Here is a 72,089-nt window from a genome sequence, read left to right as displayed (position 1 = left end):
TTAAAAAATGGAAAATTCCTCACTAATAATGATCATATTATAATAACCCCAATTCCAAAAAATCGTAAAGAATCACCAGCATCAGTAAACAACTATAGACTCATAGCATTCATTCCATTTATTGTAAAAATCATGGAAGGATTGGTACATACCCAATTGATGGAATATCTTGACCAGTTCTCTCTTCTGCATGAAATTCAATCTGGTTTTAGGCCTTTGTTTAGCACTGAGACAGTAATGGTGGCTATCTTGGATAATTTGCGTTTCTTGTTTAGTAAAGGCCTTAATGTCCTGATCATGCAATTTGACATGAGTTCTGCCTTCGACTTGGTGGACCATGGGAAACTGTTACAATGCTTAGATGCAATTGGAATCAAAGGAGAGGTGTTAAACTGGTTTCGAGGTTTCCTTATATCCCGCACCTATCAAGTATGTTTTAATCACGATCTCTTTGATACATGGAGCAATCCATCTGGCATGCCGCAGGGGTCGCCACTATCCCCATTGCTTTTCAATGTGTACATGTCTTCATTAGGTGCGCAATTGTCCCAACTGGGGATAAAATTATTTAGCTACGCATATGACTTTACGATCATTATCCCGTTCACTACCTCTCTCTCAGAAGCTACCCCTAAAGCAACAGAAGTACTAAATTTGATAGAGCAATGGATGATTGAATTCAGACTAAAGCTTAATCCAGAAAAAGCAAAATTTTTTGTAGCTTCGCCATACTCGCTTGACACTAAAACATCAATGTGCATCAATAATCTTAGCTATCCTATTCAATCTACTATGAAGGTATTGGGAATAACATTGGCCAGAGCCTGACCATGAAAGACCAGGTGGATTCCTTAGCTAAAAAGAGTTTTCTCACCCTCTGGAAGTTTCGGTCTATTAGAGCACTGTTCTTCAACCGCCAGTCCGCAGACCGGTGCCGGTCCGCAGAAAATTTCTGCCGGTCCGCGCAGGGTCAGCGAGATCAATGCGGTTAAATTTCCTGCCCCGGTGGTGTTGGCAGAAATCAAGACAAACTGCTGACATCGGGGCATTCCCTCTGTGAGTCTCGCCTATGCGGAAACAGGAAGTTGAAACAAAATAGGCGGGACTCAGAGAGGGAAGGTCCCGACATCGGCAGCCTGTCTTGATCGCTGCCCCTGCCGAGTCACCAAAGAGGGCCACGGGGAAGGTGCAGGTGGAAGGGAGAGAGCTGCAGATACAAGGGAGATGGTCAGCGTACGCGGGGCCAGCATGTGGATTGGGGCCATTGGCGGCGTCTGGGCTGAGAGTGCAGCGGGTTGAGCCCATGCAGCTGCAGGGTCATGCCGTGTTCTCTGGCTGCCACCGGGTTATTGACAGCGTCCACAGGCGAGTGAGTGGTGCGGCGCTGGCCCTGAGCTTTCCTGTATGTGGGCCGCTCACTCTTGGAGACTCGAGGGCAAGGTGGTGGGTAGGAGCCTCAGACTCGTCTTGGGCGGCAGGGCCTGCAGTGCAATGCTATTTGTGCCGGCTTGGGGGGGGGGGGCGTGAATGTGCAGGGCGCGCAGGTGCAAGATCATGGGGAGCCTTCGACAGTGGCTGTCACCCCTCCCAGCAGCTCTCGTACTTGCCAGGGCAGTGATTCACTTCGGCAACTTCCCCTTTCCTCAGAGGCGGCAACGGACCCAAGGCTGCCTAAGGAAATCACTGTTGCAGGCAAGTACTGAGAGCTGCTGGAAGGAGAGGAAGCTACTATTGGAGACTGGAAAGCTGCTGGATAAAGGGAAAGCTGCTACTGGGCCTGGAGGGAGGTAAAAGGAGAGATGCTACTGGGAGGGGAGGAGGGAAAGGGGTGGGAAGAGAGTTAATGTTGGATGGGGGGAGGAGGGAAGGGAGAAGGTAAAAAGGAAGGAAACAGCTGGCAGGGTGATTACAGGAGGGGAAGGGGGTCAGGGTGGAATGGAGAGATCAGATGAGGGAAAGGGAAGAGACAGAGGAATGAGACAGTAGAGAGAGATTGATGCTGGTAAGGGGGTCAGCAAAGAAATAAGAGAGGGATAAAGATGCTAGATCTGGTGTAGGAGAGATAAAAATGAAGAAAGCAGTGAAGCTGGAATGAATGATGTAAAAAGGGGAGAGGGCCATAGAAAGAAGTCAGATACATATGGAAGGGGGAGAGGGCAGACAATGGATGGAATGGGCAGATGCTGGATTGAAGAGATAGGGCAGACGCTGGAAGGAAAGAGTGAAAAGAAGATGAAAGTAGAAACCAGAGACAACAAAAGGTAGGAAAAAAATTTTTTTTTTCTATTTTGTCAGAATATATCAGATTTGAAATATATATCCTGCTAGAGACATAACTGGGGACTGCAAAGCCCAGGCAGTGATTCTTTAGCTTCCAGCTGGCTTAGGGCTCTCTGACCAGGGGGGACTCCCCTAACACTATTCCTGTCATGTGTGACTTCAGTATTCTGTTAGCATATGACTGTGTAGCATTCTGTAATAACTTGGCTTGTTCAGTTTTCTTGATAGTAGAAGGGATATATGTGAAGGGAAGGGGAGTCAGGAGTTTTGTTGGTTCTTGCTCTTTATATTTGTATTTATAAAATGACAATTGTACAGAATATTGTTTCTTTTTATACTTTAATAAAATACGTTCAATATAAAATCATAACTGAGGCTTGTGCGGATGGGATCAGATGTTTTGCGGGAATTGAGCTCGTCGAGATGGGGCAGAAATGGTTTTTTAACATATCAGTCTTAGTAGTTTGCCGGTCCACAAAATAATTCTTTTATTTCTGCTGGTCCACGAGTGTAAAAAGGTTGAAGAACACTGCATTAGAGCATACTTTGATGTTTCATCATTCAGAATTCTGGTATAATCCCTTATACTGAGCCAACTTGATTACTGTAACATCGCCTATTTGGCAATTCACCAGAAAAATATGCGGTGATTGCAACTGGTACAAAATACGGCAGTCAGGCTACTTTGTGGGTTGAAGAAGTTCGATCATGTAATACCTTCCTAACCGACTTCTACACTGGCTGCCGATGGAGGTGCGTGTGAAGTTCAAGTTTGGATGTTTTTGCTTTAAGGTACTATACGGTTTGGCCCCTAAATATATAACTGACCTTTTTTCTTTCACAACAAAAACATAAGAGAAGCTCACATCTGAATTTTGTTTCCCCACCGGTTAGAGGATGTAAATTTAAAAGTTATCATCAACATCTTTTCTCACATCAAGCAGCATAATGGGGTAAAGATCTGGAACAACTGTTTATGCATACTACTTATGGGGAATTTAGGAAACACTAAAAATATATCTGTTCTTGAAGTATTTAGGTAACTGACCTATACAATCTTAGTCCACAACTACTGATCCCCAGAACTGTTAATCACTAACCCTTAACTTTGTTAAATCTACTCAATCTGTAACATCTTTTAATAATTGTAAACTGCATAGAACTTCATGGTCCTGCAGTATATAAACTGTTATTATTATTATTATTATTATTATTATCTCCCCTCTCCCACCTTTCCTCCAAAGTATACAGATTGAGATCTTTAAGTCTGTCCCCATATGCCTTATGATGAAGACCACATACTATTTTAGTAGCCTTCCTCTGGATCAACTCCAACCTTTTTATATTTTTTTGAAGGTGTGGTCTCCAGAATTGTACACAATATTCTAAATGAGGTCTCACCAAAGTCTTATACAGGGGCTTGAATACCTACTTTTTCCTACGAGCATACCTCTCCCTATGCAACCTAGCATCCTTCTAGCTTTTGCCGTTACCTTTTCAACCTGCTTGGCCATCTTAAGATCATCACATACAATCACACCCAAGTCCCGTTCTTCCATCGTGCACAAAAGCTCTTCACTCCTTAATCTGTACCATTCACTCGGGTTTTTGCAGCCCAAATGCATGACCTTGCATTTCTTAGCATTAAATTTTAGCTGCCAAATTTCGGACCATTCTTCAAGCTTCTCCAGGTCTTACTTCATGTTATTCACATCATCTGGCATGTCTACTCTATTGCATATTTTCGTATCATCTGCAAAGAGGCAAATCTTACCTGACAACCCTTCTGCAATATTGTTTATAAAAAGAACAGGCCCAAGAATAGAACCTTGAGGCACATCACTGGTAACATCCCTTTGCTCAGAGCCATCTCTTTAGCGCTCACCAGCACCCTCAAAGACAATAGTCCTTACTCAGAGTTTTGCATTTTGAATTCCTTTGGTTTTTGAATTTATAAATACATAATTTATTAATTTTATTTTTGTGTTTTATGTTACTGATATTGCTATTGTGCATTTTGGCCCGGATTCTGTATAGGATGCCGCCTATATTGAAGATGCCTCCGGGAGCCTAGGGAGGCCCGCAAGCCCGCCTAAGCTCGCCTGACATCAGAGGAGGGGCGGTACCGCTGCGGAGGAAACAGCTCCGAAGCAGTTTGGAAAGACGCTATAACCGTGATCTTGTTTGCAGGCTGGTCTTCAAAGGTAAATGGTGCAGGGAGGCCAGGGGGGGAATCCGGACGTCAGGGAAGAGAAACCAGACACCAGGGGGGAGGAAGCCGGACAGCAGCACTTCCCGACTGACCCTCCCCCCTCCCCCTCTAAAGCAGGTGCGGCAGTGGCTGGCCAGCAAGAGCAGCGCTGCCGCTCCTGCTTTAGAGGGCGAGGGGGGAGGGTCAGCTGAATCGAGAAGCCGATATTTTTGGGTTTTGAATGGATTCGAATCGATTCACCTGAAGTGAATCGGTGAATCGATTTGAATCGTGAATCGGGCAGCACTAGTTGGGACTGTGAGACTCATGTTGTATTGCTCCTATTTTTTTAAAATATAATACGCAGGTAGGGCTAGTCTCAGGACGCTGGTCTTTAACCAGAGGGCCGCTGTGTGAGCGGACTGCTGGGCACGATGGACCACTGGTCTGACCCAGCAGCAGCAATTCTTATATTCTTATGTTAATATGATAGTCTTTTAGACTATTGCAACATTCTCTACCTCCCCTGCCCAGCAACAATGATAAAACAACTACAAACAATCCAAAACACAGCACTGAGACTTATCTATTCATTGAGGAAACATGACCACATCTCAGAGGCATACCTCAACTCACACTGGCTTCCAATTCCGGCAAGAATACTATTCAAATTCTACTGTCTGCTATTTAAAACCATAAACGGCGACAGCTCAACCTACCTGAACAGCCATCTCATCCAAACTACATCAACTAGACATAGGAAAACCCACATTCTTTTCACATACCCTCCAATCAAAGAAGTCAAACGGAAAAACTATATGATGGCCTTCTAGCCACACAAGCAGCAAAACTCGACAACTAAATCTCCAATCTACTATTTATGACACCAAACTACAAAACATTCAGAAAAGAAATAAAGGCTCTACTCTTCAAGAAATTCCTGCAAATGACTTAATACAGCTAGCTCCTTCCCACTTCCCAATCCCACTCACTAATACTTTCCCGATTCCTCAAAGCAACCTTATCTACTCTGTATCTCCTTTAGACATTACCAGATATCTTCTTCATGTAATACCTTTAGTGTAATTCTTTTGTAATCCGCCTTGAACCACAAGGCAATGGTGGAATAGAAATCTTTAATGTAATGTAATGTAATAGTAACAACGGATGGTTTGTTGCAACTGTTGGAGTGGTTTTCTATGCTACTTTTTTTCCACCTTAAAGAGAAATAGCATTTTTTGTTTTGTTTTGCCACACTGATATTTATTTATTTTTTTTAATATTCTTTATTCATTTTCAAAATTACATTAAGTGTAAAATATATTCATTCACAGTAACAATAAATATATCACTTATAAACAATCATTGGTACATTATATAAATTTTTATCCCTTCCCCTTTCCCATCTCTCCCATCATATCTTCCATTATTATATAATATATGTAATAATAAAAATACCCACCTCCCTATATCCTGAACTGATAATTAAAAGGGAAATAATTTTACTTAATCCTTACAATATTAGAGAGATTGTGATTTGAATGAGCACTTTTCCTGAAGAAAGTTTATATCTCTGCTTTTTGACAGTGTGTTTAATATACTGTGGAGATTTTTTGGCCTGTGATTGATTTGTGCATGCTTGACTATTTCGGCTTTGCTTGAATTAAGCATTGCACTTATATACTGAGCTCTTTTTCTCCACTTTTTGTTTATGCATAAGGTAGAGGTTTGAACTTCAGAAGAGAGTATAGGTTTAAGTTTGATGATCGATTGTGTTCTTACTCTTGCCCTTGGGTAAAGTTTTCTGTGGAAGGTAGCAGTCCCCACCTCTAATTTGATCCTCCCAAATTAAGCAATCACCTGTGCTTTACCAGTGACTGTTTAAAAAACAAATACAGCCTATATTTTCCACTGTAATTTCTTTGTTTTAGGATTGGATTGCATTGGATTTAATAAAATTTGATATACCGCTACATACATCAGTGTCAAGTGGTGTACAATATTAAAAATTCCTGTTATATAAACAATATACTGTATTAACAATTTACAGTATACTAATTCCATCACAATTTCCTCATAAATTATGTTTCATAATGTTGCAACAATATTGTGGTTTTCACACGCATTCTTATTAAGATAAAAAGTTTAGTAAAACACTGAGGGGGTAATAATCCCCCCCAAAAAATGTCTAAAAAGTGTCCTAAATGGCTACTTTCAAAAAGCCTGATCAAAAAGCCTGTTCGTCCAAGTACCCATAACCAAAACTGGTTTTTAGACGTATCTAAAACCAGCTTAGGCCTTTCCCCTGCCTCTAAACGCACAGAGAGAAAAGAGGCGTGTTTAGAGGAGGGGAAAGGGCGGGCAGTGTGCGGGAGGTGGGCCGACCTACACCTAGGCGTACAACAGGTATAACCAAAACATTTACAGGTTGCCTAGTTAGCACTTAGACCTTTTTGACTTAGACGTAGTCAAACCAGGTCTAAGTGCCGAAAAAGGGGCCGCTGAGCTGATGGCCGCTGGCAACCTACCCACCGCAACCATCGCGGCAGGAGAGATGCCTCATCTCCCCTACCGCGATGCCATCACTCCTCTACCCGAACTGTTGTCGGGAGGGGGGGGGGGGGGTCGCGGTTCGACATGGCAGAAGGGCTTGGGCACCCTCCTGCCTGGATGGTTGTGTGGCTGCTCCTTCACCTAAAAGCCCTTCTGTTGGACGTTTGGGGCTTAGGCGTTTTTTTGTTTCTTTATGGCTAAAAAGTGTAGACGTCGTGTAGGTGTACTTGTGGAGATTGGGTGTTTAGGCAGAGGAAGGCCATAATCAAAACAAGGACGTTTGTTTTGGTTATGGACACTTTCCCTGCTTCTGCGTTGAGTGTTTAAGGACTTAGGCCAAAAGGGGACTTAGACGCTTTTTTTGATTATGCCCATCTGAATATATAGTTGTGAATGTTTTGAGAAGTGTTATGTATTAATATTAATATATTTTATGTATGTATGTTGTAAACCGCTTAGATTTATAGATTTGCAGTATATACGAAACTTATAAAAATTAAAATTAAATTAAAGATTCAGAAGGGGAGAAGATAGTCAAACACAGCACATGGGCCTACCACATATACATTAATACAGAGAAGGACATTCAGTACAAGGAACAATGTTTGACATGCAGCATAAGTAAAACAAAAAAATGACTCCAAGGGCCAGGGCACTACATAAGCACACTGTCTTCCAGTGCCTCATGTGTTTCTACATGTGATAAATTCTTTTGGTTCTTGGAAGTGCAAGCATTCTTGAGGTTAAACAGGTTAAAAGGATACGTCAAAAAGCTGTGACGTATTGTCCAAAAAGTCCATAACAAAAAAAGGAAGAACAAAAGAGTGATACATTTCTAGAAGTACAATCTAGAAAAGTCAAAGGATGAAGATATTTCCTTCCAAATGCTACTTGTCTTTGATTTAACTGTGATAATTGCTGTTAGATATCTTCATGTAGGTCAGCTTGCTTCTGCTATGAATGAACAACTAGGTGAATCGATTTAAAAAGAAAAGAAAGAAACTGTATTCATTAGGTTATTTTGCTCCAGCTTGGTTCCGATTTCCTTTTTCACACCAGACCTTTTTGGAAAACTGATATATTGATATGAATTCTAGCAGTTAAGGGATATGATACAGGGGAGTGCTGAAAAGTTCTCAGCCCAACCAATGAAATGACATGGATATAGTTCAATTGATGATCTGAAACAATATCAAAACATAGAATTTTGTTTCTGTAAATTGGCACTTAACAAAATAAGATAACACTCTTTTCAGCTTCATTGGCAATGTCATGCTCAGAATTTAGGAAGTTGATTGGTTGGGCTGAGAACTTTCAGCATCCCTTCAAAATATGCAAAAATAAAGAAATAAATAAGGGCCACTTTTATCAAGCCGCTCTAGAGGTTTTTAGTGCATGCCGGCGTGGTAAATGCTGCAACGCTCATGGAATTCCCATGAGAGCTGGAGCACTTACCTCACCGGCCCATGCTAAAAACCTCTAGTGTAGCTTCATAAAAGGGGGGTAAATGAGCAGCATGTTATATATCAGAGACAGGGGATAATTCTATAAGTGCTTCTGTATTTAGTTGCCTATTTTATAATAAAAAAAAAGTAGATGCTTATTTTCCTGTATAGAATACTAAAGTAAGCAGATTACTATGTGTGCATATATTTAGGCAAGCGCATGGACACCAGCCATGGAGTCAGCAAGGTGTAAATGAATTTGTGCTTTGTTTTTCTTTTACTGTGTGGCACAGTGGTTAAAGCTGCAGCCGGAGGTTGTGGGTTCAAACTCACGCTGCTCCTTGTGACCCTAGGCAAGTCACTTAGGGCTCCTTTTATGAAGGCGTGTTAGGGCCTTAACACGTGGAATAGCCCGTGCTAAAATGCCGCCCGCGCTAGCCGCTACCGCCTCCACTTGAGCAGGCGGTAGTTTTTCAGCTAGCGCGAGCTATAGCATGCGCTAATCCGATGTGTGCATTAAAAACGCTAGCACACCTTTGTAAAAGGAGCCCTTAATCCCCCCAATGTCCCAAGTACATTAGGTAGCTTGTAAGTCCACTGGGATAGACAGGGAAAAATGCTTGGGCACCTGAATAAATTCATGTAAACCATTCTGAGCTCCCCTGGGAGAACAGTATAGAAAATTAAATAAATAAATATGTTCATATTGTATGCTGCTTAGTTGTAGGTGGTCCTTAGTGGAATGCAAGACATAGTACAGGAGTTAACTGTGTTGGGTCCACTAGAAAACAGTGACCATAACGTGATCAAATTTGAGCTGATATTGAGAGTAACATCGCAAAAGAAATCTACTGTAGGGGCGTTTAATTTTCAAAAGGGTGACTATGATAAAATGAGGAAAATGGTTAAAAAGAAGCTAAAAGGATCAGTTGCAAAGGTTAGGACTGCAAACCAGGCATGGTTATTTAAAAATACCTTCGTGGAAGCCCAGACCAGTTGTATTCCATGTATCAGCAAAGGTGGAAAGAAGAGGAAACGAGAGCCGGCGTGGTTAAAAGGTGAAGTGAAAGAGGCGATTGGAGCCCCAAAAAAACATCCTTTAAAGAATGGAAAAAGGATCCGAATGAAGAAAATAAGAAGAAACACAAGCACTGGCAAGTTAGATGCAAAGCATTGATAAAGACAGCTAAGAAAGAATATGAAGAGAAACTTGCAAAAGAGGCAAAAATCATAGCAGAAAACCTGTGAAGGAATCTGTAGGACCGTTGGATGATCAAGGAGCAAAAGGGGCGCTCAGGGAGGATAAGGCCATTGCGGAAAGACTGAATGAATTCTTTGCTTCGGTCTTTATGGAACAAGATGTAAGAGATCTACCTGAACCAGAAATGGTTTTCAAGGGTGATTATGCAGAAGAACTGAAAGAAATCTCGGTGAATCTGGAAGATGTACTAAGCCAAATTGACAAGTTAAAAAGTGATAAATTGCCAGGACCGGATGGTATACATCCCAGGGTACTAAAAGAACTCAAACATGAAATTGCTGACCTGCTGTTAGTGATCTGTAACCTGTTGCTAAAATCATCTGTAGTACCTGAAGATTGGAGGGTGGCCAATGTTACACTGATTTTTAAAAAGGGCTCCAGAGGAGATCTGGGAAATTACAGACCGGTAAACCTCACTTCAGTGGTGGGCAAAATAGTAGAAACAATTATAAAAAATAAAATTGTGGAACAAGTAGACAAACATGATTTAATGAGATGGAGTCAGCATTGGTTCAGCCAAGGGAGATCTTACCTCACCAAATTGCTTGACTTCTTTGAAAGTGTGAATAAACATGTGGATAAAGGTGAGCCGTTTGATATAGTGTATCTAGATTTTCAGAAAGCTTTTGATAAAGTTCCTCAAGAGAGGCTCCTGAGAAAATTAAAGTGTCATAAGATAGGTGGCAAAGTTCAGCTGTGGATCAGGAATTAGTTATTGGATAGAAAACAGAGGGTAGGGTTAAATGGTCATTTTTCTCAATGAAAAAGAGTAACAGTGGAGTACCACAGGGGTCGGTACTGAGACTGGTGCTATTTAACTTATTTATAAATGATCTGGAAATTAGAAAGATGAGTGAGGTGATAAAATTTGCAGATGACACTAATCTGTTCAAAGGGAGTGTGGGACAGTGGTTAAAGCTACAGCCTCAGCACCCTGTGGATGTGAGTTCAAACCCATACTGTTCCTTGTGACCCTGGGCAAGTCACTTAATCCCCCGATTGACCCAGGCACATTAGATAGATTGTGAGGCAACCGGGACAGACAGGGAAAATTCTTGAGTACCTGAATAAATTCATGTAAACTGTTCTGAGCTCCCTTGGGAGAATGGTATAGAAAATTGAATAAATAAATAAAAGTTGTTAAAACACTTGTGGGGATTGTGAAAAATTGCAGGCAGACCTGAGGAAATTGGAAGACTGGGTGTCCAAATGGCAGATTAAATTTAATGTGGAGAAATGCAAAGTGATGCACATTGGGAAGAATACTAGGGTCTACCTTGGGAATTAGCGCCCAAGAAAATAATCTGGGTATCATCGTAGATAATACAATGAAACTTTCCACCCAATGTGTGGTGGCGGCCTAAAAAGCAAACAGGATGCTAGGAATTATTAAAAAAGGGATGGTTAACAAGACTAAGAATGTCATAATGCCCCTGTATCGCTCCATGGTGCGACCTCATCTGGAGTATTGCATTCAATCCTGATCTCCTTATCTCAAGAAAGAAATAGTGGCACTAGAAAAGGTTCAAAGAAGAGCGACCAAGATGGTAAAGGGGATGGAACTCCACTCGTATGAGGAAAGACTAAAATGGTTAAGTCTCTTCAGCTTGGAAAAGAGACAGCTGAGGGGAGATATGTTTAAAGTCTACAAAATCCTGAGTGAAGTAGAACGGGTACAAGTGGATCGATTTTTCACTCCGTCATAGAATTCCTATGAGCCTTGGAGCTGATACCACCCCAGCTGGTGATAAAAAAGCCTAATGCGGCTTCATAAAAGTGGGGTTAGGTGTCTATTTTTAGGCACTTGGATCCTTATGGTGCATATTGTACTGGAGGACCTTTACGGACTAGCACAAAACCGATTTCTTTTTAGATCCGCAATTCATCAAGTCACTAGGACTCAAGCACAAATCGATGGCACCTAACAACAACTGCTTATGTAAACCATTACAGAATAGCTCTTAACACCTTGCAGGTTCTTTTGTGGGTATACATACGTATACTTACATATGCAAGTAAAACCCGGATGTCTCAATTTGTCCTCCTTTACTGGAGCCACAATTGTAACTCTATTTCACTATAAATACCATAACCCAAAAATAGACCACAGCAAGAAAAAAAATAACAGTTTAACAGTGAAATCACTAGTTATATAATCAGTGATGCTGAATGTCTCTACAGAGCTATTTTTAATGATAGCAATGACTGATATTGCCATTCATGAACTAATGCGGCTTCATATGTGTGTGTGTGTGTTGAGGAGGGTGGGTAAATTTGCAATTTATAAACACCTAGGACCTGAAGACATGCATACAACTTTGCACCTTGGGCTTATCGTGTAGCGGCAGGTAAATGATCTGGGTTCCTTTCAGTGTCTGAAAGATCTTGTACATTGAGCATGGGTGGATTTTTTAAAAAAATTTATTTATTGAATTCATACCTACTTATTATTACACTTCTGGGTAGTTTATAATTAAACATATGCAGAACTGACAAATAGCTGAAATAAAAACAGACACACAAAAAAAATCAGATTATAGAAATAATAAAAAGCAAAGCCACAAATCTACCTTCAATAAAAGCAGTGCACAGATGATTAGCACTGGTCTTGAAGATAGCTACTTTAGTTTAAAAGACAAATAAGCATAACCATTTGTATATGCTTATCTACTCAGAGAAAGAAGAAGAATTTCAGGGGGACAGACTCAATGGATCAATTGTTCTTTAACTGCCATCCTTTACGATGTTACTATGTTTTCTCTGCTTCATATAAAGTAAATCAATTATAAAGCTCCTCAGTCATTAACAACTCACACACAGATGTTACTATACATTCCATCTGTTTGAAATAATAAAATGCATTTTTTCCCCCCTAGCTGCAACAGAAGCGATCCATTTGTATTTTTATAAATACCAAACAGAAGTGAGTTTTTCTAGTGAAAATTCTGTTGTCTCTCAGTCTGCTCTGGAGAACCAAAGTGACAATTTGGTATAAAATTGGAATGGACGAAGAATGAGAAATTCCCCACAAAATTCAGTTGTGTAGGAAAATAAAACTGCTCAATGCCTTAAGCAGGTGGCTTTAATGGTCGTGAGCTGTGATCATGCCAGGAGAGATTTGCTTATGGGTTTGCTTTCCTATGCAGATGAGATCTGGTGGTAATTATGTCCCTGACATTTGGTTATGATCAGTAACCAAAAGAAATAGCTATCCTAAGTGTTCCCAACACTTACATTATGCTCCTTGACACTTTAATAACTTTTGAGGTACAGAAAACATTCTTGATGGCATGATATAGGTAATCAAACAAAATCCAATATAAAATGTATCAAAAACTAATGCCACAGGTATATTTAAATTGTTACCAAGCCAGGCAGTGGAAGGAACCTACAGAGTATCTAGCAGTCACAAACATGTGGAGAAAAAAGCCTCAAACTTACGTAGCAGAATAAATACAGAAACGTCTAGCTGGCATTAAAAAAAAAACCCAAAAAACTCCACAGAGAACTTGCTCCATATCTCAAAAAGGTCCAAACCACTGTCTGTGCACAGGAAAGTTAGAAAAACACATATCTTTAGTTGGAGAATCAAATACTCAGTACATAGTTTCCAGTTGTTAACAAAATCTTCAGTTCTTTAAATCTTCAAACACTCCAAAAGTTCCAGAAGTTTCACTGCTCCAGCAGAAGAATTCATAATCCCAACAAGGATCCTTGTTTCGCCTGATCACCTGGCTGCATCAGGGGGAATCCTTCAAATCTGTGCATTGTTGGCCCTCAACGTGGCATGCCTTAAAAATAACACAGGGGGAACTGTACAGCCTCAACTACCACGACCCCATCTCCCCAGCCCTCCGCGAAGAGCACTGGCTTCCGATTAAACAATGCTGTGCATTCAAGGCCCTGGTAATAGAATATAAAAGAATTTACGCCACCACTCCAGCCTACATAGAATCCAAGCTAATCCTGTACACTCCCACCTGCCTCCTCTGCTCGGAAATGGAGAAATGCCTATGCATCCCCCCTGTTAGTAACCGCCCGCAAACACCCCTACAGCCACTTCATCCCCCCAACTCTCCTCTGCAAATCAGATTACAGAACTCATTGATGACCTTCCGGAAAGCGGTAAAGACCCTTCTCTTCAACTAAAATTACAACTGCAATCTACCCCTTAAACTCCCCCTTCCTTCTACCCTCCCCTCTCCATTCTGAACCTCTACTTAAATTACTGTATAGTCCATTCTTAACCTGTACTCAAATTGCTATATAGTTCATTCTTAACCTGTACTTAAATTGTTATATAGTCCTTGTACTAAACTACTGTATAGTCCTTGTATTGTCCAAATATACTCCATTGTGAATGTTTGCTTGTAGCTGTTCTGAGCTACTGGGAGGAAGGGATAAAAAATGAACTAAATAAATAAATATTTCCAGAATACTGTCACAGTCAAAAGTTCCCTGTTTCCGGAGGAACTATTTCCAGGGCACCCCTACAGTCAAAACTTCCCAAACTGCATCTTGGCTTAAGGCAATCCCAAAATGCATCAAACCTTAGAAAAATGCAAACCACCTTTTGATTTAAACCCTGTAGCCAACCAGTTTGTTGTTCTAGCAGGAATTTAGGTCTTTAAGAATCCAAGCCTCAACAATGGGTAGGTTCTATATTACTAATTAACTGGTACTGGAAGACTCAAAATTCACTGAGTGATACCATTAGGAATAGGGGGGATTTGCATGAGCCTATCATAGGGATACCTTTGTCTGGCCATCTTGATGTCACTGCAGGTACTTGGATGGATAGAGGTGATCCCCTGGGTAAATTTATAACTCAGTGAGTATAGGTTAAACAGTCAAGTGTGGTAACAGATCCTTATAAGGGTGAGTTGCCAGTATGTGGTTTGCACAGGCTAATAAATTAAATTAAGTATTTAGCGGGGAAGTTCTATGTTTCTATGTAAGTTATCAATGGGGGCTACTATTAAGATAGGTTATATTGTTGTTAAACTGGGTTATTAGTAACTGAGCCTCATTTTCTAAACAGAAAAACATCCAAAAAATGGCATACAAAATCGCAAATTACCATTTTTGAAACACATTTTTTAGACAGTTTTTTATGCTGTTTGTCTGCAGTACATCTAAATCTCAAGGATTTGTGTTTTGGGTGGGATTAGGGCAGACTTATGATTTGGACATTTTTATGCAATAATAGAACATTGCAGAAAACATTTAGGGCAAACCAGATGTTTCAGACCTTTTTCAATAAGTGCCCAAAAGATAGCCAAACTGACCAGATGATCACTAGAAAGATGAAGGCCAATGATCCTCTCCTACCCCCTAAAAATGTGAATGAAACAGTACATACCAACCTGCATGACAGCTTCAGATGTTATGGCAAGTTCTATTAGAATAGCAAGCAGGTGATGAACTAGCTAAATTATTGCAAATATTACTAATTTAGCAATAAAAACAATTCTTAGCCATTGGAAAGATTTTACGAGGATAGAGTATATTACTTGGTGGAATTCTGTATGTCTCATAGCTTAATTCGAAAGGGCTTTTGCTGAAAAAAAGGTAGTTTGCACGCATATCGTAAGATATGGAAACCTCTCATAAAATATAGTGACGTGTTAATTATATGTTGATTATTGTTATTATCTGTTGGTAGTTGATAGTGAGCTACCTTTATTTGTGCTTTATTTGTGCTTGTTGGTTCCTATGTATAATGTAAATCTGTTATGACTTGGTTGTATCTATAAGTATTATATAATAAAATTTATTGAACTTAAAAGAATAGAAAGCAGGTTTCTGGAGTAGCCTAGTGCTCAGTGCAGTGGACTGTGGAGATGGAAACCCAGGCCCTTATTCTCTAACTAGTACACTTGTGGTGGAAAGTGTTAGCCTTCCAAAACCTACTGTACCAACATACGTATAAGTAACTGGTGTCATGATGTGATTAACACGCGATTGGCGGCTGCTTTTAAGACAGCTTCCGACAACGGTGCTGGTTAAAGGATCTGGCCCTTAGTGCTTAAAACATGCTAATTCCCTTAACGCACGTTAAGGTGTGTTGAACCCTAATGCTGCTTGATGAACTCCTCCTTAATTGCTTATTGAAATGCTTGGTGCTAATTAGCTTGTTATTCATTTAAAATGCATCCACAAATTTGTGCATGGAATTTTCAGTGCTTTTTATAGAATTAGGGAGATAATGTAACCAATAAACTGCAGCTCTAATATGCTAATATGCTTATTTTGACCATTGGAGAAGGCAAGGGTGTGAATATCCACATTATCAACCTAATGTACAACATATTGTAATGAAGCCAATAATGTATTACCTGGGAACAGGCCTGTAAACTCAGATTGTTATTTTATATGGATTTTCTGAGATACAAGAGGCCATTCTGCAGTAAAAAAAATCAAAAACTAAACAGGATACCATTTGGTTATTTTTTTTGAAATGACACATACATTTTTCCTGGATATTTATTAAAGTCTTAAGGTGGGGTAGATCAATAAGTTAGATGCTATGCATGAGGGGTATTTGAGGAGCAAAAAATCCCAAAAGCCATGCTTCAAGACTCACAGAAGAAAGCTGGATAAATATAGTTTGAAGAAAAAGGCATTGAGAATGAATGATAAATAGAACAATGAAAATCAATTTAACAACACGTGTTGCATATTATACAGTATATTCTGTTTTACTAGTATGCATTAAGAAATCACAAAGAATACTTTACATGCCCATCACAACATCCCTTGGGAGTGCTATGATACACCGACTCAGCTACTTAGGTGATGTTGAATTACTTGATCAAATGTGCTTTGGATCATCTCAACACAACTGTGATTTAGTAGAGATATTTTATTTTCTTAGTTTTATTCTATTAATAGTCTTGAGATAGCAAATTTTTTGCCTCCACCAGTGTTACAAGTTTTCTGAGTTCTTCTGTCTTAATCCAAGGCTCTGTCTAGAGCTAATGATTATAATAGGATAAGATGACTAGGATTCTATCAAGAACAATATAATTAATGATCAAGAGCAATATAATTACGAGCAGTGTCATCAATTCTATCATTTACCTGCTACTGCTTTGTCCATTTTTATTGATACTTAAATCTGTGTAAATTTCCTCAAAATACCAGGTCAAAATAATTTGTAAACTTTTGAAAATGCCTCAATGTTAATGTGTACTCTTCCCAAAATACCTCACACTGTAGCAATATCACATATAACTATAACATATAACTAGGATCTTCAGAATGCCAATAGGGCAGCATAACCCATCTTGGTAGCAATCGTCATCGATCCCATATTTTTATTTCTTTTACTTATGTATACTGTATATTATAGATGAATAAATTTTTCAAATCTTCATTTTATCTGTTCTCCAATATCTAATGTTAGTGAAAGTTGATGCAGAACTTATCTTTGCAGCGGCACCTGCAACCTATACTTCAGACCAGTTATCGACATTGCTCAAAAATGTAAAATCAAAATTCACTCATATGCAGGCAACTTCCAGCTGCTTCTCCCACTAAGCAGGGACCAGGACTCCCAACTTTCAAACCTACATAATTGTCTCACTGACATAAAAAATTGGATGACTCATAACAAGCTCCAACTCAATGCTTCAAACATGGAGCTCCTCTGGACCAGGAAAGAAAACTCTAAATACGCCTACCCATCACTCTCCTGGGAATCAACTATTCTAACAGCAAAGGATTAGGTCCATAGCCTAGGAATAATACTAGATGGCCAACTATCACTCTCTTGCCACATATTGCAGGTCATCTCACCTCATTTTACTATCTACACCAGCTGCAGAAGATCCGATCCTACCTCTTGAAACCAGACTTCACACAGCTCCTATATGCCTTTGTACTTTCCCATATGAATTACTGCAACCTACAACACAACACAAAACCTAAATTGACTGCAATGGGTGCAAAATGCTGCAATCTGCCTCTTAAAGAACCTCAGCATCTACGACCCCATTTTTCCTGCCCTACGGTCAGCCTATCAGCAAACACTGTATCTTCAAGGGCTTCATACTGGCCTACAAAAATTTCCACCACAAGGTACAAAGATACATATCAGCTAAACTGCAACCTTAAGGGCCTGATTCTCTAAAAGTGCGTCCCGATTTTAGGCAGCTGTAGGCGTCCTACAGCTGTCTAATCAGCCAATCGGGATGCACGTTTAAAAAAAAAAAAATGCTCCCCAGGCAGGTCAGAAGGCGCTTCCGGGAGCCTAGGGAGACCCGCAAGATGCCTAAGCTCGTCTAAGGGCCTTAGGCGGGCCTTAGGCTGAACCTAGGCGGCCCTACGCGTCTCCCTAGTAGATGAGAAGCTTAAAAATGTAGGCCAGCAAAATGCTGGTCTACATTGTAAGTAGACGCGGCCGCTATACTTATCGTGGCAAGGGATCTCTCTGCCGCTATAAGTATAGCGGGCCGTGGCCCCCTGACCGATCGCTGGCAGAAGGGTGCCCAAACCTCCTGCCCGAAGACGCACCCCCCTCCCCGACACTACCGACCGCCCCCCCCACCCCCGACATTACCGATCGCTGGCAGGAGGGTGCCCAATCCCTCCTGCCCGAAGACGCACCCTCCCGACACTACCGACCGCCCCCCCCGACAATATCGGTCGCTGGCAGGAGGGTGCCCAATCCCTCCTGCCCGAAGACGCACCCCCCCCGGCGCTAACAACCCCCACTCCACCAAACCTGTTCTTACAGATGGGTCTTGCACGTCGAGCAAGCAGGCACGCCTCGTCGAAATGAGGCGGACCCGTCCCTTCCCGGCCCATCCCGCCGAAGCCTAAGGCCTGATTGGCCCAGGCTCTAGAAGCCTGGACCAATCAGGCCTTAGGCATAGCGGGTCCGCCCATCCCTACTAAGTCTAAGGTCTGATTGGCCAATCAGGCCTTAGATTAAGTGGGGATGGGCGGACCCGCTATGCCTAAGGCCTGATTGGTCCAGGCTTCTAGAGCCTGGGCCAATCAGGCCTTAGGCTTCTGCGGGATGGGCCGGGAAGGGGCGGGCCCGCCTCATTTCGACGAGGCGTGCCTGCTTGCTTGACGTGCAAGACCCATCTGTAAGAACAGGTTTGGTGGAGTGGGGGTTGTTAGCGCCGGGGGGGGGGTGCGTCTTCGGGCAGGAGGGATTGGGCACCCTCCTGCCAGCGACCGATATTGTCGGGGGGGGATCGGTAATGTCGGGGGGGGGCGGTCGGTAGTGTCGGGGGGGCGGTCGGTAGTGTCAGGGAGGGGGGTGCGTCTTCGGGCAGGAGGTTTGGGCACCCTCCTGCCAGCGATCGGTCAGGGGGCCACGGCCCGCTATACTTATAGCGGCAGAGAGATCCCTTGCCGCGATAAGTGTAGCGGCCGTGTCTAGTTTAGGCCGATTCTGAATAGGACGCCTCTCCCGGGCGTTCTATACAGAATCAGGGCCTAGGTGTCTTGCGGGCCTCGCCTTCAATATAGGCGGCCTGCCTGGGGAGCATTTTTTAAAAAAAAAAACGTGCATCCCGATTGGCTGATTAGACAGCTGTAGGACGTCTACAGCTGCCTAAAATCGGGACGTACTTTTAGAGAATCAGGCCCTAAATGCCTAACCTATCCTTAAATATCTTGCCAAGATTTCCTGTCCATTTGTTATTTTTCTCTCCTTCTCCTTTTCCTTTCAGCTTTTTCAATTTAGTTTTCTGCCTCTGTCTAGATTTAATTATTTCCTATTATACAGTTTTCAATTTCCTTTCCTTTTTTTTTTTTCTGTGTCTACCTACAGTTTTTCATCTATTTCCCTCACTCTGGCTCTCCAATTTCACTTTCTCAATCCTCCAGCTTGGGAATAGGAAAAAATATTTGGTTATGGGGAGGGAATGTAGATGAATCTTTGTTTCCACATTACTCACTAGCAACTACACTCACCCAATTACTTGACTATGGCTCTGGAGTCTCTGAGCTTCTTCTTACCTGACCATTACAACTGCAGAGATCAAGGCATTTCTGAGTAAGTCCCTGGTGGTTCCAGACTGGTCTTCCCCTCCCACACCCAATCCATAGAAAGATGTGTAAAAATGACAACTGAGGCTTTTGGTCATGTGTACAATCAGTGGTCAGATGATCAGCAGGGAGCTCATAAGCTGAAACAGAAGAAAACAAGATATGACTTTTGTTGAAATTTGTTAAACAATATTAAATAGGATTGTTACAGTACATGGTAGTACAGTATGCTTTTTTAATACATTGTATACAGTATGTTTTCCTGTAACCCACATAGATTTTGGGATGTGCGAGACATAATTTAAAAAAATAAATCAATCAATAAATGACATTTTAAAACCAATTATGTGGCTACAGGCATAGTTTAGACTCTTTGAATATTTAAATAAATATTACTTGATTTCTATATATTTCAACTGTGATATAATGTAGGTAATACTCATTTTAAGCAGTTTCTGAAGATAATTTGGTCACTAGTAGTTTGTAAAGTGTGAAGAAATAAAAATCTTCCTCTAAAATTGACACATCCCATTCCAACATATTATAATTTCCATAAGTCACACAACAAGAACCTACTTAGAAAAAGACCATTACAGTGGGTGCTAGAACATCAATACATCAATTGGAAAATTTAAAAAGCCAAATTAGTTAATCCTGTAGTAAATGCTAACAGAAAGCCATGTCTCTTTTACACTTGTAGAACACAGACCCTCACCCATTAAAGAATAAGTACTGACAAACTAAAAATAGAAAAAAAATTAAACTGAACCCCTAAGAATCCAGGAAACTGTGATGCATGTCCTCCGGTACTTTACAAAATATAAAGATGGTAACTATAAATTTCATAAACGGTATTCCAATCAGTATATTTCAAATTAACAAATACACACACAAAAAAGGACTAATTACATTATACAATTAGCTTTCATAGGCCAAAACTCCCTACCTCAGTCAGCACAGTATACTGTTATTATGGTATCCTGTTGTGGCCTGAGGAAGGTGGTTTTAGTCTCTGAAAGTTTGTCAAAAAGGTATTAAGATTAGTCCAATTCTATTTTTTTTTCATTATTAACATTTATTAACACAGCATCCACACTGCTTTATCTTAAATGGAAAATAAAATTATTTATCTATCTTTGCTTTTCTTCAGTTTTTTTGGTCCCAGTCCCTGGTTTCTGCTTTTCTTGTTTTCTCTTAATTCTCTTGACAGGATTTCCTGACTGGTGTTGTTTCTCTCTCCTTTTCCTTTCAGCTTTAATTTATTTTCTGCCTCTGTCTAAATTAAATTATTTCTAACCATCCAGTCTTTAATTTCCCTCTTTTTACTGTGTCTACCTACAGCTTTTTTCCCTCACTTCAGCTCTCCTATTTCACTTTGCCTTATTCCCCCTCATATCCCATCAACTCTTTCTCTTCCCCATCCAGCATCTGCCCATTTTCTTTATCTTCCTTCCATCCAGCATCTGTTCCCTCTTTCCCCCCCTTCTATCATCTTCTTCTTTCTCTCCTGCTCACTTCCATCAAGCATCTGCCCCTCTCTTCTCCTTTCTTCCATCCAGCATATTCCCCTCCCTTTCTTCTCTCTTCTATCCAGTGTCTTTCCCTCTTTTTCTTCTCCCTACTTCTATCCAGCATTTGCCACTCTTTCTCTTCTCCCACTTCCACCAGTATTTAATCTAATCTAATACACAACTTATTAATCGCATTATACCAAAAATGTTCGAGACAATTTACATTCAAAAAGGTCATAAAATCTACAAGGAAATATAATACCAATCAATAACTAAATATAATAACATTAATATTACAAGTCATATAAAAATGTTTTCAAATTTTTATGAAACCTTAAATAATTGATATCAGTCCTAATGTAAACAGGTAGATTACATTAGGACTGTGGAAAATGTAGTAATTAAATACCACATAATCTGGTGGAAGAATAATGCAACTTATTAGTAGAAGCCCAATCTCCAAGTCTATTCATGCAATCAGTGATCTTAGCTGAAATGTCATCCTTGTTTGAACTTAATGGAATTAATAAAAAAAATATCATCAGCATAGGATAACAAACAAACTTCGACTGCCAAATATACTTTTACAGAGTACTCATAAAGATATTAAACAACGTAGGAGAAATAGAAGAGCCCTGTGGCACTCTACAGAAAGAAGCCAATTAAGCACAGATCCACCTAATACAAAGTTGTTCGAAGTTGCTTTTTTATATATTTATTTATTTATAATTTTAGCTTAATACACCAAGCATTCAATATCTTGTACAGAAAGTTAGATTAAGGGCTCCTTTTATCAAGCCACGCTAGCGGGGTTAGCGCGTCGGACGTTTCATCAAGCGCTAACTCCCACGGCCGGCTAAAAAACTAACTCCTGCTTTCCAAAAATACTAGGACTAGGGGGCATGTAATGAAGCTATTCAGTAGTAGATTTAAAACAAACTGGAGAAAATATTTCTTCACTGAATGTGTAATTAAACTCTCAATTTCATTGCCAGAGAAAGCAGCTTAAAAAAGGTTTGGATAATTTCACAAACCATTATTAAGATGGACTTGGGAAAATCCACTGCTTATTTCTATGATAAGCAGCATAAAATCTGTTTTACTCTTTAGGATCATGCCAGTTACTTGTGACCTTGGTTTGCCAGAGTTGGGAAAAGGATACTGGGCTTGATGGACCTTCGGTCTGTTCCAGTATGGGAACTCTTATGTTCTTATGAAAAGCGGAAGAGCTATTGTTGTTGAAAAATTACAGATGGAGTCCAACACTCCAAAAAATCCAGTGGTACCAAAGTGATCTCAATTGTTAAACACTGCAAGAAAGACGAGGTAAACCATAGTGGAGGTCATCCCTTAGAAGCAGCTAGCCTAATTTCATAAACCAAAAACTCTAATAATGTTTCAGTTTTGTGGCCTTTCCAAAATCTTAGGGTTCCTTTTACGAAGCCGCCTTAGCTGCTTTATTGCAAGCAAATTTTTAGCCGTGCTAACCCCCGCGCTAGCCAAAAAACTACCGCCTGCTCAAGAGAAGGCGGTAACAGCTAGTACAGCTGACAAATTAGCGCACACTATTACGTGCGTTAAACCGCTAACGCGGCTTCGTAAAAGGAACCCTAAGATTTTGGAAAGGCCACAAAATTGAAACATTATTAGAGTGACCATGAAAATGAATAAATAAGCCCGAGAGCTAGTCTCGACGGGCGACCTTAACGCGGAGCTGGGTGGCCCGCTGAGTCACCTGTTAGATTAGAGGTAGGGTTAGGGTAGGTTGAGGGTTAGGAGCATGCGCAGCCGGGGTGGCTGGGGTTGAGGGATCTCCCTCCCCAATTGGTTGTCGCGGCTGAAAGGGATTGTGGGTGGGAGGGGTTAAAAGCAGGACTCTCGGAGGACCCTAACGGTTTTAGGTCCTCCGAGGCAGTCTTTGCTCCACGTGGCTGGTCCATGCGTGCTTGCGGCCTACCTGTCCCGATCGGGGTGATTCAGCAGCGCGATTGTCAGACAGTGGGCCGGTCCTGTTTCCCGATGGCGCGTGCACCTTCGACTGCCGCCGCGGATCCAGCGGAGTTATCCCTGTTGGCCGGTGACTCATTTGACGAAGGAGACATGCCTTCGGTGAGTGCGGCTGTAGGTGGGGGTCGGGTGTTGCCTCCTAGGCGCTCCCGTGCGGCCGCCAGAACGGCCATTGCCCTGGAGGTGGTGGGGGAGGTTCCTAGGGTTAGTGAGAGTGCGGGTTCGACCCGCAGGGGTAGGAGCCGTCTATCGGGGTCGCGATCACGTGGGGGGGCCTGTGCGGGGTCGGCCGCGGTTGATGCCTTGCCTATTGCTGCTTCCGATACTGGGGGGGTGGCTCAAGGAGCGGAGGTGCTGGTAGAGGTCCACAGTGGTTTGGGGGCTTCTCCTTCTGGTGGGAGTGGGGACTGTGGGAGCGTGTTGCATGAGGCTTACGTTCGCCCTTCCATTTCTGGGGTGACTGGGGGTCCGCCTGGGGGTATGGTGGGCGGTTTGTTCCCGTGGGGCATGTGGGGTTCTCCGTGGATGATGAGCCCGTGGGCTTCTGTCCCTCCTTCTTTTCAAGGTTGGGTCCCTCCGTCGCCTTGGGGACGAGGTTTTGCTGGGGGGTCTGCTGGCTTCAGAGGCGTGGAGATCCCTGGTGAGGCTGCTGGTTCTGCAGGGCTAACTTAACCTCCTGCTGTTCAGGTTGCTGGCCCCTGTCCGGTTTTCTTCCTACAGGCTGTCGCTGCTGGAAGTGTTGCTGTGGCCAGGACATCTTCAGCTGGACCTGTTCATGATGGACGTGCCGGAGCCATGAGGATGGACGTCGAGGAGACTGACCAGCCCACGCAGCGTCCTGCTATGGCGGTTGCTACGGACGGTGCCGCTTCGGTTGCAGTTGGTGGCGGACGCGGACCCGGAGATGACCGGACTGAGGGTAACATGGCCCTAGGGGCTGGGGTTGGGATTCGGGGTAAGAGGGGGAGGAAGAAAGGGAAGGGTAAGAAGAGCCGTAGGGACAGGGATTCTTCTTCGTCCTCTTCCTCTTCCTTAACATCCTCTTCTTCTTCACTGTCGTCTTCCTCTTCTGGGTCCCATCAGCGGGTGGCGAGTGGGGGTCCGGTGCATGAGGGTGATGATCGGGGAGCTCCTGCACTTGTGGCGTTGTCGGAATTGTGGGAGAAGGTCCCGCGATCTCTGCAGCGTAAAATTCGGAGGCGTACCTGTGTTGATATCTTTAAGCTTTTGGAAGGTCGTGTTCGCGGTAGGAAGAAGAAGGGTAAGAAGGAGAGTGGAAAACCCAAGGTGGGTGCGGTTTCGCGTAATGTTCTCAACTGGACGCGCGCGTTCTTGCGGTTGGCCAGTGTCTGGGGAAGGGAGAGGCCCCAGGATTATGGCCTTCTTCTGGCGTATGCGGACACCATTTTGGATGCGTGTCAGCGCTTTGGGGGCTGGGCGTGGCTGAATTATGATGAAGCGTTCCGTGACAAGATGGAGGAGAAACGGCACATGTCCTGGGGCACGCAGGACATTAATCTCCGGCTCACCCATATGTCAAAGCCGGGAGGTCCGGGTCTGGGAACTTTGGGTAAGCAGGTACCTCAGAGGGCAAGGGGTGTGCGTTCCTTTTGTCAGCCCGGAGGTGCGGGTGTCAGAAGAGGTCCGGGCCTCTGCTGGCAGTTTAATAAATCGGTTTGCTCCTTTACTGACTGTCGTTTCCAACACGCTTGTTCCCTGTGCGGACAGGGTCATCCGGCTCTCAAGTGCCCCAAGAAGGGAGCTGGATTGCCTTCTGCTCCGGCAAAATGAGTCGGGGTCCCGCGGGTTGCCCACTCCGGTTGTAGTAGGTGCCATGCGTCCGTGGCTGGCTCAGTATCGGGATTTGCGGGCGGCTGATGTCCTTTTGGGGGGGTTTTCTAAGGGTTTTGTGATACCTTATGGCCTTCCATTAGAAAATGTACGGGCTTCCAACGCTTCCTCATTTCTCAACTTCGGGTGGAGGTCCGAAGGAAGCTGACTGAGGAACTCGAACTGGGGCGGGTTGCAGGGCCTTTTCGCGATCGCCCGTTTCCGGTGATGGTGCTGTCTCCCCTGGCGATCATACCTAAGAAGGAGCCGGGCAAATATCGTTTAATTCACAACTTATCCAGGCCGGTAGGTCGTTCTGTGAATGATGGCATTCCGCGTGACCTCTGTTCGGTGCGCTACGCGTCCTTTGACAGTGCCCTCAGCCTCATTCGTCGGGTAGGCCCTTTGGCTTTATTGGCGAAGGTGGACATTGAGTCGGCTTTTCGGTTGTTGCCTGTTCACCCGTCCTCGTATCCATTATTGGGTTTTAAATTTGAGGGATCCTTTTATTTTGATCGATGTCTGCCTATGGGGTGTTCCATTTCCTGCGCCTTTTTTGAATTGTTCAGTTCCTTTTTGCACTGGGTCACGGTTCAACGTGCTGGGAGGGACTCAGTAGTTCATTACTTGGATGATTTTCTTTTTGTGGGGCTGCGGATTCGGGTGATTGCATGCTTTTGAAGATCACTTTTGAGAACATGGCTGTGGAATTTGGGGTTCCATTGTCCGCCGATAAGTCAGAGGGTCCGAACACGTGTCTCACGTTTTTGGGGATTGAGATTGACACTGTAGCGATGGTCACCCGGCTTCCGCAGGGTAAGGTGCGGCAGTTGCTGGATTTGATATCACTGGTGCGGGGTGCTCGCAAGCCTACTTTGCGGTTGGTCCAGTCTCTGTTAGGTTCGCTTAATTTTGCCTGTCACGTTTTGCCTATGGGTCGCCCCTTTTCTCGTCGCTTGGTGGTGGTGACAGCTGGTGTTCGAGACCGCCGACACTTTGTGCGGATTTCAGCGGGGATTCGAGCTGACTTGCGAATGTGGTCCCTTTTTCTTGAGCACTTCAATGGCTCGCTTCCCATCCAACTGCCGGAGGTTACTAATTTGGATCTGGAGCTGCAATCGGATGCGGCAGGAGGTGTGGATTTCGGCCTTTATTTCCAGGGTGACTGGTGCACGGCAGCTTGGCCGGAGGCTTGGCGGCGGGAAGGACTTACCCGTAATGTCACTTTGCTTGAGCTTTTTCCGTTGCTGGTGGCTTGTGAGTTATGGCCGGACAGGTTGCGGAATAGGCGAGTTGTGTTCTGGTGTGACAATCTGGGGGTGGTTGAAGTGGTCAACAGGCAGGCAGCGAAGTGTTTACGGATATCTGCTTTGATGCGCGAGCTAATTGTGCGCTGTTTGCACCTTAACCTGTTCATTCGTGCGCGCCACGTTCCCGGGGTTCAAAACAGACTTGCTGATGCCCTTTCTCATTTTTGCTTTTTGCAGTTTCGGCAGCTGGCGCCGGATGCGCAGATGGTGGGATCGCAGATGCCGGAGCGTTTGTGGAGCCTGGTGGAGACCGGATCTGGTACTTATTACAACGCTCCGTAGCTCCATCTACATGGGCACGGTACAAGCGAGGTTTTGTCACGGTGTCCGGCTTTCTTCAGTCTCGGGGATGGACCCCTGGACCTGTGTCTGAGATGTTGCTGGCGGACTTCCTCGCCTCTTCTCAGCTACGGGGCTGTTATAGGAGTGCCGCGGCGGGTCATCTTGCGGGCTTTGCTTTCTTTTGCAGGGCCCTTGGTTGGTCTTGCCCTTCGTCGGGGTTTCTGCCACGTCGGATGTTAGCGGCCTGGGGGAGAGTGGCTCCGTGGGTTCCTGACTCTCGTCTGCCTATTACCCATGAGTTGTTGGTTAATATAGTCCATGTTTTGCGCGGGTGACGAGATCTGACTTTGAGGCCTGCTTGTTTCGGGCTGCTTTCTCCTTATCCTTTTTTGGAGCACTGCGTGTGGGCGAGCTGCTTGTCCATCCGTCGGATGTTCGTGGGCTGCGGGGCCTACTGCGTAGCCAGGTGTGTATACCAGGGAACACGTTGCGAGTATTCATTGCTCGCTCTAAGTCGGACCAGCTGGGCAGAGGGCGCACGTTGATCCTGCATCGCGTGGAGGGTTGTACGTCGTGCCCCGTCCGATCTCTAGATGCCTATATGGTGGTCCGTCCTCTCTCTGCCTCGGCGTTATTGGTACACGAAGATGGCGCTCTTCTTTCCCGATATCAGTTCCTGGCGGTATTGCGTATAGCTTTGGGTTTGTGTGGTGATGACCCGGCTAGTTACGGCACTCATTCCTTTCGCATTGGGGCGGCTACCAGTGCGTTTGCGGCGGGGGTTCCTGAGGCGGTCGTCTGATGCGTTTCGTGGTTATATTCGTCCGTCAGGTTCTGCTCGTGGTGATTCTCGGGTGGGCAGAGGGGATTAGTGGGGAGTTCTGATTGGTGGCATGTTGTGGGTTTATTGGTTGGGGATTGTTTATGGGGTGGGGGTCACTGCATGGCTCCCTTTTTACTAACTTCCAGATTTGGTGATATGTGACTTACGTGCGGAGTTTACCTTGCAGGTGCTGTGCAGCGGGTCCTGTCGGTGTAGATTATCGGTCATTCCTTCGTCCATTGGGCTGGGGAGCGTGCCGTTGTCCGGCCCGGCAGTCGACACTTGGGCCTTGGGCTTCGCGGAGTGTTCGTCTCTTGGTGGGGGCAGAGGGGCATGCGCTGGTACCAGTTGCTCCCGCTGCTGAATGATCTTTGACGGCGTCCTCGTCGTTCGGATCTGCTGCTCTTTCACCTGGGGGGTAATGATGTCGATGCCCTTAGCGGCAAACATCTGATTGATATGGTCATTGGGGATTTGGGGGTGGCGCAGGGTTGGTTCCCTGAGGCGTGGTTGGTCTGGTCTGATATCATTCCTCGGCCAGGCCGATTGGCGTCTCGGCGTTGGACCAGGGGGCTCGCTAAAGTTAATCGTCAGGTGGGTCGATGGGTGGAGCATCGGGGTGGTATTCAGATTAGACACGACTAGGTAGATGTGTCTTGTTCAGGGTTGTACTACAGGGATCGGGTCCATCTATCAGATATTGGTTGGGATTTGTTGTTGGACGACTTCGCCTCCTGTTGTGAGCGCGTGTTGGTCTCCTAGCTGCAGCTCTGTTTCTTGTGGGGGGGCCTGTAACTGGTTACAGGCCTGTGGCGGTATCCCGAGCTACTGGCTACTGGGCTCATCAAGAGATGAGCGGTGGGCCGGCGGGGAGCTGTGCCTGGTGGGTCGATTGACCCTGGATAATGGGGCATGTGTGGGACATGCCACCCCTCGGACCCTTGCTTAGATGGCGGGGTCGGGGGCCAATTACATCTAATGGTAGCTCGGGATCATGGTCACAATGGTAATTCCGTTGTATGGGTTGTTGTTAATGTATTATTTAAGGCTGTTAATTTATATATATTTAATTATGTTAAAATGTTATATTAATATGTTTACTGTTCAATAAACAGGGCTGTGGCCAGGTGTTTTACTATCAAAAGTGTATTTATCTCCTTGAAGATAGGGAAAGGTATGTGGGGAGGGGGAGAGAAAGTGTTATAAGGAAGCGGGTCACTCCAGGTACCGCTGTTATAAATAAGCCCGAGAGCTAGTCTCGACGGGCGACCTTAACGCGGGGCTGGTTGGCCCGCTGAGTCGCCCGTGGGGCTTGTTAGATTAGAGGTAGGGTTAGGGTAGGTTGAGGGTTAGGAGCGTGCGCAGCCGGGGTGGCCGGGGTCAAGGGATCTCCCTCCCCAATTGGTTGTCGCGGCCGAGGGGGATTGTGGGTGGGAGGGGTTAAAAGCAGGACTCTTGGAGGACCCTAACGGTTTTAGGTCCTCCGAGGTAGTCTTCCCTCCCTCCCGCCCTTGGTGTTCAAGGGTATAGAGAGCTGTTAGGGTTGCGGTATCCCGAGCTACTGGCTACTGGGCTCATCAAGGGATGAGCGGTGGGCCGGCGGGGAGCTGTGCCTGGTGGGTCGGATGACCCTGGATAATGGGGCATGTGTGGGACATGCCACCCCTCGGACCCTTGCTTAGATGGCGGGTTCGGGGGCCAATTACATCTAATGGTAGCTCGGGATCATGGTCACAATGGTAATTCCGTTGTATGGGTTGTTGTTAATGTATTATTTAAGGCTGTTAATTTATATATATTTAATTATGTTAAAATGTTATATTAATATGTTTACTGTTCAATAAACAGGGCTGCGGCCAGGTGTTTTACCATCAAAAGTGTATTTGTCTCCTTGAAGATAGGGAAAGGTATGTGGGGAGGGGGGGAGAAAGTGTTATAAGGAAGCGGGTCACTCCAGGTACCGCTGCTACAATATAATACATGGTTACAACCTAGAGCAAGGTGACCATCACATGCATTTACAATGCAATAAATGCTGCTTTATACTTTTGTATTTCTACTCATTAATTTCCTCCTGGACTAAATATTCCTAGAACTCTATAACCTAACATAACTTTGTTTCACAGCCATCTATTTTTTTTTTTTTTTTTTTTAACTTAAAGAAATGTGGAAGACATTAACTTGAAATTGTGTTGGCCTGCACTATTTTATTCTGGTCAAGACAGATTTTATGATATGTTTAGCCTTTCTAAACAGCATTAATAGTCTCTGGAGACCACATGGTCTTTCCTGCAGTTCAACAATTAAGTCTATTTCAATGTTATTTGGATACCTTGAAACAATTCAGTTACTGTATGTCTGCAGTGCTATATACTGGACATCCAATGGAAAACGCCCTTGCTTTTACAAATATATGACTTCAAAAAATTATATCTAATTCTTCTCTTGTTTTTAGAAATCTGTCTAGGTCAGAAGTCTCATATAGGCCTTTATAATATTTGTATTCATGGTTGTTGGTTTGGTTTTTTTTTTTTTTTGCTTCCTGCTCTATGATTAATAATAATAATAATAATAATATTTTATTTTGTATACCGCCATACCCAGGGAGTTCAAGGCGGTTCACAACAGGTAGATGAATTACATACAGTGCGATTCGAAAAAAGAAGAACATAACAAGGCAATCGTGGGGACGAACTCGTTTACATAAACGATTTAGGAGGGGGAAGGGCTAAATACGGGATACATACAGTGTGCTGCAGTAGGATACAATACGGGATACATACAGAGTGCTGCAGTAGGATACAATAGAGTTTAAGAGAGGAAATTAGATAAGAGCATATTAGATGGAAACAGGGGGGGGGCAACCAACTTGGAGGGGGGGTGGGAAAGTAAGGGGGGGAGAGGGGAGAGGAGGGTTTAGATGGGGGAAGGGGGGGCTAAGGGATAGGTCTGTTGCAAAGGAGGGGTTTCATCAGTTTTCTAAGGAGGAGAGGGGGTAGCGTTACGGCGGAAGAGGGGAGCGTTAGGGATTTGGTCCGTTAAAAAGTAGAGTTTTGAGCTTTTTTCTGAAGGGGAGGTATGAATAGCTGTCAAGTATGATTTGGGCGAGCCATGAGTTTAGTTTGGCCGCTTGGAAAGAGAAGGTTCGTTTGAGGAATCTTTTAAGGTGACACGATTTCAGTGAGGGAAAAGCGAATAGAGTTGTTCTGCGGGGGCTCTTCTTATTATAGTTCAGGTTGAAGAGGGGGTAAAGATAGGCTGGTGACATACCAGAAACGGTTTTGTAGCAGATGCAAGAGAACTTAAATAGGACTCTGGATTCGAATGGCAGCCAGTGCAACTATAACCAGGGTTTTTACTAAACACAAAGGGAGTTTTGGTATGGATTATAGAATGGTTGACACCATTGCACATGGATTTCAACATAGTCTTTCATATATTCAGTCAGATTTAAGGGTCTGGCCCTAGATGGTAAAAAGTATAAAGACCTGCGAGTCAGTTTGCTTGTGCTATTTTGAAACACCACATTCTTTGTCCAAATATTCCATTTATTGCAACATCTGGAAAGTAAGAAATTCCATTAAAACGGCGTGACAACAATTTATTGGAAAGGGAATGTGCAAAAACCAAAGTGATAAGTGGACAACTGAAAAAAAAGGGCAAGTATACTTTTTATACAGATTTATATTTATGCATGCACATTTTTTTCTCCTGAATTTTGTCAAATACAGAAGTAGCAAAAAAATTGCAACTTTGGACAAAATATGAAGGGATAGATGGTTAAAATAATTTAACTGGTTAGAAGATGCTCTTGCCTGGAATTTCAGTGACAACTGCGCAGTGCCAATGAAAATCCAGTGTGACCATCACATCACTATCCAGGTAGTGTTTCTAAACTTTAAAAAAAAGTTTGAAGTTTCAAGTTTATTAAAATTTTGATATAAACGCAATATCAAATATTTTCAATGCGTATAACAATAAAAGTTTTTTTTTTTTTGGGGGGGACAAAATAAAACAATTTATACAGGTAACCATACAATCGATGTACACAATTAATTAGTGATACATAGGGAAACTGGAGTGAACTACAATTGTTAAAGAAAGTAGAAGAACATTTAAGGAAAAACAACATCAGGAGGGTAATTGAAAATGTTTTACAAATAAAGCTAGGTCTAAAAGTGAAAGGGAGAAGTTGTGACCTATATATAGATCTGGTTAGGTTTAAGTATTTGAGCCTGAGATTGTTGATAAAAGAGTTATCCTGTTTATGACTCGAATGCATCTTTGTATAGGTGGCTTTTTAATGTGCTTTTAAATTTTTCTAAAGAAGTTTCACCACGCAGATAAACTGGTAACTTGTTCCATAGCTGGGGTGCTATGTTTGAAAAAGTTGTAGCTCTTCTGGTGCCTATTATTTTCAGAGACGGGATGGTCAGCAAATGCTGATCTGGCTGGAGAATATGGTATCAAATAACGATGTAAAAATAATGGTGTGTTAGTTTGTTGAATTTTGAAGGTTAATAGTGCAATTTTATAGATTATTCTCTGTGAAATTGATAGCCAGTGTGCTTTTTGTAAAAGAGGAGTGACATGATCGTATTTTTGGGAGTTAGTAATTATTTTTATTGCAGTATTTTGTATAATTTGTAACCTTCTTATTTTTTTCTGAGTTATGCCATGGTATAATGTATTGCAGTAATCCAGCCTGGAAATAACCAAGGAATGAATTAGAACATTAAGAGATTTTGGTTCTAAGACTTTGGCTAAGGATCTAATGAGACGTAGTTTATAAAAACAGTTTTTAACTACGGAGCAACAATTTGAGTGATTCGGAGGCGACTGCAGCAGTGGAGCAGTATTTCAGTGACCGGACATCAGAGTATTTTTGGGAAGGGTTACAGAAACTTCAGACATGATGTGCCAAGTGTGTTGAACTTAGGGATGAGTATGTGGAATAGCTTGTATGTTTCATGGCTCCATGTCATTCCCTTCTTGGTTGGGCTGAAAACTTTTCAGCACCCCCTCGTAATGAGGAATGGATTTCTTTAGTTTGGTATTCTTACCAAGTTAAGTTTGCCCCCTTCCCCCCATTTAGATCCGGTGTGGTCACTGATAAAAGCATCAGAGTGATCTTTCCATGAGATCCCGGAGGACTGGAAAATAGCAAATGTCATGCCTATCTTCAAGAAGGGATCGAAGGGTGACCCAGGAAACTACAGGCCGGTGAACTTGACCTTGGTTCCGGGAAAGATGATGGAAGCACTGATAAAGGACAGCATCTGCGAGCACATAGAAAACAATGGACAGCTTGATGGCGAGCCAGCACGGCTTCTGCAAGGGAAGGTCATGCCTCACGAACTTACTGCACTTCTTTGAAGGGATAAACAGCCAGATGGACAAAGGGGAATCCATTGACATCATTTACCTTGACTTCCAAAAGGCCTTTGACAAGGTACCCCATGAACGGCTGCTCAAGAAACTGGGGAACCATGGGGTGAAAGGGAATGTCTACCAATGGATTAAACACTGGTTGGAGGGCAGAAAACAGAAGGTTGGAGTGAAGGGCCAATACCCAGACTGGCGATGGGTCACGAGCGGAGTTCCGCAGGGGTCGGTACTGGGACCGCTCCTGTTCAATATCTTCATAAATGACCTGGAGACCAGGACGAAATGTGAGGTTATTAAATTTGCAGACGACACCAAACTCTGCAGTAGGGTTAGAACCACAGAAGACTGTGAAGACCTGCAAAGAGACCTTGCGAGACTGGAAGAATGGGCAAAAAAGTGGCAAATGAGCTTCAATGTAGAGAAATGCAAGGTCATGCATGTAGGGAAAAAGAACCCGATGTTCAGCTACAAAATGGGGGGATCACTGCTAGGGGTAAGTAACCTTGAAAGAGACCTAGGTGTGTTGGTGGATACAACAATGAAAGCATCGGCACAATGTGCGGCAGCCTCCAAGAAAGCAAACAGAATGCTGGGTATCATCAAAAAGGGTATCACGACCAGGACAAAGGAAGTCATCATGCCGCTGTATCGGGCAATGGTGCGCCCGCATCTGGAGTACTGTGTCCAGTACTAGTCGCCGTACCTCAGGAAGGACATGGCAGTACTTGAGGGAGTCCAGAGAAGGGCAACAAAATTGATAAAAGGTATGGAAAACCTTTCATATGCTGACAGGTTGGAAAAGCTGGGGCTCTTCTCCCTGGAGAAGCGGAGACTTAGAGGAGATATGATAGAAACCTTCAAAATCCTGAAAGGCATAGAGAAGGTAGACAGGGACAGATTCTTCAGACTGTGGGGAACCATAAGTACAAGGGGGCATTCAGAGAAATTGAAAGGAGACAGGTTTAGAACGAATGCTAGGAAGTTCTTCTTTACCCAGTGGGTGGTGGACACATGGAATGCGCTCCCGGAGATTGTGATAGGGCAGGGCACGCTACGGGGGTTCAAGGAAGGTTTAGATAAATTCCTGAAGGATAAGGGGATTGAGGGGTACAGATAGAATTAGAGGGTACAGATAGATTTAGAGATAGGTTATAGGAAAAGGCAGGGACCACCTAACAGGTCGTGGACCTGATGGGCCGCCGCATTTGCGGACTGCTGGGCGCGATGGACCTCTGGTCTGACCCAGCGGAGGCAACTCTTATGTTCTTAAATTCTTAAACTTGATGTGAATCAACAAAAGTCCATAGTAGAGGGAAAATTTGCTATATCATCCTTGAAGCTTTATAAAGATTAGGACTGGGATCAAAGTCTAGATGGAAAGCTGTTTAATCTAGTTTCATTAGTTTGATTCTCAGAAGTTTCCTTCATCACCAGGAAGTGGTGGCTTGACAATTGGGGTATAATAAAAATATGCCTATATTTAGGCACTTGCAGGGGCCTTACTGTATATACTCAAATATAAACTGAATCAAACATAAACTGAGGTATCCTTTTCCCCCCCAAAAGGAGGCAAAAAGGTTGACTCACTCCCCCTCCAGTTTATATTTGTGTGTGTTAATATTCAAGTACAGTGCTCTGCACTGCCAGACTCTATCCAGTCCCCCTTCCCTTTCTCCCTCTCTTGCCCTGTCAGGCTCTACACCCAGCTCCCCTCCCTCTCTCCCTGCCCTGTCAGGCTCTGTACCATGTTTCCCTCCCTCCCTGCTGTGCCAGGCTCTGCACCCAGTCCCCTTCCTCACTCCCTCCTTTGACCTGCACCCAGGCCCTCTCCCTCCCTAAGAAATTTTACCTCCCTCCCACCTCCATGGCATACTTTTTAAATCCCTGGTGGTCCAGTGGTGGGCTGGGACAGGAGAGATCCCTCTCGCCTCCTGTCCTAGCTGACTCTGAAAACTTGTGGCAGCCATTCAGCTAGCAGCTCTCCTCAGGGCAAGAGTGAAGGAAGATTGCTCCTGCTGCGGTTCACCACTGGACCACCAGAGAGACCTCCCAGGGAGGCGGGAGGGAGGTAAAAAGTTCTCATACTCAACTAGGTCAGGAGGTGGGAGGGTTTACCTACGAGGCCTGGGTAGTGAGGCTTGGGAGTAAGCCTGATTGGAGACAGCTGGGACTTTGTGGACAGCTAAGTTTTTCTTTTTTCTTTGCTCAAGTTGCAATATTTCTGATTGTGCCTCTGGACTGAAATCTTTTTTCACACAATGTTTGTATGTGAGATTTTGGCGTGCTGTATGTGAGGTGTTTTTTTGGGGGGCTTTTTTTTCACCTCTGTTTTTGATATAGTGAAGACACATAAGTGGAGATTTTTTTTTAGCCATATGAAGCTTAACTGAGGCTTTTTCTCCACTTTTTTTCTGTGTCTTCTTTTTTTCAGACTGTGGGTGTATGTGTGATGTGTGGGTGGCCTTGCAGTGTCCTATAAGACCCTTGAATGTTTGATTTAGGGTGCATTTTGAGGTAAATGGTGAGGGTCACTCCTGTCCCAGCCCACTGCTAGACCACTAGGTTTTACAGCAGGCCTTGAATAGTCCTGTAACAGGTCCAGGAGGGGGAGCGTGGGTGCTGACCTGAATATAAATTGAGGCTCCCATTTTGGGCCATTTTTTGGGCCCCAAACTTTCGGTTTATTCTCAGGTATAAAAGGTATTCTATAAATCAATGCATTAACACTAACAGTATAGTATTGCATTAACAATTAATGCACTATGTTAACTCTTACCACTCAACAATTGTCACAAATACTGAACATCAAAATTCTTACTAGGGGATCTGGTATGAGTGGGTATTGTGCCTTGCCATTAAGAAGGATATCCTAACCAAGTATTACACTGGTATTGCAATGCAGTTAGCTACAACTCTAGAGGTGTAGGCACATAACAGGTGCACTTAATTCATATAATTAGCACTCTGGATCTCAGCATCAGATTGAGAAGAAATATCTTTTCTTTTAGTCATACTTAATAATCTAGAGCCAGATACAGTATACCCTGTGTTTTGGGAGCCATCTTGTCTCTTCCATGCTACATGTCCTTTTGAAATAACAAGAAATTTGTGCTAACGGTTTTGATACATGATGTATAGCTTATAGCTGAAATTCTGTTAGGTAATATGATATGCAAAAATATAGTTTGAAAATAATATTATGGTTTGAGATGTTCTAGACTTTCTAGTTAATGGTTTCAGCAATGATGCCAATAGTGCCATTTTCACTTCATGTTTTCAGTCTGCCTAATATTTTATGCTATGAATTTCTTTCAGTAAAGAAAATAAATGTAAAACATGAAAGAAAAAAGAAGAGTTAACAGTTTTAGCTTTCTATTCTGAGACACAGTACAACTATCTTGCTCAGAAACAGCATAATTGTGATAAAAATCAACAGCTGAGACCAAAAGTGGATTGAACCTCAATAGAAAGAACGAGGCTTTCTATTTATCTGTCCTTTCTTTTCACTGGAGTTGTATATCAACTATCAAGGAAGCTATTTCAAATAAGTTCTGCTAACATAATTGTTATTTTATAAGTTTAGTTGCCATAGCAACACATGATGTAATGCTCTATTACCATCACAATCGGTTACTTGTTTCATACCTAGCCAGTATTTTTTTTTTCTCAGTAAGTCCTCTAAAATCCAGGAGACAAATATATTGTTTCATTCTTCTGGAAAATTTCAAGATATAATTACCCATATGGAGGAGTGCTAGTGCTTTTCCTGTGACTGCAAAGTTTTATGTTTTTCTTGTAACTGCTACTATTGTGAAGGTTTTCCCATTCGTTTTATGTGTGAATGGACCCGACAGTAATTTATTTGTATCATTGAACTTTTCTAGGAGAGACATAGTGATGACATAAACCATGGTCCAAGTCCAGTTTCAAGTTGATGTTGTCACTTCTATTTACAACACAAAATCAAATGTTAAGGTTTCACCTGTAGCTAAGCAACAAGATAGTGTTTTCTCAAATGAATTATTATAAAATACTGTATAAACTGTTTACTAAGATGCTTTAGGTGATTAACATGGCTTCTAATGTGAGCCTTTGGGACAGATAGGGAAGTTCTAAGTACCTAATTTTATTTTTTTGTAACCCATTCTGAGCTTCTGAGGAGGACGGGCTATAAAAATGAATAAATAACTAAAAAAAGACTTTTCCTCTCTCTGTTAGGTCCCAGCTCATGCTCACTGTCTAACACCAGCTCTGACAAGATACACATTTCAAATCTGACATATCGTAATTACAAAATAGAAAATAAATTTATTTTTTTTCTACCTTTTGTTGTCAGGTCATTTTATTATTCAAACCATGTTCTGAGGTCAAGTGACCAAAATTTGTTGGTCATTCCCTCTTTTAAAGTAATTAACACAAGGCAGCAGACTATTTTTTCTGTCACGGCTCCTCAATCCTGGAATTCTCTTCCAATTCACCTAAGAGATGAAAAGAATCTTGGAATATTTAAGCGTAAATTAAAGAGTCTTCTTTTTCAAGATGCATTCAATGTTTAATTGAACTGCTTTTGGCTCTGAAAAATTTTTTTATTTTTACTACTTCTATCATCTTTTATTTCCCATCCTATTGTTTTTACTTTGATTGTTCTACTTTTATATTTAAATTGTATTTCATCCCGAGTTTTCCTCGTTTCTTTTTTTATCAATGTATGTCTATCTTAATTTATTATGTATTAGTAGCTACGAAACTTGTTGTTTATATTTGTAATTTTAATCATTATTATGTATCAGTGGCTATAATACACTTCTTTTAAGTTTGTCTCCCCTTATTTTGTACTTTTGTAATTTTATTACTTTGTACATCGCTTAGAATTCGGAATAAGCGATTAATCAAATGTTATAATAAACTTGAAACTTGATCCCAGGCTCTGGTTTCTGCTTGTCTTCTATTAACTCACTTGCCATGGGCTCCTGCCCATTTGACATTTTCTTTTTTCTCCATGCTCACCATTCATCTTCCATCTCTGTACCTTCCCTTCCACTGCCATATCCAACATCTCTTTCCCACTGTCTACCATCTCTCTTCTTTCTTTCTTTCTCTCTCTCTCTGTCTCTTTCTCCCTGTCTCCCTGCCTTGTGTCCTGAGCTAAACCTCTCTATTCCCCTCCATGCAACATCTTTCCCTTCCTTCCTTCCATTATCATGTGCATTTCTTTCTCTCCCCATGTACCATCTCTCCCTGCTTTCCACCCTATATCTAATATTTTTCCTCTTTATTCTCCATGCATGTCTTCCTCTCCTCCATCATATGCAGAATTTGTCCCTCTCACCTTTTTCTACCTCTGTTGTATCTCTCCCTTCTTCTCCTCCAGCCCGTGTCCAACAATTCTTCTGCTCTCTCCCCATTTGCAGCAGCTTTCCATCTCTCCCTCCTATCCCTCTGTGCAGCAGTTTTACCTCCCACCCATCCCCCTGTGCAGCACCTCTGAACCTGACCGAGCCCCTTCCTCCTACACACACCTTAAGATTTGACAGGCAGTACTATGAAGATGCTGTTTGCAGCCTGCTCCATAAGGGATTCTCTCTGTTACATCATCAGTGATATCATCAGTGACATGGCAGAGTGAAGACCCCCCCGGGGCGAGCCACAAGCAGCCTGTTCTCTCATTGTTGACAGCCTTAACTCGCTGCTCTGCCACGTCAGCCCTTCCTGTCTGCCGGGTCCCAGAAGGCTCGACGCCAGCAGAGCTGTGAAGTTCCCAGGCCATGAATCCAATGCCGAACCCGGTAGCATGGTCTGCACTTAGGGCGGAGCACCCCTCCCCAGCCCTCCCTCTTGGTACTCCACTAACTTCTCCCACTATTTTTTGAGTACTTAAGTGTTAGTTCACTTATAAAATTACCTCATGCATAAAAGTATACATGATTATCAGAATGAATGTCCTTCACAGGACCTATTTGTAGGTGCGTTCGGGGACTCATTTTGTGTGGAGCATAAGCAGATGCACAATTTCTGTTCTATTCCATACTTATTTATTTATTTCAGACAGAATAATCCAGACAGAACAGAGTTGACATAATTTACATAAATTACAATATAGACATGACTTACTGTATATGCAACCATCAACAATTAGTTCAGCATGGATTACAAAAGATATATACTGGTAATAACTATAACCAGGAGTTACAGCATTATAAACCAAAAGAAATTACAAAATAACCTCCCTTTTTACAAACCGTAGTGTGGTTTTTAGTGCTGGCCAGGGCAGTAATAGCTCCAATGCTCATAGGAATTCTATGAGCGTCTGAGCTGTTACCAGCACAGCTGGCGCTACAAACAATGCTACAGTTTTATAAAACAGGGGGTGGTGGTCATAAGTAAGATAAAACCTATATAAAACAACAATTAATAATGATAACTTTATTTTTATATGCCGCAATACTACAAACAGTTCAGAGCGGTTTACAGAGAAAGAGACTGTATACAGCCAGCGATCTTACAAAAAGTTTTGATTGACTTCCTAAAAGTTTGGTAAGAAAGAGAGTTTGAGATAAAGTTGGTTAAACATTTATTCCATTTGCCTGCTTGGAATGATAGTGTTCTATTGAGGAATCTCTTGTAGATACAGCCCTTCAAGGATGGGAAAGCAAACAAGTAGGCACTACTTGTACGAGCTGTGCCTGAAAAGTCGAAATGATGAGATAGATAGATTGGGGGTTGATGAACCTGTTATGGTTTTGAAGCAAAGGTAAGCAAACTTAAAAATAACCCTTGCTTCCATGGGCAGCCAGTGTAGGTTTTTGTAATATGGGCTTACATGATCCGATTTCTTGAGACCGTAGATGAGACGGACTGAAGCGTTCTGAAGAATTCTCAGTTGTTTGATAATTTTGTTAAAAGATCCCAAGTATATAATATTAATGTACTGCTATTATTCTTAGGGTAATGCTATATCCCACTTTCCCTTCCCCTCACCAGCTCTCTGACTGGGAAAATTAATAGCATACACAGATGACTGAAAGCATAATATAGGTTTATTCATACAATTTTATAATAATGAAATCATGCAGTAAGGAATCAATAATTTGTTATAATGAAATCATGGAGTAAGGAATCAATAATTTGTTACCATATATTATATCATCACTCTGTTATCGGGGGACCAGCGAAACAGCAGAGGCAGCGCATTTATCTCATCTCAGCATCACACGGCTCGTCAGCAGTGGAGAAGTCCCGATTCCACTGAGTTCTGCCTGTCTTTTTATGCTCAAATTATGGTCAAGATCCGGTTTGTGTTCGCTCAAACATGAGCATGTCACAAACAAGTTAGGCACTTTTTGGCTCAAATTATTTTGGTCAGGATCCGGTTTGTGTATGTGTTCAAACATGAACATATCACAAACCATTTCCTGCTTTTCCCCCCTTCTCTTGATTAATTCATCCATATCCTGTTTTGACTAAATCTGGCTCGCCAGGTGCAAGTTATCTTTCTGAACTCTAGTTCCCCTTCTTAAAAAAAGAAAGTTGTTATTTGGTATTAGGATAGTAGAAGATGGTTTCTTAAACAGCCATTGTAACAGCGGAAGCTGGAAAGGCCCGCTTTCATAATGTTAACCTCATTCTGCCCATCAGACCCTTAAACACATCCCCAAAGAAGACACGTAAACTTGCATGGAGAAAAACTAGGCCGCAGCCCTGTTTATTGTAAATTAACATATTTAAATAACATTTAAATATAAATAACATTACAAAACAACTTCAAATAACCGTTTATCTATTAACCTTCACAATGGTATCACCATTGCGACCCAGATCCCGAGCTACTGACACAGATGTAAATGGCCCCCGACCCTGCCATCTAAGCAAGGGTCCGAGGGGTGGCATGTCCCCACATGCCCCATTGTCCAAGGTCATCAGACCAACCAGGCACGGCTCCCAACCGGCCCACCGCTCATCTCCATGATGAGACCAGCCGCCAGTAGCTCGGGATACCGCCAACCAAAGCAAACTCTCACCCCAGGTACTAACGGGCGGGAGGGCGGGAAAGTTGTCTCGGAGGACCGGAAACCGTTAAGGTCCTCCGAGACCCTCCTTAAACAACCCTCCACCCCCCGCCCCCACCCACGGCCGCGACATTAACCAATGAAATTTATCCCACTTCGGGAAGGCCTCTCCCATATCATCATTCCTTACCTAACCCCCCCCCCCTTTTTCTAAAGCCTACCCGACGGACGGCCCCGCGGGCCTCCCAGCTCCGCGTTAGAGCCGTCCGTCGAGACTAGCTCTCGGACTTTTTATAACAGCGGAAGCTGGAAAGGCCCGCTTTCATAATGTTAACCTCATTCTGCCCATCAGACCCTTAAACACATCCCCAAAGAAGACACGTAAACTTGCGTGGAGAAAAACTAGGCCGCAGCCCTGTTTATTGTAAATTAACATATTTAAATAACATTTAAATATAAATAACATTACAAAACAACTTTAAATAACCGTTTATCTATTAACCTTCACAATGGTATCACCATTGCGACCCAGATCCCGAGCTACTGACACAGATGTAAATGGCCCCCGACCCTGCCATCTAAGCAAGGGTCCGAGGGGTGGCATGTCCCCACATGCCCCATTGTCCAAGGTCATCAGACCAACCAGGCACGGCTCCCAACCGGCCCACCGCTCATCTCCATGATGAGACCAGCCGCCAGTAGCTCGGGATACCGCCACAAGCCTGTAACCCGTTACAGGCTCCCCCAATAAACAGAGCTGCAACTAAGAGTCCAATACACGCTCACAGCAGGTAGCAAAGTCATCAAGTAAGAGGTCCCACCCAATATCCGAAATATGTACCTGATCCCGGAAAAACAAACCTGAACAACTAACATCCACCCAAGAGTGTCTAATCTGAACTCCGCCCCGAGCTTCCACCCAACGACCAATCTGCCTATTCACTTTAATAAGGCCACGAGTCCACCGTCTAGACACCAACCGCTTCGGCCGCGGAATAATGTCCGACCAGACAAGCCGTGCACCTGGAAACCAACCCTGAACCACCCCCAGATCACCTATTACCATATCATTCAAGTGCTTCCCACTAAGCGCGTCCACATCGTTGCCTCCAAGATGGAAAAGCAACAGATCAGGACACCGAGCACGATGCCGCAGATCCTCCAGTAGGGGGAGCAGCTGGTGCCAACGCATCCCGCGCTGACCCCACCAGGAGACGTAGACTCCGCGATGATGAAGACCCAAGTGCTGACCGCCGGGTCGAATCACGGCGCGCTCCCCGGCCCAATGGACAAAGGAGTGCCCAACGATCCACACCGACAGGACACGTCGCGCCGCACCTGAAAAGCAAAACTTAGCAGTCAAGTCCACATCCCAAGACTCAAAAGGTCAGTAACAAGGAGTCATGCAGAGCACCCGCCCAAACATCACGAAAGCAAACACCTAAACCTAGAACTCAATCCCCTGCCCAAGAGCTCCACCCCCTGCCAGACCACCCAAACCCAGGAACTCCCCGTTAACCTGAACTACCGGACTGGGTATGCACATGCGGGGCAGCAATCGGGCGGATGTATCCACGATAAGCCCCAGAAGCCCATCTGCCCAAGCGTTGAATGGCTCCATCGGGAACACCTGCCTCAAAAGCACTAGTGGCAGCTCCGATTCGAAAAGAGTGCGTGCCGAAGCGCGCCGGCTCTACACCACACCGTCCCAGAACCCGACGCAGGAACATCAGAAACTGGTATCGAGTGAGACGGGCACCGTCCGCGTGCAATAACAAAGCCAAGTCGGTACTAGGTCGAATCGCCATGTAGGCCTCTAGCGACTGGACCGGGCATGTAGCACAGCCCACCACTCGGCGCAGGACCAGAGTGCGCCCCCTGCCCAGCTGATCTGACTTAGACCGGGCAATAAACAAACTCACCGCGGCTCCAGACACGCGAACCTGACTAAACAAGAGCCCCCGCAATCCTAGGACGTCCGCCGGGTGTACAAGCAACTCGCCCACCCGCAGCGCCCCAAAGAAAGCCAAGGAAAAGGCCGCCCTGAACAAACAAGTCTCAAAACTAGAACTTGCTACCTCCGGCAATACTGCTATGATACGAGACAATAAGGCGTGAGTGATGGGCAGCCGGGCATCCGGCAGCCGCGGAGCCACCCAATCCCATGCCGCCAACATCCTACGGGGCAAAAACCCGGCAGATGGGCAGGACCACCCAAAGGCCCTGCAAAAGTAAGCAAAGCCCGCCAGGTGACCCGCTGCCGCACTACGGGAATAACCCTCCCGTTGAGATTCCGCTAAGAATTCCGCTAGCAGTACCTCCGAAACGGGACCGGGGACCCAACCCCACGTATGTAGAAATCGACAAACAGACACAAAACCCCGATTGTATCGAATCCAAGTGGCTGGCGCTACCGATCGCTGCAACAAGCTCCAGATCCGTTCACCAACAAGCCCCATAAATGTTCCAGCATCGGAGACCCCTCCTCCTTCGCTGAAGGCGCCAACTGGCGAAACTGCAAAAATTGAAAGCGAGAAAGTGTATCAGCAAGTCTGTTCTGAACCCCGGGCACATGGCGAGCCCGGACAAACAAATTAAGGCGCAAACAGCGCAAGACCAGCTCCCGCATTACCCTATTCACCTGTAAACATTTAGCAGCCTGCCTATTCACTACCTCGACCACCCCCATGTTGTCACACCAGAAAACCACTCTCCGATTTCGCAACTTTTCCGGCCACAACTCACAGGCGACTAACAAGGGGAAAAGCTCTAACAGGGTCACATTACGAGTTAAACCTGCATTCCGCCAACTATCAGGCCACGCAGCAGCGCACCAGTCCCCCTGACAGTAGAGTCCAAAGCCAACACCCCCCGCCGCATCCGATTGCAGCTCCAGATCCACGCTGGAGATATCCGGGAACTGAATGGGAAGCGATCCATTAAAATGAGCCAAAAAGAGAGACCACATATGCAGATCCGCCCGAATCCCAGCCGAAATCCGAACAAAGTGTCTACGATCCCGAACACCTGACGTTGCCGCCGCCAAACGACGGGAAAAAGCCCGACCCATAGGCAGTACCCGACAGGCAAAGTTAAGGGACCCCAACAAAGACTGCACAACTCGTAGAGTAGATTTACGGGTACCCCGCACCATGGAAATCAAGGTTAACAGCTGCTGCACCTTACCGAGGGGCAGCCGAGTCACCATGGCAACCGTATCAATCTCGATCCCCAAGAAGGTGAGGCAAGAAGTGGGCCCTTCCGACTTTTCGGCAGATAACGGCACTCCGAATTCGGCAGCCATCGTCTCGAAGGTAAATTTCAAGAGACCACAATCACCTGAGCTCGCTTCCCCTACGAACAGAAAATCATCTAGATAATGAACTACCGAGTCTCTCCCAGCACGGCGAACAGTAACCCAGTGTAGAAAGGAGCTGAACAACTCAAAAAACGCGCAGGAGATGGAACAACCCATCGGCAGGCAGCGGTCAAAATAAAAGGCACCCTCAAACCTAAAGCCCAGCAACGGATAGGAAGATGGATGAACCGGCAATAACCGAAAGGCCGACTCAATGTCCACCTTCGACAGCAAAGCGCCACTGCCCGCGATTCTCACCAGACGCAAAGCACTGTCGAAGGATGCGTAGCGAACCGAACAGAGATCACGAGGGATACCGTCATTCACCGAACGACCTACGGGCATAGACAAGTTGTGTATCAGTCGAAATTTCCCAGGTTCCTTCTTAGGGATAATTGCCAAAGGGGACAACACCATCACCGGGAACGGACGATCCTGAAAGGGACCCGCAACCCGCGCAAGAGCAAGTTCCTCACACAACTTACGCTGCACCTCTCCCCGCAACATAGAAACCGACGAAGCATTGGAAGCCTGAACGTTAGACAAGGGAAGAGAACAGGGAATAACAAAACCGTCGCTAAATCCCCCCGCCAACAACACAGCCGCCTGTTTATCCCCGTAAAGGTCCAACCAAGGTCTCATGGCACTCACTCGGACCGGAGTGGGCAACCCCTGCATCTTGATCTCACTTGGGCGGAGCAAGGGGAGGCCCAGCTCCTTTTTTGGGGCACTTAAGAGCCGAGTGTCCTTGGCCACATAAGGAGCAGGCATGTCGGAAGCGACAGTCTGTAAAGGAACAGGAGGATTTATTGAACTGCCAGCAGAGACCCGGACCCCCCCCGGCCCCCGGGCCTCCCGTGGGACGAAAGGAACGACCACCCCCAGCTACCGGAAACCCCGCCTTGCCCGCGGCACTCAAGCTAGACCCACCAGGTTTAGCCATGTGGGTGAGCCAAAGATTAATGTCCTGAGTACCCCAGGACATGTGTTTGTTTTCCTCCATCTTATCGCGGAATGCTTCATCATAATTGAGCCAGGCCCAACCCCCGAACCTCTGATAACCATCAAGAATGGAATCCGCGTAAGCTAACAACAGGCCATAGTCCTGAGGGCGCTCACGACCCCAAACACTGGCTAACCGAAGAAACGCGCGCGACCAATTTACAATATTACGAGACACAACACTCCCTTTAGGCTTCCCCCCCTCCTTCTTACTCTTCTTCTTCCGACCTCGTACCCGGCCTTCCAAAAGCCTAAAAACGTCCACACACGAACGCTTCCTAATCTTGCGTCGAAGAGACCGCGGAACCTTCTCCCACAGCTCCGACAACGCCACAAGGGCCGGGGCCCCCCGATCAGCACCCTCCTGTACTGAGCTCGCACCCGTCCCCCGCCGAGGTGAATCAGACGAGGAAGAGGACGTCGACGAAGAAGAAGATGTTAAAGCAGATGAAGATGAAGAAGAAGAATCCTTACCCTTACGACCTTTCCTACCCTTACCCTTACCCTTCTTCCGCCTACCCGTACCAAGAACCCCAGCCGCTAAGGCCATGTTACCCGTGTTCAGTTCTCCAGCCGGTCTTCCTTCACCACCTGCCGCTCCAGGAGTGGCGCCCTCCGCAGCTACCACCATAGCAGGACTCCGATGGGTCACCCGATCGTGCTCCACGATACCCGGTCGCCGAGCAGCATCCGATCCTTCGGCAGGCACTCCAGAAGCAGAAGTCCCAGCAACGCACTCACGGTCAGCAGCAGAAGCCTGGGGGAAAAAATCAAGACAGGGGCCAGAAACCTGCACAGCAGAAGAAGAAGTTAGCCCTAGAAGGCCGGACCCCCACCCGCTGATCCCTCGACCATTCACCCCCAGGGGGGGTACTCCCAGCGGGAAAGCCCAAACCCCAAGGAGGAGGCGGGACAACCCCGTGGTAAGGAGGAGGAACCATGGCCCAGGGAGTAGGACCCCAGGGGGACCCCCAAGGACCAGGTGGCCACGACGACCACCAGCTCGCCGTGCTTTCCCGGCATCCCGTGACCCAATCCCGATGTAGAGGGCAAAGCATAGGCTCCCGACGGACCGCCCCCAAGGACTCCACCCCCTGCCAAGGCAGGGGCAACACTGTCCCGGCTACCACACCCCGACCCCTCACCCACATTCACCACCCCAGCCTGAGGAGACATATCAGCTAAAGGGACTCCCGCCGCCGACTCCCTCACAGTCCCAGCTGGAGCACCAGAGAAGAGCCCTGCCTGTCCATCAGCAGCCAGAGGAGCACTGCGGCTCCTCCCCCTTCCTCCCTGCAGCCTCCCGCGGCCCCTGCGGGCCGACCCCGCGCCACCCCGACTAATCGACGCCACTCCTCCGACCTCCAGCGCTATCGCAGTTCGGGCAGCCGAACGCGAGCGCCGAGGAGGCAAGGAGCGACACTCCCCTGCAGAGGCACTCACCGGGTCCCGCTCGTCTTCATCAAACGAGTCGCCGGCGACCAAGGACAACTCGGCAGGATCCGCAGCAACAGAGGTGGGCACACGCGCCATCAGGAGTTTTACTTTTCTTTTTTTTTTTTATATTTTGAAAAGAAGACCCGACACGCGCCGCCGATCCGCTAGAACGACCGCAGACCCCGAGGGACCGACACGAGCGAAATCGCAGCCACGTGGCAGCCCGAGAATTCGCGATCCGCCGACCCTGCAAAAGCTGTCTCGGAGGACCGGAAACCGTTAAGGTCCTCCGAGACCCTCCTTAAACAACCCTCCACCCCCCGCCCCCACCCACGGCCGCGACATTAACCAATGAAATTTATCCCACTTCGGGAAGGCCTCTCCCATATCATCGTTCCTTCCCTAACCCCCCCCCCCTTTTTCTAAAGCCTACCCGACGGACGGCCCCGCGGGCCTCCCAGCTCCGCGTTAGAGCCGTCCGTCGAGACTGGCTCTCGGACTTTTTATTACTAAAAACAACTCTCAGACTCCAGGTATGTCCCATCCGTATCACATTCGGTCCTTAACAATGAGTGTTGTATGTAACCATCATCACTTTTTGTTGTTTACAACAAATGCCTATGCCACATAACAATTCCAGATAGATAAAATTATTACCAGAATAACAACTATTAACAGAGGATGGATGATCCAATCCAGAGTCGTTTTGGCTGAAGGTGAATATCCTAAAAATATATCCCACCAATGATGTGAAGTAGCATCAGCTATTCCTGACCCTATTGTCACTATCGAGTCTGCTGCAATAGTGGTGGTAAGCTGATGAGCCATAATACTTTGATTTAGGTATCGGATGGCACTCTGTATTTTGGTTGATTGAGTTAATATTTGCTTAAATCTGGTCAAATTTAAATCCCAATTTGGAACATCCCATTTAGTGCTATTCCAAATGATAGCCACATTCTTATCCACATCGGAAGTTAATATGAATGTGTCATTTTCCCAGTGTAATACTGAAATGTTATGAATACATCCCGAAAAAGGCACTTCCATTCCTGGTATCACTGGTTGATCAGTTACTACACATACCACTTGTGGTGCTATTTCGACCATATACCTATAGGTTATTGGCATAATAGTCCATTCACATTTGTTTACAGTATTTTGCAATAAACATGGTTCATATACAGCAGATTGTAATTTACAAACTTTTCCACTTAGTGTTATCACAAAAAGTTAAATCATGGGTACGATTATACATATCTATCACCTGTCCATAAAAGGTGGGGGTCCAAAAGTGTTGATTAGGAGCTGACCCAATTAGTAAAGGCATCACTATGTATTTACACATTATACTCTGTTTGGTTACATTGTAAATGGTAAAATATCCCTGACATAGGGTTTCCTCACACCTTATCCCCGAACTAGGTATTTGTAGCCAATGGCCTGCACGGATTACATCAGAAAAGACGGTCCTCCACACTTGTTCATTTGCTGTCAAAAGTTGTGTTTGAAAGACATTTTTCTGTTGTTGCTGCTGTAATGTTTGCAAAGAACATATAGTCCAATTGATTATGTGAGTAATATTAGTATCTACAAGGAAGGTTAGAGAATTACTAGCATTAAAAAGATCTAACATATCGTTATCCACGCCAGCTGCTAGTGTCATTGGGTACCAAATAGTAGGCATCCAATTAGCTTGTATAATTAAAGCATCATTAATTTTACTTCCAGCGTTATGCAGCCTATTTGCTAAAGATTCTATATCATAACTGTTTATTGTCCCGGTAATAGTTCCAAATCCTCCCAAAATAGTATCATACCAGGCTCTCCTATATCTACATCGACTAGAGGGAGGAAAGGTAATTTTAAATTGTACACGTGTTTGTTCCGCATGCTGACCCACCATTTCACATGTTGACGGTAATCGTTTAACCTGCCCTGGATCAATTTTTGCAGAATCTTTATTTACAAAGATAATATAATCTGCCCATGTAGTACGATTTTTAATAAAAGATGCATTAGTACATACAAAATATTTGGGGTCTTCTAATGTCAGATGCAATACAGTTCCATTCCAGGTGCTACAATTTTGTATTGCCTGCCATTTCTGTTTCGTATTTAATTCTGGGAACACAGTTTAAGCAACATAGAATTGACACATGGGCAGTGACATTTACCACTACTTGACTCTGATATAGGGCATAAAAGATATACCCTCTTCTGTCATTGTGAGGGCCTTTCCATATGTCCACATTAGTTGTGATGTTAGCTATTGTACATCTCTGTCCTTTTTCACAACTAAACTTTTCCTGTTGTCGTCTGCTGGTAGCACTTCTCCATCCCCATTGAAATCGAGCATTGTCATCCAAAACCAGACGCCTAGCCGGAGTCCATCCTTCTACGTGACCTAAAGATACGATACCAAGGACTGTGACTACGCATAGGACGATTAGGGTTTCCTGTAAAATTAAACACAGTATTACTCCCGTAGGTAACATTTCTCCTGTGGGACATATTCCCATTTTTCTACACCAGGCCTCATTATCAATAGCGTACGGTCTTGTCCCACTGCTATCACCTCAGCAGGAGAAGGGGGACCATTTTGGTTGCTAATCCATATTTTGGCCCCAACATTTACAGTATTTGTGGATCCAAACCTTTTTGCCCCCCTAACCGTCAATTCTGTAGGGGCTGTGGTTTCTCTCACCGGAGCTATATATATAGGAATTAGCAACAGTTGTGCAATTCTTTCTCCCTGTGCTATTATTACATCCTCCGCACCTAAGTTAATTAGTATTACCCTAACCTCCCCTTGATAGTCAGCATCAATTACCCCTCCCAAGACAGTTATTCCTTTTGAGGCATAACTGGATCTGGTTACCAATTGCCCATAATGTTCTTTCGGAATTTTTCTCTGTGTTCTCCACAGCTCTAGTGGTGGAATGTGGTACTGCGGGTCAGTGTAAATCCTGGAAGGAAAGCACATGGTCATTAACAAAAAGAACAAAGAAAAGAAACACATGAAACGTTTTTCCCTCTGTTAAACATGACTAGTTCTTGTATCGCAGAGTCACAGTCTCTGTGTTGAATTGTTGAAAAGATTCAAAAAAGGGTTTTTTTTCCTGAAACACAAAACACACAGATTAAATAGACTTATTTCAGGGTCCTGTGGTACCAAATATGGCCACAGGAAAATTTAAACAGGCAGACACATTCTCTACATGGTAAAATTAGACTGTCTTTTTCCTAACATCAGGGAATTATTCTCAATCCATATTCTTTATTAGGTTCCTATCCTGAAGAGCTTACTTGTAAAAAGTAAGCAAAATTTCAATTCCGAATTCATCCACTTACATAAAAGTTTATTATAATTATTCTTTTCCGGTAACAAGGTTAACAAGCCTTTTGTTTCACATTTATTTTAATTGTATAGGTACTTAACCTCTACTTTTGTTAATCTTTTTATTTTAAACTTCCCAATTTAATTTTAAAATGCATTTAAATTTAATTACTCCCTAATCATACATTTCGGGCAATGCACACTTTTAAACCATGCAGGGGCACAAAAATTCATATTCAAAACTAATTTGAACCCTGAGATAAAAATACAAAGGCAAGGAAACTTTTTTCCTTAACATATTTCACAAACCTTTCTCCCACATTCCAATTCCAATATAACAATTCAGTGTTAAAACCCATCTAGCTGTTCAAACTTCTTTTATCCATTCACTTATGGCAAAATCCACCTCATTTAATATCACATCCTGATTCCTTCTGACCCTGCATTACCTTTCTTTCAACATTCTGATAACCTTTTTAAAATATAAAGAAACAAGGGAAAAATTCAGGCTACATTAACATATTTGGTTTTTTTTTCCTTGTTCTCGTACAGAACTTTCAGACAAACAGCTCCTAAACTACTAAAATACCTTAATTGTTCTTAACAGCACAGATCTACACTGCAAAAACTCTTTTGAACTTAAATCAACATACGCAAACTTTCTTTGTTTCTTGAACATCAAAAACAACAAGAACTTTTCCCCACGGCTGATCGGAACTCCAAACAGCATGCATTTCCCTGTGTGTGCTCGTAAAGTTTTCATTCTAAAAATCTAAAAATCCTCCTGCTGCTAACAAGGTAATTGCAAGTTACTACATTTGAAATCCCTCTGCTAGCTAATATTTACAACAGCATAAATCGATACCTGTGTTTGACAAATATCTCAGCAGTTCAGACAAAGAAAATCTCCATACTGTCTCTTTCCTCTTGTAATGGGCTGCATTCTTTTTATTACAGATGGCGGGTCTATTTCAGGGTCCGGACAGTGGGGTCCCCCGGGGCAATCATCCCAATCCCTTCTAATCCTCCCTTTCCTTTTTTTATACTTATTTTGTGCCACTTTTACAGCTGCTCTTTCTGCTACATCCTGATAATGTTCCAGTTTATCCTTTAATAATTTACTATTACATTCCAGTACCAGACACCGTCCCTCTAATTCTAACTTACTCTGTTCTACTCTCCCTTTCTCATTAAGTGCCATCTGCAACCGCTTGTGCACCCCACGGTATGCAGAGGCCAACACCCAACTCCTTCGAGCCAGGGTAACTGCTTCACCTGTTTTTACAGGGATTGTTTCAAGTACTTGTACCACATTCTTTGGTTCAAATTCCCTTAATTCCTTATCCCATGATTCCGCCAATCCATGATTGGCCATTTCTGCCGCTATTATTTCATACGGGTCCCCGGTCCAGCCAGGTATCCCTGCAGGTTCTTTTTTAGATTTCTCCTTTCGCCGGAACATTGTTCGGTCTTATTTAGGGAGATCCTGCCGACTACGCCAATTAATGTACTGCTATTATTCTTAGGGTAATGCTATATCCCACTTTCCCTTCCCCTCACCAGCTCTCTGACTGGGAAAATTAATAGCATACACAGATGACTGAAAGCATAATATAGGTTTATTCATACAATTTTATAATAATGAAATCATGCAGTAAGGAATCAATAATTTGTTATAATGAAATCATGGAGTAAGGAATCAATAATTTGTTACCATATATTATATCATCACTCTGTTATCGGGGGACCAGCGAAACAGCAGAGGCAGCGCATTTATCTCATCTCAGCATCACACGGCTCGTCAGCAGTGGAGAAGTCCCGATTCCACTGAGTTCTGCCTGTCTTTTTATGCTCAAATTATGGTCAAGATCCGGTTTGTGTTCGCTCAAACATGAGCATGTCACAAACAAGTTAGGCACTTTTTTGCTCAAATTATTATGGTCAGGATCCGGTTTGTGTATGTGTTCAAACATGAACATATCACAAACCATTTCCTGCTTTTCCCCCTTCTCTTGATTAATTCATCCATATCCTGTTTTGACTAAATCTGGCTCGCCAGGTGCAAGTTATCTTTCTGAACTCTAGTTCCCCTTCTTAAAAAAAGAAAGTTGTTATTTGGTATTAGGATAGTAGAAGATGGTTTCTTAAACAGCCATTGTTACTAAAAACAACTCTCAGACTCCAGGTATGTCCCATCCGTATCACATATTGCAATAGTCTAAGATACTTAAGATCAAAGATTGAACCAGTAGTCGAAAAGAGAAGAAGTCAAAATAGTGTTTAATGGTACGAAGTTTCCATAAAGTGAAAAAACATTTTTTAACCTGAGAGTTAGTGTGATCTTTGAAAGTCAAGCTTCGGTCTAAGATGACACCCAGGATTTTGATGGTAGAATTAATTGGGTGGTCTGACCTATTTAATCTCAAAGAGGTATTCATGAACTTGTTATTAGGACTTGCCAAAAAGAACTTAGTTTTATCCGAATTCAGTTTTAATTTAAATTGCATAGTCCATTGTTCTACCTTAGTAAGGACAGATGAGATGAATTGTTCTGTCTCTTGAGTCAATGAGGTTATGGGAATAATAATTGTAATGCCATCCGTGTATATATATGATTTCAATTTTAAATTGGATAACATATTTCCCAATAGTGCCATATAGACATTGAAAAGTGAAGGGGAGAGTGGGGAGCCCTGTGGAACTCTGCAGGGATTACACAAAGCCTGAGAGAGAGTTCTTTCGCTATAAACCTGTTAAATACGTTTAACGAAACCCGTAAATCAATTTAGTACCTGTCTGAAAATGCCAATGGAATCAAGGCATCTGAGCAAAATGTCATGATCAACAAGGTCAAAGGCACTGCTCAGGTCAAACTGCAGTACCAGTGCACTTTTTCCCAGGGAAAACAGATGGAAAAGATACATGTATACTTGATAAAGTACATGCATTCATCTGTACTTTAAGCACAGGCATTTACACCTTTTCTTTGAGCAAGTATAACATAGTAACATAGTAGATGACAGCAGATAAAGACCCGAATGGTCCATCCAGTCTGCCCACCTGATTCAATTTAAATTTTTTAATTTTTTCTTCTTAGCTATTTCTGGGCAAGAATCCAAAGCTTTGCCCTGTACTGTGCTTGGGTTCCAACTGCCGAAATTTCTGTTAAAACCTACTCCAGCCCATCTACACTCTCCTAGCCACTGAAGCCCTCCCCAGCCCATCCTCCACCAAACGGCCATATACAGACACAAACCGTGCAAGTCTGCCCAGTACTGGCCTTAGTTCAATATTTAATCTTATTTTCTGATTCTAGACCCTTTGTGTTCATCCTACGCTTCTTTGAACTCAGTCACAGTTTTACTCTCCACCACCTCTCTCGGGAGCGCATTCCAGGCATCCACCACTCTCTCCGTAAAGTAGAATTTCCTAACATTACTCTTGAATCTACCACCCCTCAAACTCAAATTATGTATAAATGCCCACATAATTTCTGCAGGATTTCCCTTTGTATTTATAACATTTCTTTATAAAATAGGCTACAAATAGGCACTTTCTTCCTTCTCCACTTAGATAATGTGTTATACAATTATTCTTCTGTGCGTAAACCTCTCATCTTGAATCTCTCTCTCCACAGAGTTGCATTATAACTTTGAATATTCAGAGGATCATGTCAGCACATAGCCCTATAAGTATGTGTCTTCACGTGGAATATATGTGTTGTGATTCTATATATTACATGTAATGAAAATTGTTGCTGATTATTTCCCACAAGACCAGTGGCCATTGTGCAAACCAAGGAGACAGTCAAGGATCTTGCTCTAAACAGGTAGGGAGTCTGATGATAGTGGCGGCTCTGGGGGGGATCCTTGATAAAGCTTTTGCGAAACATGTCAGCATAAAGCTTGCTGCTATGAAAGTGATTTGAGCGGTGGAGTGGTGTTGCTGAGGTCTTGAGTGAATATACTAAGAAAAACACATATATAAGAAAAATAGTTGGTGGAACAGTTCATTCACTTGGGGACATAAATTAAGATGATCTATTGATATAGAGGGGCATAGTCGAAAGGGACGTCTAAGTCTGTTTGCGTCCAACTCGCAAGTCGTCCAAAGTAAAAAAACAGCCTAAGACACATTTTTGAAAAATACATCCAAAATTTTTTTTGTTTCGAAAATCGTCTAATTATACGTCCTGCCGATCTGATCGTCCAAGTCGCTAAAGCGTCCATCTTTATACCACATTTCCGTCCAACTTTTCGTCCAAGTCAAAAATGCCTAGAACAAGCCCTGTTGGATGTGGGAGGAGTCTGCAAAGTGATAGACTGAACACCCAGACATAGCACCTAAATAGTGGGGTATCTTACAGGGCACTGCTGTGAACTTCACAAAAAGGGTGCCATGTCTTCATCTCATTACAGCTCCCTTATAGATTATGATGAGCCCCACAAACCACCTCTAAAATCCCCTAGACCCATCTATCTACCACCCCAATAGCCCTTATGGCTGCAGGAGCCACTTAAATGCCAGTACAAAAGGGTTTTGGGGGTGTATAGGGCAGTGCACATATTTACGTATCAATGCAGTGATTACAGGGGCCTAACTTACCACCCTTTAGCAAAGCCAAGCTAGCAGCTGCTGCTCCAGTAACTGCCCCAAAGCCCATAGCTTTAACAAGCTCAAAATTGAAAAAAAATAAAACTTAATTGGGTATAGGCGCCTATCTTCTTTTTTTTTTTTTTTTAATCTTTATTCATTTTTAAACTTATAATAAGTGTGATAACATATCCATACAAATAACCATAAATATATCACTTAATAATCAACAATGATACATATAATATCCCCTTTTTAGATAAGTGGGGCCTCATTCCAGAAATCTTTATGGAGTAGCACCAGATATGCTTGGAGGGAGGAGTGTGATTAATAACACTATAACACGGGCATCCACATAGTGCTATCATCAAGGCCTATAGCAGTTTGCACTTACTCAAAAGAAGTATTCAGTGGTCAGGTCACTTCTCACTGCCAAGCCCTGTGGTCTTACTGAGATTATAAAATCAAGACCCTTACTAAATTCTGTGAAGGGCTGGGTTTTATTTGGACATCTGCAAACTGTTTTCACTATACCACATCATCTTCCCGTTCCCCCCATAGTTCAAGTCACCAGCTGAAACCACAATTTATAGCATAATTTTACAAAAGAGAGGTTGTTCCTTGCTACAATTGACACATAAGTCAATTAGGAAAAGTGGGACTATTTTTTGATCTTATTTCATGCATGAGTTTTAGATTTTCCTGATTCTGCAATTATTTCCCCTTTGCACCTTCTCTTCTTTATTGAAGTTTTTTTTTGTTGTTTTAACCCTTACTATTTCTACACACAAAATGGCAAAATCTCTAGTGTTCTCTTTCAGGCATTTGAATTTTTTCCTTTTTTTATGTCATGTCACCAATCATCCACCACTGCTGTCATGTCACCATAGTGTTTCTACTTCTTTTTAGACCCTTGATCCCCTACGTGAAAAAAAGTTTGATTGATGTATCATTTTCCCAGTAAAGTGATACAGCTGCAGGCGGTGACAGTATGTAACTGACTGTCATGTTCTGTAAGTTTTGCCCAAACATTCTCAGCTGTCATTCTCCTTCTTTATTTAAATCAAAGAGCAGCTGCACCAGAAATGACCTAGAAATTCATTCAGCAAAAATGTGCTTTACCTATAACTTAAAATAAAAAAAAATTCCAACCATCTCTTAAGATGATGATGAAGAAGATTTTAAATTAGGTGACCTTTGAAGTATTTGAGAAAGTGAAGCACCAGTAGTTCTGATTACAGCCAGCACTGACTGGGCAGGTCCTGCCTATCTGTCTCCTTACAACTTTGCCAAGAATCCATAATTCTGAGCTGTACTCAGTGAACTAGGCTGAGATGACTCAGTTTGTTTTACATTTGAAGCTGAGCCAGGGATCCAACCCATGGTCATCAAAACTATGGGCTCCTTTTACAAAGGCACGCTAGCGGTTTAACGCGTGTAAAAGTGCACGCTAAACCACCGGACGCGCTTGTCGCTACCACCTCCTCTTGAGCGGGCGGTAGTTTTTGGCCAGCGTGGGGGTTAGCGCGTGATGAAAAGTCGCACGCGTTAACCCCGCTAGCGTGGCTTTGTAAAAGGAGCCCTAAAAGTCAAAAGAACTGTTATTTTATTACCCAAATTTGATAAAATTTAGATCTGATTATTGTTCTCTTCAATTTTTTTTTTTTTATCTTACTTGCCAAAATGTGATTTGTAGTTCATTAAAAGGCAAACTAGAAAGCAAATTTAAAAAAAAAAATTGTGATAGGAATCCCTTGTTCACTGAAGATCCACACATACTATAATTATTTATTGTTACGTATTAACATAGAAACATAGAAGATGACGGCAGAAAAGAGCTACGGCCCATCAAGTCTGCCCACTCTGCTTACCCACCCCCTATCTATGCCCTAATGACCCAATTTTCTTATCTTGACCCTCATAGGGATCCCACATGGGTATCCCATTTATTCTTAAAGTCTGGCCTACAGCCTAGCTGCCCTGAGTAGCCCCATTCTTACTATTAGAAGCCAAGCAGGATTGGGCTTGGCTAGTACCTGGATGGGAGACCACCTGGGAGTACCAGGTGCTGAAGGGGCCCTTTGCTGGGCAGCAGCAACATAATGGAGCCACACACTGTGCAGGAGAAGGCAATAGCAAACTGTTCCTGTACTCTGTCATGAAACATCACAGGGTAGATTCCTCACTGTGCACATTGCCATGAGTTGGTGGCCAACTCAGTGACATAATCCATCCATCTGGGCAAGTTTTCAAAGAGAGTGGGGCCCTTTTACCATGAGCTAGATATTAATGTGGACCAGTGTTAATATCTATTGTACTTTAACATAGTAAAAAAAAAAAAAAAAAATTATCTGCTTAACTTGGGAGTAGTGGGAGTTGGGTGTGACGTGGTAGGTCACAGGAATGGCCAGCTGTGACATCTAATACATGTATCAGTACTGGGCACTGGCTGTCCCAACGAGTGATTGCATAGCTGCAGTTACTGCCACCTCAAGAGCAGTAAGTGCAAATGTGTTACTGACATTCTGGCAGCTTGGCCACAATCCTAAGGCAGAGAAAGGGTGTGAATTGTTCCATGGAGTTAGCACATATTACTTTAGCATTTGCTGTCATCAACACAATAAGGTGGCAATTCATTGTCATAGATGCCACAAAGCGGCATTTTCAGTGCCAATTTCATAATAACAAGTGTGCACCTAAGCTTTTTATATAATTGTGCAAAGCTGCATTTGTATGCCAAAAGTGGCAAGCCTAATGCGACTTGCAATGAGTATAACTGATGCCCATGCTCTGCCTATGTGTATGCCCCTCTGACAGTTGGACTAACCCTCTTCTTAATTTTCCAAAGTTCTTATGGGGTCAAGATCTCAGTGATTTTCCAGTACATTGATGTTGTAATGCTTTTCCAGTGAATAAGATATGCCAATTTGTTGTGTTGTATAAAATTTTTCTTCCATCAGAACTTCATAGCCAGCCACGAGATAAGTAACTGTTTCCAGCTCTTTCTTACAGAATCTACAGACGTCTGTTGTACCAGTTTTTTAAATGCTTGCTGTAAACTATCTCATCTGTAATCTACTGTCCTGAGCTTCAACTATCAATTGCTTGTCTTTAGGTTTCAATTTACCGCTGTAGTTATGCATTTGCCACTTATTGTTTCTCCCCTGTTTCTCCAGTTCCTTGAAGAGTTTTTCTTCTCTTACTTCATTACTACACGTTGGAGGGCTTATTCAAGTTTAATGATCTCTGGAAATTGAATCTGCTGGAGAGAACACGCCACAACTGACGGATAAGTTAGAGTCTCTATGGGTCAAAATTCCAGGAACAAATGGCCTGGAAACGAAGATCGGCATCTACTACCGACCCCCAGGGCAGTCCAAAGAAATTGATGGAGAAATGACCGACGAGATTAAACGCAACTGCAAGGGAGGCAACACAGTTATCATGGGTGACTTCAACTAACTAGGAATAGACTGGAACCTAGGCACCTCTGGCTGCATTAGAGAGACCAAGTTCTTGGATGCTGTAGGCGATTGCTTCCTGGAACAACTTGTCATGGAAAATACTAGAGAAAATGCAATTCTGGACTTAATTCTAAATGGCCTGCGAGGACCAGCACAAGATGTAGAAGTAGAAGGGATGCTGGGAAGCAGCGTTCACAATATTATCCGCTTTGATCTGGATGCAGGGGAGAAACTTCGGTCCAAAACGACAGCCACAGCACTGAACTTCCAAAAAGGGAATTATGAAGGGATGAGACTCATGGTAGGGAAGAAGATTAAGAAGAGGATAAGCACTGTAAAAACACTAGAGCAAGCTTGGTCCCTTTTTATGGACACAGTCACCGAGGCGCAAAATCTATATATACCGCGTATTAACAAGGGATCCAAGAGGAAAAAGAACAAAGAAACTTTATTTAAGGAATGGAAAAGGTGAAAACTGGAACAAGCACAAACAACATCAATGCAGGTGCCATAAGGCGATAAAAGGGGCCAAAAGAGACTACGAGGAAAAAATAGCCAAGCAGGCGAAGAACTTCAAGCTGTTCTTTCGATATATTGAGGGGAAACGACCCGCAAAGGAAGTGGTAGGACCGTTGGATGACCATGGAATAAAGGGAGCGCTAAAGGAGGACAAAGCAATCGCTGACAAACTGAACACATTTTTTGCATCTGTATTTACCGAAGAGGATGTACACAGCATACCGGAAACCATCAGGCTATATGCTGGAAATGAAGACGGAAAGCTGACAGGATTGACGGTCGGTCTAGAGGAGGTATGTAGGCAGATTGATAGGCTTAAGAGCGATAAATCCCCGGGACCGGATGTCATCCATCCAGGGTCATCAAGGAACTGAAAGGGACCATAGCTGAACTGCTTCAACTAATAGCCAATCTGTCAATTAAATTGGAAAAGATTCCGGAAGACTGGAATGTGGCGAATGTTACACCGAACTTCAAGAAATGTTTGAGGGGAGATCCGGGGAACTACAGACCGGTGAGTCTGACCTCGGTACCGGGAAAGATGGTAGAGTCACTGATAAAGGACAGCATCATTGATCACCTTGACGGACACGGGCTGATAAGGACCAGTCAGCACGGTTTTAGCAAAGGCAGATCGTGTTTGACGAACTTGCTGCACTTCTTTGAGGAAGTAAACAGACAGATAGACAAGGGTGATCTGGTCAACATTGTATATCTGGATTTTCAGAAGGTTCCGCATGAACAACTACTTTGGAAAATTGCAAGCCATGGAATTGAGGGTGAAATACTCATGTGAATTAAAAATTGGCTGGAGCATAGGAAACAGAGAGTGGGGGTAAATGGACAATACTCGGACTGGAAGAGCATCACCAGTGGGGTGCCGCAGGGCTCGGTGCTTGGACCCGTGCTCTTTAACATCTTTATTAATGATCTGGACATAGGTACGACGAGCGAAGTGATTAAATTTGCGGATGATACAGAGTTATTCAGAGTAGTAAAGATGCAGGGGAATTGTGAAGATCTGCAATGTGACATAATCAAGCTCGAGGAATGGGCATCAACATGGCAGATGAGGTTCAACGTGGATAAGTGTAAAGTGATGCATGTCGGTAACAAAAATCTCATGCACGAATACAGGATGTCCAGGGCGGTACTTGGAGAGACCTCCCAGGAAAGAGACTTGGGAGTTCTGATCGACAAGTCGATGAAGCCGTCCACACAATGTGCGCGGCAGCAAAAAGGGCAAACAGAATGCTAGGAATGATAAAGAAGGGGATCACAAACAGATCAGAGAAGGTTATCATGCCGCTGTACCGGGCCATGGTACGCCCTCACCTGGAGTACTGCGTCCAGCACTGGTCGCCGTACATGAAGAAGGACACGGTACTACTCGAAAGGGTCCAGAGAAGAGCGACTAAGATGGTTAAGGGGCTGGAGGAGCTGCCGTACAGCGAAAGATTAGAGAAACTGGGCCTCTTCTCCCTCGAACAGAGGAGATTGAGAGGGGACATGATCGAAACATTCAAGGTACTGACTTAGTAGATAAGGACAGGTTGTTCACCCTCTCCAAGGTAGGGAGAACAAGAGGGCAGTCTCTAAAGTTGAAAGGGGATAGATTCCGTACAAATGTAAGGAAGTTCTTCTTCACCCAGAGAGTGGTAGAAAGCTGGAACGCTCTTCAAGAGGTTGTTATAGGGGAGAACACCCTCCAAGGATTCAAGACAAAGTTAGACAAGTTTCTGCTGAACAAGAATGTGCGCTGATAGGGCTAGTCTCAGTTAGGGTGCTGGTCTTAGACCAGAGGGCTGCCGCGTGAGTGGACTGATGGGCATGACGGACCACTGGTCTGACTCAGCAGTGGCAATTCTTATGTTCATATTTCAACCTCTTCTTTACATTAGGATCTAATGATGCTATTAAGTAAGCCTAGAGCCCTATGATAGTAGCTCAATAGGTATAATCTATTTCTATGACACCCATCCCTCCTTCAGATTTAGGTATGTACAGTCTAGGCATACATTGATTCTTATAGATGACTAAGGCTAAACCCATAGCCCAAAGAGTTCATAAGAGCAGTCAATGGATTAAAGGCCAAACAAAACAGAAGTAGGGACAGGAATTCTCCCTGAAATATGCATCATTGAATATTTGATATAATAACAAATTGTCTGTTTGCATACTGCAAGGTGGAACATGATTTGATGTATTTTCATGGTGGACTTAATATATGCAATCAATTCAGGGTTTTTTTTTTGTACATTTCAAGGTGATTTATTATCCAGCATTATGGGATGCTTTCTTATAGTCAATCTATGCTATACTAACCCCCTCTTTTACAAAGGTGCGCTAAGCTTTTTAGCGTGTGCTAAACACTTATGCGTTCATGTTGTCCTATGGATGCGTTAGCGGCTAGTGCATGTGTTGATTTAACATGTGCTAAAAATGCTTAGAGCTTAGAGGGGGTAAAATTTCTGCTTTTCTTAGCACTGGACATGATGGCTTTTTTTCAACATTTACTGGTGTTTCATTCCATATGTTCCTCTCTTATTGCCCTTCTGCTCTATTACCATGATATTATTAGAGTCTATATGATCATATATTCTATCTGCATCTATTGCAGTGAACAGCTTACAGACTGTAGGTAGACAAGTTATCTGTTTATAATTTATAGGAATGCTACTTGGATCTCCCTTTAGAAGGAGAAGTGTTCTGCATGATATCATCCAATGTGCTGTCAAATCTTGCTGCTTGATTAATTGATTTTTGCAGTTTACCATGTCTTGGTTTGGAGGGATGCCATTTGATCCAAGAGTCTTCCAATTTGAGGCTCTTTTTTCAACCTGTTTTCCAGCTATTTTGTACTTACTTCAGACCAGTGTCATAGTGAGGGTGAGAGGTGACCGGGGGTGGTGGCACCTCTCCCCACCCTCTACTCTGCTACCCCTGCTCCTTCCCTATCCCCCCTGCCATGTGCACGCCCCTTCCCTTCCCACGTATCTCTTTAACTTTCTTAGAGCAAGCAGCATCAACAACTTGCTGCCCTCATTGGAGTCGGTTCTCCCTCTGATGTCACTTCCTAGGCACAAGACCTGGAAGTGATGTCAGAGGGAGAGCCGACGCTGGTGCGAGCAGCAGGTTGGAGCTGCTACTCGCACCGGCAAAGAGCTAGAGGTACGGTGGAGGGAAGTGAATGAACTTGCATGCACGGTGCAGGAGGATTGAGAAAGAGCAGGGGGCAGAGAGGAAAACGGATGTAGGCACCCCCTCCAAGACAGTGCCTGAGGCAGACCGCCCCCTGCCCCTCCCTTACTATGCCACTGCTTCAGACCATTCCAGAGGGTAATGCTTACCCTTCAAAATTCTTCTGTACACTGGGTAGCCATTCTGTATCTCAGATATGCTCTACAGCAGTGGTTCCCAAACCTGTCCTGGGGACCCCCAGCCAGTCAGGTTTTCAAGATATCCCTAATGAATATGCATGAAAGAGATTTGCATATAATGGAAGTGACAGGTATGCAAATCTCTCTCATGCATATTCATTAGGGATATCTTGAAAACCTGACTGGCTGGGGGTCCCCCAGGACAGGTTTGGGAACCACTGCTATAGAACTTATATTTTAAGCCTTGTAAACTGTGCCGAGCTCCACTTTCGTGGAGAGGATGCGGTATATAAACTTAAGGTTTAGTTTAGTTTAGTTTTCTTCATATTTCCACAATTTTTGTGCTTCAGCTATTACTTTCAATTTATTATTGAAACATTTGAATTTAAGATCTTCCTGTGTCAATGCAGCATGTTTCAATTTGATATTTTGGACCTTCCTCAGTATCTTTGCTGGTCATGATCCTAATCATGATCCATACATTAAGGACACCTCTGCTCACAAAGATTTTATTTTCCCCTGAATTTGAGTTTTCCATGAGGGGTTTGTCTTTTTTTTTCATCCCAGGCTCCATGATGGTAAAACTCTTTCTGTAATAATTTTGGTTGCACGATAATATATTTGGTTAATTTCCATAATATTTAAAGGTTGTCTTTTTATACAAATTTGGCCTTATTCATCATATTTATGAAACTCCTTACTCAACTTGGGTAACCTTTCTCTCTCTCTTGGTTCCCAACATATTTATTTGTCTATATAAGCCATCAGCTCCTCCATCTCTGGGTCCTTCTGGAATTCTTCTTCCTCTTCAGTTGATCTTTTCCTGTCCCTTATTTATCATACTATTCTTATGTGCAGAAGATAATGTCCTTTAAAAAGGGAGTAAAAAGACATCGAACTTTATAGACAATACTCTTAAAGGAATCTCAGAGAGCACATTTACCAACAAAAGCATCACATGGCCCATGAATTGTCTAATACTAAAACAGACACCATACATAGCTAAAATGAACCAGCTTCTACTATAAAAAGTAGAGTCCCCGGTAATAAGTGCAATTCAACCACATTTGTGATTGTTATTCAAGCAATAGTAGGCTGAAATAAAAGCCTGACTTGCTCCAACACCATACCATGCTGCTTAACTTATAACACCCCTGGACTCTAATTCTTAGTGATTACCATACCATACTTGTTAGTATTCCATAATAAATGTGTTTGAAATAGCCCAAAAATGTGAACAATCAAAAAGGGATATAAAGGGGAAGATGGATATTTTTATCTTCAAATCCTTCCAATTCAGTATTTTTGAAACCTATTTTCTAGACAGATTTCTACAGTTACAGTTATTTTATTTGATATACCACACTTTACTGATAAAAAAAAGTCAAATCAAAGTGGTTTGTATAATATAAAAACAACGGGGAATAATTAAAAATCAAAGCAAACAAACAGGGAATAAACAGAGACAGGTTAACAAAGACATGACACAGATAGGCAACAAGGACAGGGAAATTTACAAAGTCTTAAGGTAAAACCAAATAGGAATGTTTGTCTATAGTTCCTGTAAATCTCAAGGGGGCGTGTGGGTAGGCCTAGGGCTGGTTTATGACTTGGTCATTTTTCTGGCATAACACTGACTGACAAAAAAAAAGTTTTTTTTTGCTACTGAGAACTTAAGAAGTGTTCTTAGTTCATTTCATGACACTGATTTCAGATCAGTAATTGAAATTCAGCTAGCATTTCAGTATTTCTGAATTACACAGTATTGACTTTTTAGACATTTTGCCATATCAGGAACTGTGTCCCACCAAACTTGTGTTAAAGAGTTTACTTTGAAAACGAACAGGAAGACATGTTTCAGCATATATTTAAGCCTCTCTTAACTCACACAAGAGTGATGTCAGCATGTTCAGAAATGTTTGAGACACTTGTTTTTACGCTTGTACCATTTGGTAAAAGGAAGCCATGATGGTATGACAATCACGTAAAAAAATATATTTCACACGCTGCTGCTAGGTACCGGAGCAAGATTGGTAGCACAGAGCTACAAAGCAACAAAAGAAACCAACACCCCCCCCAGCGAGCTCCTGTTGTTGTACCCTTTCTAATAAAAATGATTTTTTAAAAAAAAAAGATATTTCGGTGTCCTGCCTTAAAAGATTCCATTGCTTCAGCCTTGAACCCAACAATTCTGCTTTCTCCTTTGACAGTGATAAGTCTCTAACCAGATCATTAAGATCTTCTTGAGTTAGCAGGTGAGATTGTTTTTCATCCACTTCAGGTTCATACAACTCCTCCACAGCAGCAGAGGCACATTCTTCATCTGAACTTTCAGAACATTGTACTGCAGATGTGGCAGGAGGAATTGGAACTGGATTCTCCGGGTCATGAGGAACGGGTTTAATTGCTGATGGGCAATCAGGATACACAATTTTTGATTTATTCCTCTTTGTGAATCCAACAATTTTTGTCATGCAAAAATAACAGTCTGAGTGATGATTTGTTGGTTCACGCCACACCATGGGTACAGCGAAAGGCATCTTCTTCCGTTTCCCATTCAGCCACTGTGTTAACCCTGAATAGCAGACAGTGCAGCACACTTGAGGTGCCCACGTTTTATCTTGGTCGCCATCTTTACAACCAAAATAATGCTTGTATGCACTTTGAAGTCTGCTGGACAGATTCTTTTGCTGATCTTGTGCAGTAAATTGGCTGCAGACAACAGATATTATCAGGATGGTTCATAATAATTATAATATCTTAGACAAAAACAAGCCAAATTTAAAAAGTCACAGGTAGAAAAATCAGCACATCACTTTTTAGTATAAACTTTCAAATTACTGGTATATGTGATCGATGAGCTGTCCTAAAATGCAATATTGTGTTACAGAAACACTAAAATACTGACGCTTCAACGGTAGTGTTACTGATGAAAATGATATAAACACGATGTGATAGATGATATAAAAACAGGATGTGATAGATGAAAACTGTTTTCAGATTTAGAGTCAGCATGTGGCCCTTGTTAAGGTACAAGTGAGAGAACTCTAGTAGTAAAATGCTTGTTGACCAGTGTAATCAAACATTTTTAAAACATCCAGGGCACAATTTGGACATTTGGGGTTAGACCTGTTTTAATAATGAATAAGTGTCAAAAAGGTGCCCAGACTGAGCAGATGAACACTGGAGGGATGTAAATATGACTCCCCACACACACACATTTCCCCAGTGGTCACTGACCTTTCTCCTACCTCTCAAAAATATGAATGAAACAGTACATACCTGCCTTTATGATAGCTTCAGATGTTACGGCAATTCTTAGTAGCGCAGCAAGCAAGTTCCAGTTTCCAAGTTTATTTATAATTTTATATACCGACCATCTACATATATCTGACCGGTTTACAAAGCTAAAAGTATAAAAAATAAATGTATAATAGGAAACAAGAAAAATGTAAACAAAATGAGGACTAGGACATTGACATAACAGGACATGAGAGGAGCTGGGGGGTGAGGAAAGTTAATAATTACATCATAAAAAATAAAAGTAAAGGAATGTACGAGGGGTGGGGAACAACAGCATATAAAGTTGCTACAGTTGAAGAAAGATTTTTATCTAGTTCTGTGAAATGCGTCTTCGAATAAAACGGTTTTGAGTTTGGTTTTGAATTTATCGAGAGAATTTTCATGACGGAGATGAGATGGCATGGCATTCCAGAGTGCAGGGGCTGTGGCAGAAAAGATTGTAGTTCTAGTGTAATAAAGTTCTTTGATTGGAGGAACGGTTAGTAAGTTCTGGTCTGCTGATCTGAGGGCCCTAGTTGAAGAGTAGAGAATGATGTGTTTATCGAGAAATGCTGGAGAGCGTGTAGATTTTATTTTGAAGATGAGCAGAAGAATTTTATATGTGGTGTGATGTGAGACAAGTAACCAGTATGCTTCATGGAGAAGAGAGGTGATATGTGGTATAGTCAACCACAGAGATGGGGATTCAGGACCATACCTAACGTAACCATTTATTTTTTCCATCAAAAGGGGACATCTATTCATTGTCAGTCCTGCCCCCAATCCCGCGCTAGCCCCACTCCAACCCCGCCCTAACCCCGCCCCAATCCCACCCCCAATTTCTTCCATTCATTTTTCATGTACACATATCTTATTAGTTCATAATGGTAACCATAAAATTAAATAAAATAAAAAATCCCACAAAACACACTATATACAGAGAAAATGTTAACTATCATTTATATTTTGGGGTTTTTTCAAAGATGTCAAGGCAAATGACTTTAAAATATGCAGTGTCACCTCAGTAACTATAGAAAAATAGACAAATATAGTGCAAAATTTAGACAGCAGATATAAATTCTCAAAACTGACACGTTTTGATCACTAAATTGAAAATAAAATCATTTTTCCTACCTTTGATGTCTGGTGATTTCATGAGTCTTTGGTTGCGTTTCCTTCTGTCTGTGCATCCTTTCTTTCATTTCTTTCTTTCTGTACTCAGGCCCAACAATTGTCCCTTTCTATTCCCTTCCTCCTTCCTTCCCATGTCCTTAGTGCCCCCAGTGCCTCCTTCCCATGTCCTTAGTGCCCCCAATGCCTCTGTCCTGTGTCCTTAGTGCCCCCAGTGCCTCCTTCCCATGTCCTTAGTGCCCCCAGTGCCTCTGTCCTGTGTCCTTAGTGCCCCCAGTGCCTCCTTCCCATGTCCTTAGTGCCCCCAGTGCCTCTGTCCTGTGTCCTTAGTGCACCCATGCCTCCTTCTCATGTCCTTAGTGCCCCGGTGCCTCTTTCCTGTGTCCATAGTGCCCCCAGTACCTCTTTTCTGTGCCCTTAGTGCCCCCAGTGCCTCCTTCACATGTCCTTAGTGCCCCCAGTACCTCTTTCCTGTGCCCTTAGTGCCCCAATGCCTCTGTCCTGTGTCCTTAGTGCCCCCAGTGCCTCCTTCCCATGTCCTTAGTGCCCCCAGTACCTCTTTCCTGTGCCCTTAGTGCCCCCAGTGCCTCTGTCCTGTCCTTAGTGCCCCCAGTGCCTCCTTCCTATATCTTTAGTACCCCCAGTGCCTCCTTCCTATGTCCCTCTCACTGCCTTCCACACTTTGTCCCACCCCCACCCCCAAAGCCAGCCTGCCTGCCTGTCTACCTCTTTCCCTCCCTCCCTGGCCAAAGTCTGCCTGCTTGCCTACCTACCTCCTTCCCTTCCTGCCGCACAAAAAAAAGCCTCCCTCCTTCCTTTCCCCCGGTCCGCTGCTATCTTACCGCCCTGCTGCTGCTACTGCTAAAGCCAACACGAAGTCTTCTTTCCAACGTCAATTCTGACATCGGAGAGGACGTTCTGGGCCAGCCAGGCAGTGATTGGCTGGCCCAGAACGTCCTCTTCGACATCAGAATTGACGTCGGAAAGAAGACTTTGTGTTGGCTTTAGCAGTAGCAGCAGCAGGGCGGTAAGATAACAGCGGACCGGGGAAAAAGAAGTAGGGAGGCTTTTTTTTTTTTTTGCGCGGCAGATAGGGGCAGGAAGTCATCGTCTGTCCCGTTGTCACCGACCACAGCTTCGGGATGCTGTCCCTGAAAACGGGACATTTCGACGTCCCAAAACTGTGTGTGGGGACAACGGGAAAGGAGGTCTGAAAACGGGACGGTCCCGTTCAAAACGGGACATATGGTCACCTTACCCATACCCCACTCTGACTACAACACTTATGGTGGAATATGTAAGCCTTCCGAAATCTACCCAAATCACACTGTACCTACACTTAGGTGACACCTGCAGGCATAAGGGCTAGTAGTGTGGTGTACAGTTGGTTCTAGTAGGTTTTGGATAGGTTTTGTATGGCACACTATACAATATTAGAGGGTTATGGTGAGATGTGTACCTGGGCCTTTTATGTGAAATTCACTACAGTACCCCCTAAGCTGCCCCACTGCTCTGCTGGGATGTCTGTATGGCCAGTCTACTAAAAATACTGTCCCATCCTACACCTCAATGGCTTGTTTTGTGTGGTTTTCTTTTGGATTTTTTTTTTTAATGGTTCAAAAAGATAGGGGACAGGGACATCTAAGAAATGACCAGTTTTGAAACAAAAAGATATTTTTCTGTTTCAAAAATGATCAAGTTCACTACTGGATTTTTGTACATGTTCTATACAATATTCAAACTCAGATTTGGATATTATATCAAAAATTGCCCTCCACATATTTGAAAATTACTCTCCATATACAGTAGACCAAGGATCAAATCCATATAAATTTACCCTTTTCATTTGCATAGAAACAGAAATTTCAGCAATGTACAAGTTGGTGTTGACACTAGAATACCACTGAATTTCATTTGAAGAATATTTACAGGTACTTGGTCTAATTATACAACTACTGGCCATGGGCCAGCAACAACACTTCACACTTCGAAGTTGTTTACAAGGATCCATTCCATACTCCCCTGTGATACATGATATCTAATTAGTCATCAGCCTTAGGAAATCTAATTCCTGTGTCCAACTTCTTTTATTTGCATCTTAAGTCCCAGAAAAAGAAGATTTTTTGCTTTCAAAAGTTAGAAGACTATGACCACAACCATTTTGTACTTGTGTTGTTGATGCTATGACTGAAGAGATTGGTTAAAAGCCAGTATGCAAAATCCTGTGATATCTTTCTGCTACACATTCTATATTTAAAATAATGAATTAAATATTAAATAACTCACAAGCATTATGGACGTATTCTACTGAAAATCTGGGCATGCATGTGTTCACAGCCTGATAGCTATAGAGATGCCATAAGGGAGAATGTTTACTCAAGTTGTTAAAGTAATGAGGTAGAAATCAAGAGAGGTCCTGGAGCATGAATTTAAGATTTCCCACTGTCACTGCCTATTTGCATCATTTTAGGCAAGTCCCTTTATCCCTTTGTACCTCAATTCACATAGATGCAGTTTATGTAATAAATATAAAATATAATTCCTAATATTCCCCCCCCCCCCTTTTACAAAACTGTAGTGTGGTTTTTAGCGCCGGCTGCTGCGGTAACAACTTTGACTCTCATAGAATTTGAGCATCAGAGCTGTTACTGCCACAGCTGGGGCTAAACCGCACTATGGTTTTGTAAGAAGGAGGGGGGGGAGATTATTCATTAGGAAGTTAGTTGGTTGGGCTAAGAACTTTGCAGCACCCCCTTGTAAGTCTCTGGTGAGACCCTATTTAGACCACTATGTGCAGTTCTGTAGTCCACACTTTCAAATGTATATAAACAGGATGAAGTTGGTCTAAAACAGGGACCTCAACGTCAGTCCTTGAAGTTCACAACCCAGCCTAGTTTTCAGGATTTCTACAACAAATATATATGAAATCTATTTGCATGTAATATAAGCAGTGAATGCAAATAGATCTCATAAATACAGCTAATCGAGAGCATGGGAGCATGCTCCGCCCCCTGGAGACGCTGAGGGGATTAAAAACATCAGAGCGGGAGCTTTTGACATTTTTTTGCCTGCTACTTTGCACAGCTCACAGTAATATGAGGGCATGGCATCAAGCTCCGCCCACTGGAGATGCTGAAGGGATATAATTTAACACCCAATGGTGCATAACCATTCAGCGCATCATCTAAGGCACAAGTCAAAGGCGTGCACCTTAGTGTGTCGACTTTGAGTGGTGGTTTGTTGCATTTTTTCACTTGCTTCATCTCTTCAATGTTATCTGATATTTTACTGTAGTAAGTGTTACGTGGCTTAAAATTTTAAAGACTTGCTAATCTTTAGGCTTGGCAGGGATCATCTTTCTTGGATCATTATGAAGTCCTTAGTCTTTTTACTTTTTTATCTTTTTTGTTTTGAATTTAAAGAATCAGATTTTTTAGCTTTTGAATCAATTCTACTATACTACTCTAGTAGAAGAATAGCCCGAAGTGTAAAAGCACAGCCATTATCCAGGTCACTTATAGATTATGTAGAACATGACCCGCGATCAACTGAAACTAAGATCAATAGGTAATACTTTTCTCCCAAAGAAGAGAGGCGGAAAAGAGAGTTAAAATTGGTTAATCTCAAACCATTTCAAGTAATATTTTATTTTGATATAATCTCTTGTACTTATTTAAAAACTAGATCAGCTAGAAATAAATCAAGATTGATAAGAGATTGGATAGTAGAAAAGCAACTGAATTGCATATTTTTATCTGAAACTTGGCTGTTATCAGAAACAGACCCAATTATACGTGAATTGTTACCACTAGGATTCAGAATTGTGCTATCATGCAGGAACCATAGACGAGGGGGAGGACTAGCTATTATTTTAAAAGACACCTTAGAATTTGTTAAAACAGATTCGAGACAGACAAAGGATTTAGAGATTCTAGCTGTAAATTATATAGTCAAAAGTTGGAAGATTATTCTGTTCTATATTTGCCCAGGTAACTGGCCAACTGTGCAGGAAGATTTCTGCGAGTTCATTTTCTATAACTCAGTTCCACATCTTATAACTTACTAGTTGGTGACGCCAGCCTTCATCTAGAATCTGATGATATTACAGCAATAACTGAACTAAAATCTTTTCTTTCCTCTTTGAATTATGAGCTCCCTAAACACATTGATACACATGAAAAGGAGCACCATTTAGATCTAGCATTCTTTTCTTCAAAGGATGTTATGTTTCCTAGTATTCTCTTTGATGAGGGTAGTTGGAGTCCCACTATCTGGTCAGACCATTTTACATGTTATTTTATTTTAAAATGGAAAAATATTTTGCATACCTTAACCCGTCAGTTGAGAACTGAAATTATATTGAAAGATCAAATTGATAAAGAGCTTTTCTAGACCAGAAATAGTCAACCTGGTCAGGCAGATGATACTCTAGATTTCCAACTATGCTGGCAAAAATTAAGTGCAGCCATCTTAGATGAAATTGCCCCCAAACGACTAATCAATAGAAATAGGAGAAAGGCAGAAGGGTGGTTTGATAAAGAACTTGTAGAGTAGAAACAACAGATTAGGAGGTTAGAAAGACAATGGAACAAATCGGGTTTGACTGAAGATCATTTAAAATGGAGATCAGAAGTTCACAAGTATAAAAGATTATTAAAGGCAAACAAACAGTTTATTACTCAGCCAAGGTTGGTTCTTCTGTAACTTGTTCCAAACAACTATTTAAATAATTTTCTTCTCTCTTTGATATTAATCATTTAATAGAGACTCCACAAAATCTTCTTCCTACCTCTGACACATTAGCTTCATATTTTGAAGTTAGTACTATGCGATCTCTCTATAATAAATTTTCAGATGTTCACATAGATATTAATATTCCATCTGATCATTCTCACCATGCAGATTTAGGGCTCCTTTTACTAAAGTGCGCTAGCGGTTTTAACGCATGCTACAATATCGCACGTGCGAAACGCTACCGCCTCCATTGAGCTTGCGTTAGTATTTTTTGTTTAGCGCGTGGTTAGCGCACGCTAAAAACGCTAGCGCACCTTAATAAAAGGAGCCCCTAGTGTGGAATTCTTTTAGTAGTCCAGATTGGGAACTATTTAGTAAATATATTCTAAATATGCTAACTCTTATTGCATCTTAGATCCATGTCCACCACAGATTATAAGTATACTGTACTGTATACTTTCAAAGAGATTTCCCCCACCTGAGCAGTGTATTGATGCACCTTCTTGTCCAGTTAGTCTGTCTTGACTAGATTTTAAGCTCTTTTGAGCAAGGACTATCTCTTCTCTGTCTAGTAGCACTAGAGAAATGATAAGTAGTAGTAGGAAGAATGTTCCAAAGAGAGGAACCTAAATTTGGGCATGGGGATTTACACCCAATGGCATAGCAACGGTGAGAGGTGCCCAGGACAGTGGCACTCCTCCCCCACCTTCTTCTCTACCCCCTTTCCTTCCCCACCCCTCTGCAGGTGCTTGTGCACCCCTTCCCTTCCCCCATACCCCTAACTTTCCTGGTAACTTGCTACCCGCGTTGGCTCTCCCTCTGATGTCACTTCCTAGTTGTGGGACCTGGAAGTGACATCAAAGGGAGAGCCGATGCTGGTGCAAACAGCAGTTTGGAGTTGCAGTTTGTGCCGGTGAAGAGCTAGAGGTATGGTGGTGGTGGGTGGGTGGGATG

This window comes from Geotrypetes seraphini, chromosome 2 (assembly GCF_902459505.1).
Source record: "Geotrypetes seraphini chromosome 2, aGeoSer1.1, whole genome shotgun sequence".
Taxonomy (NCBI): domain Eukaryota; kingdom Metazoa; phylum Chordata; class Amphibia; order Gymnophiona; family Dermophiidae; genus Geotrypetes; species Geotrypetes seraphini.
Note: the sequence above shows the minus strand (reverse complement) of the source record.